We start from the raw sequence: 53,820 nt of genomic DNA, 5'->3' as shown, positions 1-53,820 counted from the left end.
TTATTGACATTTTGGATGGATATGAGGGAAATACCTTCAACCCAGTCTCGGTACTGGTTTAGTTGTTTGTGTCTGAGACTGTTAATGCCTGGTTTAAAGGCAGCCGGCAGAGCAAAGTGACGCCCTCCCTGACAGGCGGGGCTCAGCCCTCAGAGACACGGCCTCTTAACTGGTCTTAACAAGATAATAACCACCAAGCTACCCTCCATCATATTGGCAAATTGTTTCTTCGGGGGGGTTGGCTGGGATTCAGACTTTACAAAGTTGCAAAGCAAACCTCATCTTGAGATAAATGAAGCCATGCGAGCCTTAGATAAACACGTTGTTTGGGACTTGGACATGGGCCTCGGGCGCCTTGTTTCCACCACAGTACCATTTGGTTCACTTCTGTTCCACACATCCCATATTATAGTATTTTTCAATAATATCATATCTCAGAGGTTCCACCAGAGTGTGTTGGAATTCTGTTGTCTATATGGAGCCTTGATGCTGGAATTGAGACAGTTTGAAAGTGCCACTATTTTCCATGTCTGTGGCTTGAACACCAACCTTTGAAGTGCTATTGTGCACTTTTTATAAAATTGCAACTGTGCACTTGTCCAACGTGATAGATGCCATATATGACATACAACATTGAAACATCCAAATGGGACTTATTGTGCTTTTCCCTGGATTTTAGGACCTCTAAATGTTGTTCCAATGTTGTATTCCTGTGTGAAATGATGCCAAAGTGTTAGATCAGGGGTCTCAAACTCAATTTACTTGGGGGCCACTGGAGCTCGGGTCTGGGTGAGACTGGGCCGCATCAGGTTTTCCAAAAAAAAAAAAAAAAAGCATTTATTAAAAACAAAAAAATTTAAAAAACTTCGCTTTGGTTCCAATTTTCTACAATAAAAGCTCTGATAAAACATTCCACTGTTCTCAAATATCTTCATTTTTATTTTTCTACACAAAATAAGATGAAAAATAAATAAACAAATCAAGAATAAAGAAAATCAATCAATCAGTAATAAATAAATATAATAATAATAATAATAAAAATAAAACGGCAAATAATAAAAACTCAAGAAAGCACATATAGTTGGTGGGTAGACAAATGATTTTTTCCAGATGAAAATGAACAAAGCATTATTAGAGCCCTGTAGACATGACAAAACACGACTATAGTCACATTTATACTCTTTTTATTTACAACATATTGCGCAACTGCAGGGTCTTGAGACACATGCTAACTCGCAAACTAGAGAGCTAGCGACCTAAACGGTAGCCTCCAAGTTATTTCCTTTAAACGTAAATAGCCAAAAACTTACCACTTCCACACGGATAGGGAGGATAACTATTAACAGTTATTTAACCTTTAACATGAACATGAATCAAACGTAATAATTTTTTCTGGGTACATGATACCATACAGCATCCATATCAAACTTGCGCGGGCCGCACTAACATTAAACTTTCATATCGAGGCGGGGGCCTCAAACTAGTGTCCTGCGGGCCACATTTGGCCCGCGGGCCGCGTGTTTGAGACCCCTGTGTTAGATAGTGACGTTTGACCATTTGGAATTGAGCACTAAACGATGTTTTGGACGGTTCTATACGTTCGGTTTTACTGATGTCAAAGCAATCTGGACTTTCTTATATGGGCTGCAGATTGTCTGCACTCACTAAACTCAGACCTACGTATCCAGAAGTGCTCAGGAGCACTTGGGAGTGTGATCAATCACAGCGGAGTGGGCGTAGTAGAAGAGGGCCAGGTGTGGAGTAAATTAAACTAACCATTTGGGTCGGAAGCGGGAAGTCCATGGAACTACTGCAGGAAGAGGTGAAGAATCTGAAAGATCTGGAAAGCTGTGCAGTTTATCACGTGTAGGTGCTCGATAGGAGTCCACAACTTAATACAAAGCATCGAAAATGAGCATAATAGGTTCCCTTTAAGGAGTGGGACAGGCGGACAGAAACATTGCAACACCAGTATACTAGCTATGTGAGCTAAAGTGCTAACATCAGGTTAAGTTATCCTATTTGATGAAGGAAAACAAAATGATCAAACTTACAGCTCCCATGTCTGTAGCTGACTGACCCATAGTTGGAAGTTTTTTTTAAGATGTGGAGTGAAGCCTTTTATTGTGTGTGTGTGTGTGATGGGTATATAAACGGGGTCATCTCGCTAGTGGTGGGTCAAATTATGCCCATGAGGAAGGAGGTAGGGGCCAAGGGGGGCAGATAAGAAGTACCACTTGATAGGGAGGGTCCATCTGTCATCGGTGTTGTCCTGATGGGAAAGTGATGGTGTTCGCCTGCAGGTCGACCTTTGTCCCTCAAATCTCACGATGGATAATTGCTGAAGTGTGGAGAAAAGTTCTCTTTGAAAGTAACGAATGAACAGTTGGGAAGAAATTCCGGGTATGCCGTGCAGCCGCATGTCACCCCCTTCCAAAGTTTAGCATTCTCATACGAGTTGCCAATCCCCTTCCCCCATCCTGCTTTGTTGTTTGCAGACTTTGTTTTTACAACCACTCCGGTGATCTGCCGCCACTGGCGGAGCTGCTGGTGTTAACACAGCTGACGTACTTTCAAACAAGGCTTTTCTTCCTCCGCCATTTTATTTGCGTGTCTACCTCACATGCAGAAAGGCATTTTTCTTACATCTTCTTCCACTTGGAGGCAACTGCTGCTGACATGGATGTTCTATATCAACTGGGGATCACAATAGATGAAAATATGAGCTGGGAACCTCATATTACAAATATACAACATAAGGTGGCCAGAAATATTTCAGTATTGAACAAAGCAAAATTTGTTCTCAATCAGAAATCACTCCACACTCTTTATTGCTCTCTGGTTCTACCATATCTTACTTATTGTGTGGAAATATGGGCTAATAACTATAAAAGCAATCTTCACTGGCTAAATGTACTGCAAAAAAGGTCAGTAAGGATAATTCATAATGCCGCCTACAGAGAACATACTAACTCCTTATTTACAAGGTACATTATTAAAACAAACAAACAAAAAAAACCTTAAACTGTATTATGGAAAGCAGGAAGTGAACAAATGTAACAGTTAGTGATTGTAAAAGTACCAGATGGAGGGGTAGGATTTAATAAGCTTTGCTTCTTCCCACTCCTTTTGGACATGTGGAACTGTGAACTGATTATGGGATGCACTCAATTGTAATCTGATGCATGTTCAAATGAAATAAAACCATTACCATTATCATTACCATTACCATTACCATTACCATTACCATTACCATTATATTGCTTTTTCACTGGTCCTGTTCTGATCAGAAAGCACACATTGTAGCGCCAATATATTTCACTTAGCTGTATTGTGTTTAATAGGCACAGGCGGATGAGCTATGACCGAACTCTATGAACTCTGCCTTGCAACAAGTGGCCACACTTGAACTTGAACAGCACCATTACAGTAATTCTGGTTCTACTTTGCTGTGTAACCTGAAGTACCAGAGTCTCCACTGCAGTATATGTGTATGTAATACTGCAACAGATGCTAGCAGAAACATCTGGACGACTCTTGGCAGAGACTCCCGGAATCGACTTCTGCCACATCATAAAAACTTTTAGTGTTTTTGGCTCAACCTGGATACCACCAACAAACCGCCAGCAGACCCCACCAACGACGGACATTTAGCCCCCGCTAAGCGAGCACCTGCAGTAGAAAAGTTCACCAGCCGAGTGAAGATCAAAGTCACATGTCACATAATAACCAGCAGGTGTTTCAGACACTTTTGATTCATTTTTACTATTATTATTTCTCTCCGTGCAATACTGATGCTGACAGTGGAAAAATGGATGAGAAATTGGTCATGGTTTTATTTCATTTGAACATGCATCAGATTACAATTGAGTGCATCCCATAATCAGTTCCCAGTTCCACATGTCCAAAAGGAGTAGGAAGAAGCAAAGCTTATTAAATCCTACCCCTCCATCTGGTACTTTTACAATCACTAACTGTTACATTTGTTCACTTCCTGCTTTCCTAATATAGTTTACGTCTTTTTTTGTTTGTTATTCTTTTTTCCCTACCGAAGTACTCGGTGATATGAGCATCCAATGCCATAATGGGTACCATAGTGCGTGTCAATATAGTGATATATATAGCACATCATGACTGGTTCAAGACTCTTCATCCTTGTATTTAGCAAACATCAACTGCTTGTATTGTTTCTTGAATTGGCTCATCGTTGTGCATTGTTTGATTTCCTTACTCAATCCATTCCATAGTTTGTCTAACGATTATAGAACTTTGAGTGGGTGCGCTGTAAGCCCCATGTATATTACATTACAATAGTAATAATCAATGACATTTTTGTGTCTGAAGAATGTCAATAATTACACAGTGTATGAGTGTACGAGTGTACGAGTGTACGAGTGTACGAGTGTATCTGACGCTTGGTACCTCAAAGTGAGTTTTATTTTCATCTTCCAACCAACCCAACATGGCCCCTGCCCCCTCCAGTCTGGTGGTTGACAGGCAGCGCCACGCATTCCAACAGTGACAGTGAACAGGACCGGAGCCACACTCCCAGATGGACCTTGAACTCTTTAAAGGGACGTCTGGTCTCAGTGCCCACCCCCCTTCACCCTGTCCTCTGACCACACACTGTAACCCTATAGCTTTATTGTCACGCTCCATATCCTCCCGCTGACCCCACTTCCAATTATACGGCTGACCCAGGCTTGATGATATAACCTTGGGTGTCTTTTAGGGGCTCATGGGGGTCCACTTCTTGTCTATCATGACATGTCAGCTCTGCGCGTTAACCAGACACTTCCACGCGTGGTCCCGGTGGGGGGTCAGTGGGTGAGAGAGTGGCTCTGATGCAGGGCCCGCTATGTCTCACGGTATTCCCATAAGGATGCTTTCAGATCAACAAGTCCATGATTACGTAGTGGACTCTGGAACTGTAACACGCTTACTTACGTGTATTTAATCCTGCATCATGACAATTCTACATGACTAGAAGGTAACAACATGTATAAAGTGAACCAATACGTTTAATAAATGATTCTACAAAAAGCAAGTCATTGGGCTCTGCAGGACCAAACCATTTCATGCAGATATAGGGGTGGATGGTCAATATGAACGTTTACTTTTTGTTCAATGTATATTGAACTTTTACTGCCTAAACTAGAGACTTGCTTAAATGACAATGTGATGGAAAAGTGTATAAAAATAAAAGTGTATAAAAATAAAGTCAATAACACACAACTTAATGCACTTTAAGTGAAATGTGCAAATGTGCTTACCTCCAGCCAGTTATTTTCTGTAGCAGTAAGCAGTGAAGGAGGCTCTTTTTTGTATTTGGATATGACACGTGAACCGGCACGGCCTGGATTTGGACATCTCCAGGCGGTCTGAGTGCAAGCTCAGCAGCTGCCATTCATTAGAAGAGCAGCATGCTTAGTATGCACTATAGGTGCTGCTTCTGCTGCCGCGCAGGCTTACCTGTCTCTTGTGGTGATGCTCCTTGCTGGACCGCCACTTGAACATTACATGAAAGGAGCAGGAGTGCGCGGCTGACGGTGAATTTTAACATATGGCACCTAGCCATGTAACGTAAGAATCCAGAGGTCTGTTTAACTTGGCATGTAAACCTTGTGCCAAAAGGCGTCTAAATGACATCTAAATGTGAATGTCAAGGAGCCAACTTCACTTTTATCTCCAGGTAAGGTCGTGTCCCGTGCTCCTGAAGTCTTTGTTGAACCGTTCATTCACAGGCTCGTGGTGGTCCACGTCCCTGGGTATGGCAACCCTGTGCACGTGGTGGCCTGGTCGTGTCCCCCCAGTGTCGTGAAAAGGTCTCCAGAGATGGCAACTCCCGTCCGTCTGGCTACCACATCTTGGTGCATTCATGGCGTGGACTTTGGATTCTGCACGTAGTCGTGGCATCGTCAATTGAAGGAATGATGCCATTTGTGTCCGTCTTTGATAGGCCATCCTAATGATCCTAATTGTACACATTACTGTACAGTCATGCACAATAGTCACTCCCTTTTCAGACATACCACCAAACTCCAGTGATTCGAAGGAGCAGCCGTGCAGGGAGATGTGTGTGATATCAACAATTCATTATATGGGGCATATTTATTATTATTATTCATATGGGGCAATGACGCTGGACATGGAAACTTTGTACTCAAACTACAAATCTCTACAAAATCACTACAAAACTCCATGGCCCTAAAAAAAAATAAATCAATAAGTAAATTGTGTTTTTAAAGTCCTTAAGTATATTTGGGATGAGGCCAAAGGTCAATGCAGCCTTGACGGGTTTTAATAAATGATAGATGGCTTTTGAGGGATTGTTACTATTATATTTGGTGCTGAGTTAAGAAAAAAAAATTGTATTACTTAGCAAAATGTTCCTTGTTAAGTGACATAGTTTGGCAAACCTTTATTTGTAACTTTAGTCACAATGATTTTTCTTGAAGAGGAAGCTATTTGAGTGGTGGACAGTTTACATTAGCAATGTTTCTTGTCGTACATTGTGTTTGATTTTCATACAGTGGGCTCCATTTTGTGTTTGAGTGTTTCATTCACAAAAATGTGCATAAAGCAAAAATATTATCTAGGCTCATGTTGATAGGTGTATTCAAAATTATATTTCAGAGGTAAGCTTATTATCATGGATATTATTATCATGGCCACTTGTTAGCATCACAGCATTTTCTGTCAAAAATGTGATCAGCCAGTGAAAAGATACATTTCAATCAGAATTGGAAGCATTAAACCCTGATCGGAGCTTTCATACTTATTATACATTAAAAAGTATTACTGTCTGCAGTTAGTTGTGATTAATCACAACTGGACGAAATGTGATTAATCATGATTAAACATTTTAAACGACAGTGCTAGTAAAAAAACATCCCAAAGTGGTCCCTCTCTTCAACGTGTCATGAAAATGTAATGTATAAGAATGTATTTATTTACTAATTATTGGACGTTTGCCAGTTGTGTAATCCTGTATTCATATGTCAATCAAGATAATGAGCATTTCTGACACTTTTTACTTCATTGTTTATTCCATGCCTGAATAAGCTATCCACAAACCCACTATTTTCTTTCCCTGTTAAAAAGAAAATCGGAATAGGAGAACACAGAAACTGAACAAACTATGAGTAATTGCTTAAAAATCGTGTCGGGTAGGATTAAATCAGCTTTGCTTCTTCCTACTCCTTTTTGCAGATGTGGAAATGTACAAGTGTTCATGTTCGAAATAAACCAAGCATTATGTTTGGTAGTATGCTAACATGCTAACTACGCTAATAGCGTATTGGATATGTTAGCATATTTTGCAAGAAAAAAACCCCAGGCAACACCAAGTTTTTCTTAAAATAAGATTTTTAATATTACTCATTATCATAAAGATATATTTACACACTTTACAGAAATAGAAAATAAAAAACACAAAGCTACGCATGAAAAGGAAAAAATAAGTACTCCAAGAGCTAAAGCTTATCTTGTTTTTTTTTTATAAATTAGAAACCAAAAAGTTCAAATATGTACACAGTATTTCAACCATTTCTGATACACTTGTTTTATTTTATTTATTTATGTGGTTTATTTTTGCCCAGTTCAACACCAAAAGAGACAAAGGGGGACTGTACATTTGGCCTGGTGAGTAATATTGAGCACACCTTTTCTTCTTTTTTTCTTCAACAGAATATCGGCGTAATACATTGTCTTTTTTTTGTTTTTTCAAGGGCTGTAGGGACCAAGTAACACTGTTATCTCCTGGCATGTTGTGCATGTTGATGGAGAATGTGTCCCTTCGTGGCGGGGGGGGGGGGGGGGGGGTGGGGGTGGGGGGGGGGCTTGTGTGCTATTCTAAGTGTAGTCTCATTTTCCAGATCATGGTTGTTTCCCACGAGAGATAAAACCTAGTTCTCCTAGACGATGGAGACACATAGAATTGAATATCGCCCACATTGGAGAAGCTCAACAAATGATGGAATGTGTCGTGTTTAATTTCCACATCATTTTCTAACCAAAACACCAGAATGGGAAATATCTGAAAGAAGTATTTTTCACGGCGTGTGTTTTTAACTAGCATCTTGACTCCCAGCCAAACGGACAAGCAGACATGAACATAAAGAAGACGGGTGTGAACAAACATGCTAACAAGTGCATAGGAACATGACTCAGGCCTTGGTGATGGTCACGGAGAAAGAGGAAACGTTTGAGAGGCAAGGAATGGTTTCTCTTGCTGGAAAAGACCATTAGGGCAAATGGTTGAGCTCCCCGCTCGTAATGTATCGGTTTAGCATTTCAGCCGAGCCTGGACGTGCTTGTCCTTCCGCACCACAAGGCCCATTAACCTGATGGTGCGGCCAGGGAGGGAGGAGGGAATGTGGATGGGAACTCTGGGTTACCATCCACGGTAGGGGTGTCCAAACATTTTCTCCCACCAATACCGAATTGAATACATTTTGTGCATTATGAATGCTGTAACCAATCCAATGTGGTATCTTATTTTAAGGGGCCGCACTTTGGACACCCCTGGTGCACAAGAAAGAAAAAGGATGCCTGAAAGCTTTTCACGTGACGTAATTGTGCTGCAGACTACTTTTTTCTATTTTGTTACATCCACAAACAAAAGCTTGGAACAACCAGCTACATCCCAAAATAAACTCAATCGAAGGAGGAAAAGCGTTCCAGACCAAGAGACGTCTTCCAGCGGCATCTAGTAATTGCAAGACAACGTGCAGCCTCGGAGCAAAGCCACACTTCCAGTCGTTGTTGACAAGCGGACACTTTGGATCACTGGGATATTTGGCTTTTTTTGGTTGACATTTTGGAGTTCTGCTGAGCAAAGAAGCCATACATGGGTGGGTTTGCTCTGCTCTCCGGAAGGTGACCGGTGCAGATGGTGAGGATACATTCATACAGATACAGACGTTGGCCTCTGATTCACCATGGAGATACGGCGAGGAGGAGGAGGTGGATATTGATTACAACCTTCCCTGTCTATGTCCAGCATCCAAATCCAAAGACCTTCCATCCATGTAGCTGATATTTTCCTCCGTTATAACGACCTCACCATCATGAAATCTCCATCTCTGTCTGACAGGATATGAAAAAAAAATTCTATATTTCTAATAATGATAATAATCATCACAGTGCCCGAGGATTTAATACATTTTAAATCAGTTGGCTGTGATGTTATGTGCTCGCTTTATTCAAACATTTGCATGAGACACGGCGAGTAAGAGAGAGTCGTTCATCGATTTGAATCTTATGGCAGGGGTGTCCAAATGTTTTTCATCAAAGGGGCGCATACAGACGCTAACTGACAGCTGTGGAAATTACCATACTGACCCCAATATGAGACAAACTGTCTTTGCCAAAGTCGTTTTTTTGAAAATTCTAATTCAAATCCTGTCAGTCAGTTAAACAGCAACTGGTAAACTACCAAAAAGATATCATTATTATTATTATTTCTTGGTTGCTCGGTAATTGTTTGACTCTGCTTCATTCATCACCATTATCTTTAAAGAAAAAATGCAATTTTTGGAATTTTGCCAATCATCCACAATCCTTATGCGAGACATGAACACAGTATGTCTTTCTCTGTGTGTTCTAAAGGTATAAAAACAGGTAAAAAGAGACAGCTCATTATTGCATGTAATGGGATACACCTATGCTCCCGACAAAGATTGCTATTAAAACACCTCCAAAAACCTCTGGTTGTGCCAACGTTGTATGTTGTTTTTATACATGCTGTAAGCATGTAGTAAGAGGTACATGAGAGGTAACATGTAATACTTACAACATTTGGTTTCTTGGAGGCATTCATTTCACATGGCAACATACACCTAGCGTTCATTTTTCCCAAAACAAAAACAGCAGCAGTAGCGGCGGCTCCGACATGTAGCGTTATCTTTGGGTAAAGACCTAAGGTGTTGAAGCGTGGCGCTGAAGCGCTGTGGACTTGTGGGCAAGTATGTGTGCTAGTTGCTAGTGTGCTAGTTGCTAGTGTGCTAGTTGCTAGCCAGTGGTTTGATTAATATGCACTTCACATTTTTTTTTTCCGAAGGCAGAATAAGCGTTTCCCATGATGTGCATTCTTAGCTGCGTCTTTTTAGCCAAAAAAGATACCTGATGCCTGATACCTGGTGTGGTTATCATGGGACCAAAGGCAGTAAAGAATGTATGCGTAAAGTACGGACGGATTGTGCAGCTTTTGTGACATATTACGTGTCGTAGGTCAAATATTCCAAACCTAAATGCCATCTGCTGGGTTGAATATGCAGCATGTTATTTTTATTGTGCTATATTGACCTGCTTAAAATTCACAAAAAGTCTCTAAAATATACTTTTAAAGAGGGGATAACCAAAGCACTTACATTTCCTGTTATATAAATTTCTAAATATACCTTGAAAATAAGATGACCTGTCCTTTGGAAGCCTATATTTTAGTTCCCATATCCGTCTGAATATGGTAATTAAACACGCTAATACCATGCTGATGCTTGAATAAGGGTTCATTTTATATTGCACTGTATATACCTGCTTAAAATTCACAAAAAGCTTGAGAAATATACTTTTAAAGAGCACAGTCGTCACCCACAAAGCCCTCTTGATGTATTTCCTCTTGTATAAATGTTCTTAGAGACCTAATTATATTTGGGTCAATATGTTAATTAAACACAGCAATACTAAACCAAGGCAGGTCAAGGGATGCAATTTTTAGCTCAGATTTCACAAAGAGCTTCTAAAATATACCTTTAAAGAGCACCATTGTCACAAAGGGAAGCGAGTCAACTGTTGTTCTGAGATTTGTGTTCAAAAGAAAAAAATCCAGTTTTATGAACGGGCCAATGTGGTTATTAAACGCTGGAATACCAAACCAATGCAGGCCACCATATGCTAAGCTAAGGTGATCATAGGAAATCAATCAACAGTCGAGTATTGGTTGAATATCTTATTGATATTGTTGAGGATTTCAAATGATTTTTTTCACCTTGGACACCCCTGGCCTAAGATGAAAAGAGCCTGCCCAGTCGCATCGCCGTCTTAGTCTTTGACATGGATTTTACACACTGAAGCATTGAAGCGGATTGGACGAGTGACGGAGGGCATTGGTGTTGGGGTCTAAGCCAATCAGACTACATGGCCTCGCTCAGCCTCGGGTCGGGTAGGCTTTGGGGGCAACATCCATCTGACAAAGATTAACTCTTGCCATTTTAATGAGGGTAATGATCAAAGCCGCCACCACCTGCGCCGTGGCGGACTGGAAAGGCAACTGTAAAGTAGGCGAAAGATCACGGCGAGAAAATGGCTATAACGGTAATACACGGAAATACCTTCTATAAATATATATAGTATGTATATATATATATATATATATGTGTGTGTGTGTGTGTGTGTGTGTGGTTTAAATGATGCAAATAAATGCGTAGTACAAGCGTCCTATCCTAGCACCCTGAGAAAAATAAACACAGAGATGAACTTGTGATCCAGTAGAATGGAAAGGCGTTTAGCATTTGGTTAGCATTAGCATAAGTCATTAGACACCTGCAGCGCTTGTGACGGGATGATTGCTCAAACGTTTGGAGGAAGCGAGGAATGGCCTGATCAATGTAACGGCACATCACACATGTTGGGCTCATGCCTCCCTCGTCTTCATCAGTATGGGCTTCCATATTTGGCACTTGATTAAAAGGCAAGGCGGGGGAGGAGACCGCCGCTGCCAGTTAACAGTCGCGTGGCAGGATGACGATTGGGACCAATTGGGGGGGTGCTACTAAAGTGACCTCTAAAGTGACCTCCAGCGCCACTCAGAAACACATGATAGATTTGGATTGCAGAAGCAGCTACGTTCTCTCACTTCAATGGTTCATATTTTCCCGTGACTGTTTATTGGGTGGCGGCACGGTGGTCTAGGGGTTAGCGCACAGACCTCACAGCTAGGAGACCAGGGTTCAATTCCACCCTCGGGCATCTCTGTGTGGAGTTTGCATGTTCTCCCCGTGCATGCGTGGGTTTTCTCCGGGTACTCCGGTTTCCTCCCACATTCCAAAAACATGCTAGGTTAATTGGCCACTCCAAATTGTCCATAGGTATGAATGTGAGTGTGAATGGTTGTTTGTCTATATGTGCCCTGTGATTGGCTGGCCACCAGTCCAGGGTGTACCCCGCCTCTCGCCCCAAGACAGCTGGGATAGGCTCCAGCACCCCCGCGACCCTCGTGAGGATAAGCGGTAGAAAATGAATGAATGTTTATTGGGTCAAAATATTACACTTACACTTACTAAGAAGTAATGGCGGTTTTGGTTTAGGCTGGCCGTATTTCTCAACCAATCTTGCCCAAATTGATGCGTACCAAATTTTATGATGATTTGGCTAAACACCCTAAAGTTACGCTGTGTGTGAGAAATTTCAAGTCAATCCAACTTAGCGGTTCATAAGAATGCTTCCATGTGGTATATTATTATATATTTAAAAGGAAAATAGTAGCACAGGTGGACATTTGGACAAATTCTGTGTGCAATGCTTCAATTGGAGAAGTCATGTGGGAAAAATGAAGTTTGAGTTGAAATTGGTATATTCACTTATTGAAAGCTGGTTTCTATCAAATGAGGGGGGGGGGCTGCCTGTAACTTTAAATCTGAGCGACACAGAGTTTAGAATCGGGCTCCTTCTCGGCCACATGTCATGCAAAGTCTGTGTCGGCGTGTATAAAGCAAATGATGGGGGGGGGGGGGGGGGGTACATTTTGGAGAAGACAGAGAGAGATCCAGAAGGGATAGAATTCTATAGCATGGGCTCAATACCTCCCCAACCCCCCCATCACGGCCCTCCTCCATTCCTCCGTATAGAGCGGAGGGTTGAGCGGCTTTGTCCTGATTTTTCTTTTTTTTCTTAAATCTTGTGGACAGAGTTGCTTGAAGAACCAGCAGGTGCTATGGACATCACTCTTCAGGCAGGGCAAGCGTAGGCCCTTGGCTGCAAGGCCCCCCAAGGCAAAGGAAGAGCATAGAAATCAGAACCTGGGGGAGGGCGCTCAAAGCAGTGCCTGCAAAAAAAACAAAACAGAAAAGTGTTGGACATGTGCCCTTTTTGGGTGGGTAGATCTATATATCGAATAGATCTATATATATATACTGTATATAAACTGTAGTTTGATTGAAGCAAGGTAACTCTGTAGCTGGAGCAAATATTGAGCAGAAATGGAGAAAGAGCCAATGACAGGGCACATATAGACAAACAACCATTCACACTCACATTCATACCTATGGACAATTTGGAGTGGCCAATTAACCTAGCATGTTTTTGGAATGTGGGAGGAAACCGGAGTACCCGGAGAAAACCCACGCATGCACGGGGAGAACATGCAAACTCCACACAGAGATGGCCGAGGGTGGAATTGAACGCGGGTCTCCTAGATGTGAAGCCTGCATGCTAACCACGCGCACACCGCGCAGAGAAGCATCATTCTTTATATATTATATTATTATTTAATCATCCATCAATCCATCTTCTATGCTGCTTATCCTCACTAGAGTGATGGGAGTATGCTGGAGGCTGTGCCGGATGACTTCGGGAGGGAGGCGGGGTACACCCTGGACTGGTCCCCTGCCATTGGCAGATTATTTAATAAGATATTACGTGTCATCGTTTGTCTATTTGACTCCGTTTACTTCTTCCATTACTGAATAAATGATCCACAAACTCTATTGTCCCTACTATCACTCTTGCTTATTTTTTTCTTGCCGTGTTAGGAAATGGTAACATGTGAAAACGGTAAATACGGGAAATGAGTCAACTGTCAGTAACTGCTAGTAAACTAACTGCAAATAAACCAACCAGTCGCCCCGAGCTGTCCAGTAAGGCCTTCGCTCTGCGTGTGATCTTACACAAAAAGTGATGTCAACGTTTGCACAGACAAGTTCCGACCTGATTTTGTGTTCTTTGATAGAAAAACAATTGTACCGTATATAAGTCCCAAAAGGAACACAAACCCGACTTTATTCAATTGTGCTGGATCAGCTCTTGTCCTTTAGGAAATCTGTTATCGTTGGTGTTTTATCTCCTCCCATTCTGCCATAGCATCCTGAGATTTGCATGAAAACATGGTGCCTTACTGATAAGGGCCTAGTTTCTTTCAAGATGGCATATTTCTGTACTCGTGTAATGCCCAGAGAACTGACGTGCATGTATCTGATCTCCATTGTTGTTTTGTTGGCTTGGACCTTCAGGATGATCTCACTGTAGGAGCTCGAGGTCATACCCACTCTATGGAAGACTCCATCACGGCTTTCACACGTAGGCTCTGGAGGGAAGCTTTGAGAAATGTTCCCCGCGGCATTCAAATCTGTAATATCCTGTCTTCGTTTTGTCTTGTCAGCGGCTGGGCTTTTTATCAAATCGGGCCTAACCGAGGGTTTGAATGTGCAGGAGCGGAGCTCAAGAAGACATCTTTCATCTTACATCTGGAACATGTCAGGATGAGAAGCCCGCTATGTTGCCCCAGGCCGTATCGGAAATGTTAGGATGGTGAGATGCCGCAAAATAACACTCAACCTACTAACTCAATAATATACATCCTGTAAAGGGTCCCATCCGCCATATTAATAAACTAATTAAAACATCAAAGAGGTCCACTATAGTGTTTTGGAGGTGTGGCGACCCTGATGCTGGAAGGACGCCCCAAGCCATCTCTCTACTTCTCTATGAACATTCTTAAAGCAAATACTACATCTGAAGTACTTTTTGGCATGAAACCATACTGCTGCTCACAGATGCGGACTTCTGGCCTTAGTCTGGCTTCAACTACTCTTCCCAGAACTTCCTGGTATGGCTCATTAGCTTCATACCTCTGGAGATGCCACAGCTCGGCACATCACCCTTGTTCTTAGAAATGGGCACCGACACACTTCTCCTCCGTTCCTGAGGCATCTTCTCACCACCTAAGATCCTATTGTCCCTCACTGACTGCCACGCCCATATTACTGTATCATCCTTCATCGTAGCCACGCCATCGTTCGCCGTCTGATGGGCTTCTGACTGCCATGTTCTCATCCTATTCAGCTTTTCTCCAAAATCTTGTTGCATTTTTGAGATCTCCCTATTTGTGCTTATAAAAAGGCTCTAGGGGGGTGTGGTATTTAGGCAGTATTTTACTCCCAAGGGACAGACGTTTAACATGCCCCTCCTGGAGGGAAGTATGGAGGACCTGATATAGGACCTGTATGAGTTGCTGGCACCAACATTCTACCTACAATGACCTGATTAGCACAATTATTAATAACATGAGCAATTTCCAACATAAGTCTACTCATGCAAACCCAGCCCCCCCCCCCCCTATTATTTGAGAAGCGCTGTCATTTAAGGGCATCATTTAAAAGTTCATTTGCCATAGTAGGGGACCTTTTAAATCACAATACTTTTCTGATGGCCCAGTTTATAACTGACCTTCTGTGTCTTTTTAAAATGGCACAACCTCTTGGTTTGGATCTGGTTGGACAGTTTGAGATCTCTAGTATCTGATGTTTACAGTAGTACTACTTACTACTAGTAGGCTGACCCAAAGTGGAAAGGCCAAAGGCTAAATAGCCACTTAATGCTACACTACTCCGTCCCCTTTGAACGAGAAGACTTGAAGCAGAGTGGGATGTTAAATGATGTTTGAGAACCTTTTCGAGCTTATTGTGTTGGCATTTGACCGATGTTGCCTGCAACTCTTTGACCTCACTCATTGTTTGGCGCCCTTGAGATTCCTCAATTGAAGGCATGAGTAAAGCTAAAAGGAAGTACGGTAGAACTCCAAAATAGAAAAAAACAAAGACCATAACTCCTCCCAGTTTGTACGGCCTTGATAGTTTTTTCTCTCCCCTAAACTGACAAAGCATGCCTTGACACTCGCTGACTCCGGTCTCACTTGGGCTTGAATTTATGGCGGCCCTTTGCAGGTCAGCATCCTGCCGGGATATTGTGTCTGGGAGAGTTCCCCTGTCTCGCTGCGTGTTTGGAAAAGATGCTTCAATGGATCTTATGTTTCTGAATGCACACACGTACAAATGTATGGAAAACGTACACTTGATCATGTTTGACTTTCTCTCTGACGCCTCATCTGTTTTCTTTTGAAATGCACAAGGTTTGCTTTGCTTGGGCATAGAAAATCAAACTGTGAAAAGTCGAGAAGTCAAATATTGTCTCGGATTGTCGATGAAAGCTTTTTCACACCACGGATTGTTTTGCTTGACGACAAGCCAAACATTGTCCTAAAGCGCCGAGAGTGGAGCTGAGAAACCAGAGTCCAGAAGGTGTTGTCTTTGCTAAAGGGCTTTAATTGACTTCATCAGACGGACAGAACTTATCTATTCCAGCCGAGCAGACCCAAAGGTTAAGTTTGTAACAATAAGCATCTCCTCAAAGGTTGGAGCTACAGGACAATCAATGTCCATTCATCTGCTGGCCTTTCAACAAGTCAACAATAGTCTTCCATTTATTTCAATACTGACTTTCCTGTCTTATTGTGAGACTTGGACTTTGAAGTTGAAGAGAATGCCTCAATATTTCAACACGAAGAAATGTTGCCTGATTGCGTTTTTTCAGGGCCTTCTCTATCTGACAGAAGAACTTGGTCCTTTTTAGCACCTACTACAAAACAGTCCAAGATCCTTCATAAGACAGGAGCGTCCTATGAAAGGACCTACAGAAAAGTCAACAAATGGCAAATGTTGTTTTGTAGCCCCGGAGGCCTGGCGGTACGTGAGTCCATGTACTGTACGTATGTGGTACGTCATGTTCTCTGATTGGTTTATTGTTGCCAGCATATTACATATATATTACATATATTACACATTACATATTACGTCTCTTTGTCAACCGCAAATGGGAACTCCAGTCAATCAAGCGTAGCACTTACCAAAGCACAACAACATTTTTCAGACTTTGGAACTCTGTGCACGTGATTACACCGGATTATAACGGCCATCGTTGATTTTGAGAAAGTGCACCTTATAGTGCAGAAAAAACGGTAATGACCTGACGTCTGTGAATGTACTTTGCACCTTGAGAACCGCTGCCCTGTATGTCAGGTGCATGTTACCCAGCATGCCTTGCGGTTTGTATAGTTTTGCATGTAGAGTATGTTGGTAAGTAATCATCTGATACTTTGATTGCTGTGTAGTCTGCGTGCTGCAGTTGTGTTGGGTGTGTTCACACCATTGCATAAAAAAATATTTTTTAAGCAATTTTTTTGGAATTTCGGAATTCGGAATTTGGCTATTTTAAGGTACTTCTGCAAAAACAGGAGTGAAACATCCTTTGTAATCCGCTCGCCAAAGATCCCTTACAGAGTAGACAGGAGCAATTTGGCGATTTCAGGGTGTCCCGCAAAAACACTACTCAAAGATCCTGAATTTGATGGGAGTGTATTTCAACGCAAGGAAGTTTTCCGAGCATCTTCTTCTGTCCCGGAAGCTCACCTTGCTCTAGAACGGCATTGGCCCCTTGTGGGAAAGACGGGGTCGTGGACGTCTCCTCTTCCAGCCGGCTGGTCTGTGGGTCTGACCGGCTCTTATGGGGTTTTGCTGCACCAGTTTTCTCACCGAGGCTGCTTCTCCCAGCTCTCGGCCATGTTCCGTGGAGGCCATCGGACCTGGAAGATGAAAGGAAAGTCCTTTTGAGATGCATAAAAAGACTTCCATTCAACAAGGGAGTGTGGGCAAGCCAAGCAGATAATGGATGAGGCACCACCAGACGTGTGTAGATATGTGGGTGTGTGGGCTGTTTGAAGCCCACCCAGCATCACTGTCTGTCAAGTCAGCGTGCTGGTAGCATAATGCAGAGCAAGCCTGTCCCTTGTGTTTCATGTCTCGGTCACTCAGATTATAAACACCTCGCCGTGACGGAACCTCACCGAGGTGCATCCTATCGCCGTGTTTGGTCCGAGATTAGAGATGAGCCAGCGTGTGTGTGACTGTTTGAACTGTGTGTGAACACCGGCGTGTTTAAGAGTGATCCCAGATGTTCTCACTTAGCCCTGATTCGCTTAAGACCCTATGGTGCAAATGCTTCGAGTGTCAAAGATCATCTATATGACAGGAGCACCATGCTGTTTTAAGAACCTACTGCAAAGAAAGACCTTGTTCACGTCAAAGGGATTTTTAATACAGACAATTCAGGTATTAATGTAAGCTATTCTTTCATGACACCCTTAAACAGTATTTGGTAACAGCGCTCTTTGTTGAAAGTTTTGTTGTGTGTCTTGAGAATGTTGGTGGTTAAGACGAGCTTGGAGCAGGAATATCCTTATTTCCTTATTTCCTTATTCCATCCTTATTTCACACACAGCTTGCACGTCAACAGGCATTGTAAAACACTCATTTGCATAACAGGCAGTAAAATACAACACAGAATAAACATACTCATACAGCTTCAACCACACACACACACACACACACACACATACACACAGCCTGACCAGCATGCTCTGCTAAACTAAACTTCCACGCTCCATAGGAGAGGATGTTTTGCCGGTGTTTCAGGTCGCCATTTCCACACATTTAGTTTGGAAGGTGGCGGTTTTGTGTTTGTGACGAGATTGCATCACGATGAAGCGGTCTGAGAGAGACCTCTTAATCTCTGTTGGTGTTGCTTTTAGTGGTCATAAGGAACTCCTGGGAACTCCTCATAATACACCCATGTCATAATAATTACCAAGTTACTTTTTGTAATATACACTGGCTGGAATATGGCGTCCAATTCACCTTTTCATGTGAACAGACACTTAGCACGAAGCTGAAAACCGGACTTGACAAAGTAGGTTGATGCCCACCGTCACCACACCAGTTGAGTCTGTTTGCGGATGTTTTATGTGTTGCATCTTGACTGAATCAATTCCATTCCAATTCCGCAGAAGAACATCAAATATCTAGTACATATGACAAGGACAGTCTGAAGTTCTGAAGAACCTACTGCAAAAAAAGATGGTCAAAGGTCCTCTATATGACAGAAGACCAACTTCAAAAATGCTAGTCCAAGTCCCACTCCAAAAAAAACGAACTAAATAAATCGGGTCCTCGGTGTATGGAAGAAGACTGAAAAGCATACTTTGTGATACCGTTTATCCTGCATTTTATCCATCTGTCATTATTATACAATATAATGATAGAAAGATCAGAAAATAGTGTTCTCTTGTTTTAAGGGACTCACTGCAAAAAAAAAAACATTAAAGATCCTCAATATGACAGAAGCGCTACTGTGTTTGAGGACCAACCTCAATAACACTAGTCAAAGATCCACTATTTAACAAGTCTGATGAAACATATGTGTCCAGCGGCCCGCCAGTTGAATATCCCCGTGTCTCGTGTGTCTTGTCATTAGGAGATCATAGATCCACATCTCCAGTTAAATGTGAGTTAAGTCAGTACTTCCATTTCCCTTTCAGAAGCGAGTATAAACTCAGAGTGGGCATCATCCAAGAAAAAAAAAGCATCTGATTGACATCCCTCACACGGGGTCATGACATTTCAGTTTTGCAGGCAGACATTGGCTCCATTTTTAGAGTTCCCCAAAGAGTGTTGACCTCTGCTTGCTTTACAAGGGCTGGCTTGAGGACACAGCTGGAGATAAGTCACCCTGTGGACCACAGAGGTGAGGAGAGCAGCAGACCACCCTTGGATCCTTAGATCATGTGACTAAAAATAGATCAGTGCTTTCAACTAATACTGTCACCAAATGTTGTCGCTGTGTGTAACACTAGCATACATGTAAGCATACATGTAATACAGATATCCTCAACATTGCATCATCGGTAGACAAATAGTCAAGGACTTATGGACTTGTCAAATCATTTAGTGGCAGCCATGTTTTTTTTTTTTTTTAGACAAGCTTGCTCAGATTTTCCAGACATATGCTTGGATTTGGCTAAACACCCAAAAGTTACTGCGGGAGTTTTCTCACATTGAGCTGTGTGAGAAATTCCAAGCCAGTGCAACTTCTGGGGCTTTTGTTTTGATACATTTCCATCCTGCACACTCCTCTCCAATTTCTCCGAGGTGGATACTATGAGTTCTGGAAAGAGTCAAAAAGAAAGCACTTCAATGGCAAGTGAACTGTGTGACCAAGCTGGCTCCATTCATGCTATCCGTGCATGCTATCCATGCATGCTATCCATACATGCTATCCATGCATGCTATCCATGCATGCTATCCATACATGCTATCCATGCATGCTATCCATGCATGCTATCCATACATGCTATCCATGCATGCTATCCATGCATGCTATCCATGCATGCTATCCATACATGCTATCCATTCATGCTATCCATACATGCTATCCATGCATGCTATCCATACACGCTATCCATTCAAGCTATCCATACATGCTATCCATACATGCTATCCATACACGCTATCCATGCATGCTATCCATACATGCTATCCATTCATGCTATCCATACATGCTATCCATTCATGCTATCCATACATGCTATCCATTCATGCTATCCATTCATGCTATCCATACATGCTATCCATTCATGCTATCCATACATGCTATCCATTCATGCTATCCATACATGCTATCCATTCATGCTATCCATGCATGCTATCCATACATGCTATCCATACATGCTATCCATACATGCTATCCATTCATGCTATCCATACATGCTATCCATTCATGCTATCCATACATGCTATCCATTCATGCTATCCATTCATGCTATCCATACATGCTATCCATTCATGCTATCTATACATGCTATCCATTCATGCTATCCATGCATGCTATCCATACATGCTATCCATTCATGCTATCCATGCATGCTATCCATACATGCTATCCATTCATGCTATCCATACATGCTATCCATTCAAGCTATCCATTCATGCTATCCATTCATGCTATCCATACATGCTATCCATGCATGCTATCCATACACGCTATCCATTCATGCTATCCATACATGCTATCCATACATGCTATCCATTCATGCTATCCATACATGCTATCCATTCATGCTATCCATACATGCTATCCATGCATGCTATCCATACATGCTATCCATTCATGCTATCCATACATGCTATCCATTCATGCTATCCATACATGCTATCCATTCATGCTATCCATACATGCTATCCCTGAAACGCCAGACATCTCCAGTTCCATTTCCACGCTAATCCCTTCAGCAAGCACATTACACGCTATATTTGTGTTTGTGGTAGAACACTGTGCTAATTCATGCACCAGGAGAGAGAGGGAAAAAAATCTCTATTGCATATTTCCTCATCTAAAGCCCAATCTTTGCCCCAGAGGAACTTTTAATCTGCACGTTATCCTTTTTGTTATTGTTCTTGGACGCAAAGTGAAAGAGGGACGTTCAGACATTCTGAAGATATTCTGCTCATTTCTTTTCAATTCAGGAGGCTGAACGCTAATGCGCTCTTTGTTTGGGTGGGTTTTAAGGCTGAATCAAGCATCCTGGAGGGATTTTGCCCTTCCCTTTGGGCGTGAGATGTAGGATTTAGGCACACAACAGGCAGACTTCATAGTTTACTTGAGTATAACTAGTCTCAACATTCTTTAACGTCTTTTGTTCCGTAACGGCTTACAGAGTCACTCAAACCAGGCCTGATGGTAGCTGCATAGAACCTCATTAGGATTTGGAATTTGTGCCTGAATACACAGTACTTTCCAAGACAAATCTTGGTCAAATGTAGTCCTTCAGACTTCAAGTTCCTTCACACTTCATATTATAACACAATATTTAAAAAGACAGTCATGTGTCCATCCGGGCCGACCATCCCAATTGATTTGGTGTAAATCCAATTTTGGACACCCTTAGTCTCCAGGACTATCCGTCCCTGGATTCTAACCAGCTCTGAAATTCTTGGATATTGTGCCACAAACAAAACAGACACAACTTACCGAAGAAGGCTTCCAGCACAGGACTACTGGTATGAATATGGAACCCATTTAGGATGGATTTGGGATGGGGGTAGTCAAAGGTGCCTTATGCTCTGTTTTTTCTATGAGATTTCTTAAGGGAATCTCAAATCGTGGACTAGTTTAGAGGCTCAGACGATCCTGCGTGAGGCACACCAGAAATGATCACAAAGGACGTAAAAACACGTGTCTGTGTGAATAAAAATGTTGGACAGTTTTACCCCCTCAGACTATGTATCCCTGGGTTCAAATCCCCTAAACACCTGCAGCAACAGCAGTCATGAGAATCCTGGATATTTTATGGCAAACACAACTGATAAAGAAATCTTCCAACCCAGGCCGAACAGTAGCTATCAGTATTTGTCATCCTGGCATTGGAATTGTGGCATTGTGTTTGAATATTCCAAAAGAGGACTCCAAATCTTGGAATAGTTAAGAGTCCCAAACTTGTATTCAGCACCCATCACCAAAAAAACTAACAACACAGTCAATCATAAGTCCATCTGGGGATGCCTGGTAAAGATACCTGGCAGATTTCTGTGAGTAATGCAACTATGTATCCCAAGGTTCCTTAAACACCAGCCACAATCCCAGCCATGGAAATTTTGGAAATCCTATAACAAACCCAACAGACACAACTAATGCTAAGAGTCCACTGGGCCGGCGCCAGTTGGTACCAGTTCGCGGCAATGCAATTTGTTGTGTCGCCAATAAGATGCCCAGTGGCGTGCAGTGGCTCAAACTGCCTCCCAACTGGCTCATGGTGGCCTGAAACGGCGGCAAAAATGGAGTTTGGCGGCAAGAAAATGTCAAAATGTTACAATCCTTGTCGCACCGACTGTTTCATTGTTTGAAGTGTCCACCAAGTGGAACCAAATGTCGCAAACAGTCCACCTATTGGAATCCACTGGAATGTAATGACGCAAACAATGTGCCTATTGGAATCCAATGGAATGCAATGGCGCGAGCCAAGTTGCACCAGTTGGTGCCAGCTCGCGCAAATGATTATGTGATTGGCGCGTAGTAGCAACATGGAAACATGGAAACAACTTGGGCGCCACAGCGAGCCACTATGCGCCAATCACATAATCTATGGCGCGAACTGGTACCAACTGGCGCCGGCCCAGTGGACTCTTAGCATTAGAGACATCTTACAACCCAGGCCAAACTGTTGCTATCAGGAACTGCACTTAGGATGGGTTTGGGGTAGTACCTCAAACTCAGATCTTGGACTAGTTTAACTCTCCAGATCCCTTGCTAGCTTTAACTATAGCTACAAAATATCTAAAAACGCCACCATGTGCCCGTCTGGTGATAGCTGGTGAAATCTAGCAGACTTTTTGCAGAAATCCAAATTCTGGACTTGGTTCAGACCTCGGTCCAGACCTCAGTGCCTTGTGAATGTTGGGTATTATCTGCTGGCCTTCTGGTGGCTCATCCCGGCATGTCCCAGGTCCTTAATGAGACAATCCAGTCGTCTCCCGCCATGGCAGCCTGTCGGCGACCCGTGCTGGAGCATCTCGCCCGAACTCAATCAATTCATTGTGGCAAAACGTCCAGAAAGGTATAATAACAAGTGCTAAAAATAGACTGCAGCCCCGTGATAAGGCATGGCAGCATAGATGAACTCTCGCTCAGCCTGTTTCTGGGAAAGTGTTGCAATGTGGCATACTGTCTGTGACGGACAGCTCTGCGGAACACATATAGACCTTTTGACTGTTGCCATGGCAGATACATCCCGGGCTAATGCATATTTCATCTCCATAAACAAAGATATCTCAGCCATCTTATTTCCTTGGAATTGGATCCATTCCCTGTTGTATCTTCTTTAATCTTTTCCCATGAGAGATACCCATGCCGCCCCTAAGCTGCTAACTGAGGAAAATAGCAGGATAACGTCGGTCTGACGACAGCAAGGCTGTTATTGCTTCTCTGTGATGACCTTGGACCCCCTTTTTTCTCTTTGCACCAAATGTGAACTCGCCCACTTGGTAACTCTATAATGAAACTTTAATGTATGGGGGATGTCTGGATGTTGCTCCTGCTCCTGCTGGGTGTTGTGGCTGGATGCAAATGAAGGACGGCCAGGGACTTTCTGACAGTGCAATGATGAGCTGCCTGCTTTTCTAATCACATGCTGGGCAATATCACTTATATTATTATTATAATAGTTATATTACCTCCAGTGTCCTTTTCAGATATACAGCCCATACTTTGCTATGAAAAATATAAAATATAGCATACAAGTATGTGGAGTCAAATTATGGAGCATATGATGTTCTATAAGGTATAGTGTCCTGTGAAATTTGTTTTTTTTAATTCATTTTTTTACTTTCAGATTTTTTACTTTAGATTCAATTTTGCGATTCTGTCCGTGATTCTGTTAATGCGGAAATCATAGGGACCAACCAGAATATAAAATATCTGGTATCTAACAGGGGCAGTCTGCTGGTTCTGAGGACATGCTGCAAAATAATATTCAAAGATCTTTCATATATATATGTATATATATATGTATATATGTATATGTATATATATATATATACGTATATATATATATATATATATATATATATATATATATATATATATATGTATATGTATATGTATATTATGTATATATATATATATATATATATACATAAATATATACGTATATATATATATATGTATAGTATATGTGTGTGTGTGTTGTTGGTGTGTTTTCTGCTGTTTTCTGCTGTTTTCATGTCAAAAAGATGGTCACTGGACCTCGATAGGACAGGAGTACTGTGCTGTTTTTATGGACTACTGCAAAACCGTAGTCCAAGACCTCCTGCAAAAACGCACAAAAAGCATCATATGTATGTAATGTCCTGCATTTATTCATCTATCATTATTATATAATATGAAATGTATTGCCTAGAGATGAATATCTGCACATCAGCTGGTATGCTTAAATCCAGTCGCCATTCAGGTTGATTCAACTTCAAGTCATAAAATCTGCATAAAAATTACAATATTGTGTCAAAATACTCACTTGTGTGCGCACACACACAACCGCACATCCACGCGCGTGTCTATATGCCAGTGAGTATTTGTGTATGTGTGTATCAGGCAATTGTGACAATCACATAGATGAAGTATACATTTTAAAATGTATTTATGATGAGTGCTATTGGCAAGAGACAGTAAGGACAATTCAAAGGTCCGCCGACTGCCAAGGGGGAGGTAAAAAAATAGGTAATTAAAGATAAAGGGGGGAGGGGGGACATTTCACACACTTTTTTCCTGGTTGCACCCATGCTATGGCTATGTGATATGAATAAGAAACCATAACCATCATCGCCATGAGACACAAATATATTTGACGTAGTTTTCCAAGAGAATATATATCATTTGTGAAACTTAAAGAGGATGAGACGTCTGGATGAGAGTTTGGATGTGAGAGTAGTTTGATGCCGTTCTACAGTAGAGGCTGGTCATTTAGTCCAATTAATTTCATTATTTAGGAGTTCTTTGCTTTCAACTGCTGACTGGCATGCCCGTACCGGCTAGGGAAACTACAAACAGCTGTACCGCTCATCGCCACTAGGGTGATGGGTAGGCTGGAGCCTATCCCAGCTGTCTTTGGGGCGGGGTCCACCCTGGACTGGTCTGAATAAAATCTACCATTTGGAGCATTACCATCTTGGTGAAAAAAAAAACTTCAGTCTGCCCTCATTGCAGGCCGAGGGCGACCCGTGTACATCCCAGTACTGCCAACGAGGCTGGGAGCCGCTTATGAATAGTCGTAAAGCTGATTTGTGTCAAGCGACTGCCAAAACAAGCACATAACCTCCGTCTGCGCTCGTAAACGCAGCGACAACAACGCATTTTTCTGTCATTAGAGCAGAGGAGATTAACTTACACGAGGGAACAATGGCGGTGAGAGCACACAGACGCGCTGTGTTCAGAGCTTACGTCCCCACCCTCCCCCGACATTTAATCCACGCTTAGGTTCGATATTCTATAATTGATTGCCTCTCCTCTCACATCTTTTACCTGTTTGTTTATCCATCTGGCTCATCGCTGGCTGTGCTGCAATCTCATCGACCAAATCTAACGGCTGCTGGTTGAGCGTTTCATCTCTCGGCTGTGCTTATCTGACACCTCGCCAACCGATGGTACAGATGCAAACAAACGCCACAAGTTCTAGAAGACGCATTTGAGAATTCGTCCTTATCAGGGATCCCTGAGAATGATAAAAACAGTGCAACTTTCCAGCCATTTGGTGCTAGCTGATGAATGTTAGCACGTCAATGTTGACGAAGCAAAGATTTTCAATTCCACAAGCGGCACAAATGCAAAATTCCACAATGCTTTTGCAACACTTTCAAACAATGCGTAACTCAGCTTTGAGGTTTAGGAACCCAAAATCTGCAGTTATCATTGAAGGGTGCTAGTGGGTCCCACAGCCAAACCAGTTGAGAACCACTGATGGAAGATCCTTAAGAACTGAATTGATGCTGTAGATCAGGGGTGCTCATTAAGTCGATTGCGATCTACCGGTCGATCGCGGAGGTGGTACTGGTCGATCGCTGGTCGATCGCGGCGTGACATTAAAAAAAAATATCATCCCAGCATCAATGCCGTCACTTGATTGATATACAGGGCAGCCATTCAGATGACAACTGAATGTTGCCCTTCGGGCGACCAATCAAATCAAACAACGTCTCTAAGTGCAGCAGAACTTACGATGTCAGCCTATCATCCATCCCCGTTACTTGATTGACATACAGGACAACCAGTCAGATGACAACTGAATTTGACCTTTAGGTCACCGCTCATGCGTAAACAACGATGCAAAGTGCTAAGCTAGTCGGCGAATTGCGTCAGATTTTAAGCCCTCGCTAAAGTTTATGGTCACTAAAATGAGTGAAGGAGCTGGACCAAGTAAAAAGGCAAAAACTGGACCAAGTAAAAAGGCAAAAAACATATCACTTCCATACGGATATGGAATATTATACGGATATTATGATACGGATATTATCCATGACTGATAAACATTTGGAAGTGTGCTTGAGGCTGGCTATCAGCAGCTACTGTCCGGACTATGCATCCCTGGCTGGTTCAATTCAGTGCAAGTCATCAAAGTAAACTCAGGTAATTACAAAAAATGTTAATAGTTAATTATGTGTGTTTTGCAATATTGGCTCATTTGGTTATGTAAGGTACATCAACATACATTGTACGTACAAATAATCCTCAATACATTTGAAAATAAATAGATGTTTTGCATTTTTGTAGTGGGTAGATCATTTTGACTCGGTCATTTTAAAAGTAGCTCGCATGCTGAAAAAGTGTGAGCACCCCTGCTGTAGATGGTCATATACTGTCCCATATGGAGGATAGTTTTCTTGTGTTTTTAGTGTTTTATAAACAAAAATGTGCTTGTATGACCACATTTCCGACGTCCTGCTGTCATGGATAATAATGAGTATAATGAGTGAAATGAAGCGGTAATTGGCCATGCTCCCCCCAGCAAGTTTTATGAACTGACGCCATCTTGGTTGTGGTGTCATGACCACAACACGTTGCGGAAGCCAGATTCAAACACATGCAGCCATGAGCTCACAGCAAAGCCAAGAAAGTGACATATTCACAATTGACACAAAAGACAAGTGACACCAATCCATAATTTGACATTCAAATATACACATTCACTAATATTGCTTTATTGCCTCAACTCATAGCCTCAACTGATGTTATGTGTATTCAAATATACACAACAACAACAACAACATTCACTAATATTGTGTTGTGGGGAGAAAGCTATGCTTTATTGCCTCAACTCATAGCCTCAACTGATGTCACATTAGCCACTGCGGTAGTGCATCAGTTAAGACTTACCTCTGTACTAGCCTAGCTTACTGCCATCATGCTCCAATGTCTTGTAGGTTTTGGACTTTTCATTGCTGTCTGCGAGGGGGGGGGGGCAGTATTGAAAGATTTGTCCCACTAAGTTTGCTGATGCCTCTGATAAAGTCGCTTACTATGTCTCCTTGAGTGTTCCAGGAAAAGCGGGCATAATGTAAAAAATATATAATAAACAACAGAAATTCCTTTGATTGGCTGGCAACCGTTTGAAGGTGTACCTGCCTCTCGCCATCCACGACCCGAGTGAGGATAAGTGGCATAGAAAATGGATGGATGGACATCAGAACCTCACAGCCAACTGGAGCATAATGACAAGGAATGTCAAGTGTAGACGCTTCCACTTCCTCTGCCTCCTCCAGACCCATTAGAAGTGGCGGAAACTTTTAATAACGCTAAATATTTCAATACTCTAGCACACATCTAACAATGTGCCTTTCAATGTTATTTTTCACAGTGGAAATAGCAACGTTTTTCGTTGTCACTTTAAAACCACCCGAGTACTCCTGACTCAAAGGATCTTTGAATAGTGATATTGCAGTATCGTCTGGAGCAATTTGGTTCAATAACCTTGTCTAGGGGCGGCTCGGTGGTATAGTGGTTAGCGCACAGCTAGGAGACCAGGGTTCAATCCCACCCTCGGCCATCTCTGCGTGGAGTTTGCATGTTCTCCCCGTGCATGCGTGGGTTTTCTCCGGGTACTCCGGTTTCCTCCCACATTCCAAAAACATGCTAGGTTAATTGGCCACTCCAAATTGTCCATAGGTATGAATGTGAGTGTGAATGGTTGTTTGTCTATATGTGCCCTGTGATTGGCTGGCTACCAGTCCAGGGTGTACTTCGCCCAAACACAGCTGGGATAGGCTCTAGCACCCCCCCTTATCCCTTGTGAGGATAAGCGGTAGAAAATGAAAGAATGAATGAACCTTGCTCTACAATATCAAGCTTGCAATAACAATACTATCAACTCCTTGCAATAAGAGTCCAGTATTTTGCAATGAAAGAGTTGGAAGTGAGAAAAGTAATGCCTCATCCGTGCTGAATGAGATGCATGTGTTATTTGATTGGTTAAGAACCAGCAGCATCATCATCATCTATTTTTAACACAAAGCTTGAATGCTTGTCTCTCAGCAATGACTAAACAACATTATGCGTTTGACACGTGCATTTTAGCGGAATAGAGAGCATCATTTCCCCTTGGCTGGATCCTGGATCTCATGGCGATGAGCAAACCTTCTGGGTAAGCAAAACACGATTTGCCCTAGCTGGGGAGAGGAAGCATGAGTTCCCTGGAGGGTGTAGCCATGGTTATTGCCATGACGTCGGAGGAGCCAACACGCCGTCTTCATCCTGTGTCGTCTCCTCCTTCATTCAGTAAAAGGAGATGAGCGGCTGACCAATCCAAAGACGTGTGCTGTAACCACAGACAAGCCAGACGGAGCAGAGATGCTCGCCACGGCGTAAGCACATTAGAGGATCACAGGGATTATTTAGCCGGGGTGATGTGTTAATTGTGCGAGAACAATCCAAACATTCTCTTGGCCTTTTGGAAGCTGGAGCGGCTGTGGCAACATCACATGGTGGGATTCATTGATCCCTGATAGCCTCGCCGTACTCATTCATCCCGTACATATGGGACCTTCGCAAGTCCAGATTTAGTGTCAGATATGCTGCATCCTGAGTATTTCTGGGCCTTGGCAGGAAGTGGTACCGATTGCTGACTTTCAGACCACGTTACCATGGCAGCCACCGTGAAGGCTGGAGCAAAAACAATGACGCTCATCCATGTTCTACATTCATAGCGTCTTCAGTCTGAATGTACGATCATCTGATCCGTGATGTTGAACATCCTCCTCTGCCTCAAGGAGGCTTGTTTTGCTTTGATTTGGGCTGAGGGCTGTTTGATATGCAGCATTGTTGCACTGCCATAATGCATCGCTTGTGGCCCCAGCTCAAGGCCGCCTTTGTCTTATTAGGAAAGCAAAGTGCCGAAAAAGTTTCTCCCGATTCTCACTGACTGTTCAGAGAAGATTAAAAACAAGCGGCCGCCCGCTACTTTCTGCAAGTGCACCTTTTTTTTTTTTTGAGTCGGACTGAATTAGCGAGCGTATGAAATGATGAGGTGTGAGACGGCGTGCTTGGCTATGATCAGAGCACCGCCAGTTCAAAGGGCCGCCGGCAGCAGCACTGAGCCGGCTAATGAAGCCCCCGACTCCCCTCGCGACTCCACTGCCTGTCGCTTTATTCGCAGTCACACTCCTAGTTGAAGGGGTGAAGTTGTGGCTACAAGGTTACTGCGGGTTGGGGGGTTCGGACACTCGGGCTCTCAAGTAACTCTTCATAGCTTTCCTGAACTCAAACATGCAGCAACACACAAAAAAAGATCAGTTCAGATCAAAAAGATCAGATGCAGTTCGCTTAGCGTGAACACTGATATTATTGTTGTGGTACCAAAGCCTATGGAGCAAAGAACATATCAAGTCAGGAATAGATCGGGCAGCATTCGTAACTCAAATATTCCAAACTAAAATGTCATCAGCTGGGTTGACTATGTATGTTATCTTCATCTTCTACTATATTCACCAGCTTAGATTTCACAGAAAGCATCTAAAATGTACTTTAAAAGAGCGGGGCGTTACATATTTGTCATGTGACCAAGCATTTCAACAATGGTCTGTGTTTGGTTTTAACCGAAACAAACAAACGCGGAAAAAAAGTACCTGGAAGAAAAGCTTTCCCACAACAATGACGCAACTAACGTGACGATGGTCCAGTTCTTGATGTGGTCAGAACCACTACAGTAGTCCTGCCTTTCCTCAAATAAACTGCATTTATCCTTGCATCTACAAAGTCTGCATGGATCATCTTGGTATCAAACCAGGGGAGCCACCATTCGGTGGTTACTGTAGATGAGAAATTGTAGGTATTTATGCTGCTGGGTATATTCCGGTTCCGTGAGGTTTAGCAGATGACGAATGACGTTGAAGTGCTTTTGGTTTTGTTGAGCTTTTAGCTGATGTCCTTCTGCTTAGGTGGATGTCTTGCGTGTGTTTATTGATAGATGACGGCATCACGTAGTAATTGGCGGAGTGACAACCCAGATGCAATCCAGCTGTCCCCAGTACTGGGCCCTGCAGTTTTGTCAACTAAGTGCATATATCAACCTATCGGACTTTTTGTTTGTTTGTCATGGGCTGCTCCTTCAAGGCTTTGTGGTCATAAAAGGATGTCTTGAATCAAAACAATCCCAAGTGGACTGTTGCAGGTCAAACGCAATGCCTACCCTCGCTCCAAAGCACTATTTCCCAATCAGGGACATTTTGGAGGGTAGATGTATTACCCTGGAGCTAAATTTAGACCCTGCAATCGAACACACATCAGTCTTCCGAAGGTTCCTGTTTCCTGGGGAAGGTCAAAATCACCTTTTGTACTTTTTAGGGGTCCAGTCGCTTGCTTTTTGTACCCTTGACACTTAAGTATACTTTCTTATTTTGTATGTGGAAGATGTAGAAACAGTTACCTTGCAGTCCCGTCATTATCTCCACACGCTACCTCAGTGTGGATTAGACCTTCATGTCCACAAGTGGATTCCTACCGCATCCTTTATTTCTAACAGTATCTGAGAGGCCAGCATCCTTTAAAGATGGCATGTCAAGGGCACAGAACGCCTCCGCCCTCTCCCTCTCATCTCCTGTGTCATCATCATCATCATCATCATCATCACCTTCCTAGCTCCCCCTTTGTTGTGAACCTGCCTTCTCCAACGATGGAAGAAAAACAGGAGCAAAATGTCTCCATGGAGGAGCCTTGCATTGTATACTCTGGTGATGACAGGAAATAGCAGCGATGTTGCGTCATGGTGTTGCCTCTTAGCCCCGTGAGTGACTTATAGGCTTGGACACGTAGCCTGGATGCAACATGGAGGGAGGAATGTGGAGTACCTGCATGTACTTGGTGGCAGTGTTACCAAGTACTAAATATGGCAGTACTGTTGGTTGATAGGATTGGCACTACGTGGTTGACTGACACCCAAAGTCAGCTGGGATAGGCTCCAGTTCCCCCAAGACTCCAGCAAATGAATGCAAATGAATGACTGATGGGCATGGAAGATGACTTCAGTGAACCACCTTAGATAAACTGTTTCCATTATGCGGATAAATGTTTATGGATTGTTCTGCTAATTTTATAAACATCTGGTGCAAGGAAGACCTCTCCCTTGCACTGGAAAGGGGCCCGGTAGTGATCCAGGGAAACACCTGTGCATCTAGGCGAGCACCCACTATTATTCAGTGGCAGCCATCTGACATTTGACAAGATTATAAATGTGCAAAATAAGCGAACAGCAATGAAACAATGGAAGGAGGGAGATGAATTATTTATGATTTTAATCCTTCGGCGACTGATTTCTATGTTGGGGGCGGGAAGAGGGGAGGACTGGGGAGAAGGGGGGCGCAGTTGTGTAGGAAGCAGGAGTTGTAATTTCCAAACCTTTCATTCATAGTGAGAACGCTGCCAACATGACAGTTTGAAACCACAATAGCGCAGTGATGGAAACATGCTGCCCAAGGTGCCCAGTATCCCCGAGGGGGCGTCATAATGGGAACAAACTAAATCCCACTACACCAGTCACGTCTTCCATTCTTTACTGGCATCTTCATTGTAGTCCCGACACTAAGCACGAACAACAACACAGCTTTGCGGCACAAAAAGGTTTGTGGTTGTACGCGAGGTTGCTGTTCATACTGGTGTTGCAGGCGCACTAAAGAACATATGCTAGATTTCACCAAAAGCTTGTAAAATATACTCGTAAAGAGCGCTACTGTCACACGGAGCCGACAGCTCTTGCATATTTGTCATTTCTTCATGCTGTTTTACTAGGAATGCCTAATATTATCATAGGACACATGCATTCAAATGACATATCTGTTCAGTATCAGCTTCTTTTGCCGATTAGTGATATCAGTCACGACGTGATCCACAGTCCAGTCTGGAATTATTCATTCCTTCATTTTCTACCGCTTATCCTCACCAGGATCGCGGGGTTCACCACTCATCCTCCGTGCAGCCCCAGTCTGGAATTACTTATAGTTTATTTTTATCGATGTACTTTTTATAGTTCCTCCTTCAGATTTGAAATATGCGGTTGAGTCGAGGAGTAAAGTCTTCCTTTAAAAGCTCGGATCTAACATCACCTCAGGACCAAGCACACAGCTAACCAACCTACAGTAAAATAACAAGCCAGTATCCATGTTGTGAATGAGGCCAGTTTATCTTTCACTGATTTTCCCTTCACGGTGCTCTCGTACCAGAGTTTGTGCCACATTGAAATGAGCAGCGTTTCCAAATTGTACCTTTGCCATTTTTTATGTATTGAAAAGAAGAACTTGTTTTACTTGTTGATAATATTATATGTAATAGTATAACAATATAACATGTTATTCTAGCTGACTATCTAGTTGATACTGAAAATACATATAGTTCTTTTCCAGCCCGCCTCTCGCCCAATGTCAGCTGGGGTAGGCTCCAGCATACCCCTCGACCCTAATTAGGATAGGCGGTATAGACAATGAATGGATGGATAGTTCTTTTCCAACATTTAAGAAAAATAAACACTTGTTTTTACCCCCATTTTCCATCAGCTGACCTCCAAAGACCCTAAATGTTTTCCCATGTACACAAAAGGCTTATTTCGCTCAAATATTGTTCATAAATCTGTCTAAATCTGTGTTAGTAAGCATTTATTAGTCATGGTTGACCTCACAGGCCACTGTATTGGGGTGGTCCGGGGGTGTCCGATAACCCACAGTCAGCATCTGCTGCCTCAAATACCGTATACGTCCCAAACATGCTCGCTATCTTCAAAATACCATCAATAACATGCACCTGTGTTTGTTGTCCATAATATATATATATATATATATATATATATACATATATGTTGTCCATAATATATATATATATATATATATATATATATATATATATATATATATATATATATATATATATATACATATATGTTGTCCATAATATATATATACATATACATATATGTTGTCCATAATATATATATACATATACATATATGTTGTCCATAATATACACGCCTGCCCGTACCACCACCCCACTGCCACCATTGGCCCCTCCACTTCCACAACACCTGAATTTGCATTTGAAGGTACTGATGGCATTGTGAATGCACAGAGGATCCGTACACAATTCCATTCCAGTGCTTGCATGGCCAGCATAGCTTAGCGGACATTTCCCCACCGAGCTTGTTTGGGATGCACTATCAGGGTATATGTTATTTCAGGCAAATGGTGGCCACAGCAGGTACTTTTGGAGTGGCCTTTTATTGTGGCCAGCCTAAGACACACTTGATATGCCACTCTTGAGCAGTCTTTAAATTAAGCATGCACCTGTGTTCCTAAAGGGCAAATATTCATGCTGTGCTCTTGTTCATAAACGTGTCAGCTCAGATCTTGATCAGAAATTGGATCTAGCAGGACTACTTCTATAAACGTATAAGGCTCAGGAAAAACCTTCTCATTGTTGCATGGTCCTTTAAGGGAAAGGGGGGGGGGGGATCTGGCTCTAATTAACATGTAAGGGGGTCCTAAAGAAAAGGGTCTGATGATCACATGAGGTCTGTTTAGCCAGGACACCCCCCCCTCCCCTCCAGGTTATGCCCTTCCAGTTTTAAGGGTCTGGCCAGTTTGGTCTCCCCACTGGCAAAATGCAGCTGTGCCATATTTCAATCAGACAAGCTCCAGGCTCCCAGTGCTCCTTTCTTTATGTTCAAGTCCTTCTGTCTTTCTCTTTACTTGCCTTTGCTTTTTTTTCCTTCCTCCACTGCATCTGCTCTCCAGGGACCATCTAAGTGAGTAGATTTATTCATTCAAAGGTGGTTCTGAATCGCATTACGGCAGCTCGGCTCTCACATATGCCAAAGTCTTGAACAGCACCAGCCAAAGGTTACTCTTATATATCCTTACTAAATGAAGAGAATGATTCTTCTCCCTTAACTGCTGCTCGCTTCAGAGCAGTTGTGCCATTCACCAAGCTCTGTCAGGCCATGTTATACCATATTATACCATATTATACCATATTATACCATATTATACCATATTATACCATATTATACCATATTATACCATATTATACCATATTATACCATATTATACATTATACTTCTTCCAAACATCCCGTTGGGTATGAAGCCCACAATGGGACATACGGCTGGAGGCACGCGATTGTTAGCCCCGCCGACCAAGCGCAAACAATTATAATAACAAAGATAGCAATGCTTTTTAATGATATTGTAGATAGTACATTAATAGTACACAATAGTACATTGTGTCAGCAGCTGTAGAGATCCACTTTCAAATTCGGTGTGTTTCTAATATTACTTCAGATTTCTACACGGTCCAAAAATGGCATCCATAGCTTCATTTTGATGGGACATTTTTCCTGTCTGACTTGAGCCAAACCGTATATAATATTGTATAAACTGGCAGTTTTGTTGATGAATCTCTATGCTGCTTATACTAGGCCATAAACAACCACCATGTGTGGAATGCATTGTTGTCTACGACCGTGTACTCCTGCACCGCTGCCGAAATATATACCGCTGAAAATATGGCAAATGACTATGTTGCCTGTGCTATTATGTTGATGACAAATACACCATATGGTGGTGCTGTTAGTAATACTCCCATCAATTGGATTGACTTGAAATTTCTCATATACACTCTACAAAATTTGTCAAAAATTTGAATTTTGTCACACACCATTAGGGGACTAACAAATATGTGTGTGTAAAATTTGAATAAGATTGAAAAACATCAAGAACATATGTTCAGTATAACCAACAGGGCTTGGCAACAAATTGTCCATAAGTCATTTACCACATACAGTATGTAATAATTACAAAACACTTATGATACAATGTATTTACCGGCTCCCATCATTTTTTACATTGGGCGGTGTTAGTGTCAGAACTAGTGCTAAAATAAAAACGGCTTTTTAATTTCCCCCTGATAATCCCATGCTAACATTCCCACAGACCCCCCACCCTTTTCCATACAAGACTTATTAAGATATTCCTGGACATCTGGAAAAGTTTATGTGCTTTTGTTCTCTCCACATGCTCACCGTAATCGCATCCAAACGGCACAAACACCTTCTTTGCATTAGAGCGCTCAGCATAATGATTTACAATCACCAATCAGGCCCGACTAGGCGGTGTTTGCTTGGTTACTTAGCGCTGGGTCTTTTTGGCTCTACTTTGACCCGTAACACTCGGTTGAGCATTGTGCGGTGCGGTGCGGTGCGGTGCGGTGCGGTGCGGTGCGTATGCGTGCAGCCAGCCACAACAATACATCAAAGTTTTATACGCAATAATAGCAGTGCTGACAGCTCGCATGATAGCACCCGCTTTCCAGGCAGTGGATTTCTCCAACAGATAAAGAAGCACACATCAGGGCCTCGTGCACGCCGACTGTCATGCACGGCGACTGTCATGCACGCCGACTACCGTGCGTGGTGACTAGCTCACCTGTTTAAGCCAGGTAGAAGAACGATGCTGACATTGTTTTTATGCTAGGGGTGGAGAGAAATGGCGCATGCTCGACTGTGACGGACGCTAGCAGGGACTGTTTACGTCTTTAGAGTCAGAGGGAGAAAGAGTGATCGGCCTCGGGATGAATTATGGATACCACATGTCTAAAGCTGGAGCCCACTCTTGAGCCAGAGTGCTTTTCAAGGATGGGTAATTGAAGTGCGCCGCTCGAGCATGGCAGTATTACACAAAGAAGGACACAGCTCTTTTTTAGTGTACCCATGTTGGATTTTACACGCTGCTTGGCTTGTTGCGCTAAGGGACCATTCCCTAGTTTACCTGGCAACAGCATTTTGGAGCCTAAAATGCAAATCATGGAGCTCAGCATTGTAGCGTTTGGGCTTAGAACGTTTCTGCAGCAAAGGGAAACCTGTTGTTGTCTTTGACACAGCTACTGTGACACATTACTGAAAGTAGGGGTGTCCAATGTGTGGCCAGGGGGCTATATATGGCCTGCGGCTGTTTTGGATCTTTTTAATTGACTTGGCACATCTTAAAAATCCAATTAAACAAAAAAATAAGACAGCAAACAGCAAAATAAACTTGAAAATACTATTAATAAAAGCGTTGAATTAACTTCCTAGCATATCTACATTGGATTGCGTATAGCCTGTTTACAAAGTTAGAAATATCAAAATGGGCCCTTACATTTTTTAGCATGTGTATCTATTTTACCATTTACTTTGCACCACCTCAAATTAGAATATTGTCCGATGTCCAATTGCCCATGTCACAAGCAGTAACAGAACCAATGTTGCAATGGAGCAAGCGGCTCAGGCAGTACTGCTGATGATTTTATTGTAAACAACAAATCTATCTACAAACCAGCTGAATCGCATCATTTTAAAGCGCATGCAGAGATAGATAAAGCTGCTGGATGCTGACCGCTTGTTATACTTCAAATTCAGCTCCTCCATCTTATGAAGTGAATAAAAACAACATCAGGAGGCTGTCTATAGCCTCAGCTATTAAGGTTTAAGGAGTGCTACCTTGAGACTCTAGCGTTTATTTCCCCTTGTGTACCACGCACGAGGTTACGAAAGGAAACACTTCACTTCATTGCATTGACTTGAATAGATTTTTAACTGTTAGCAATAAAGAGTGTGGATTATCGTCCAACATGTTGATATTGCTGTCGGAACCACATGTAAAATTAGCTTTTAGACAGGTGCTAGCATAGCGTTTCTTTACAAAGCCCCATCCCAACTAACCTTTAACCTGGTCAAACTGGTGAAATGTTAATTAAATAAGCTCTGCTTCTTCCTGCTCCTTTTCGCACATGTTGAATGGAAAGCATGTCATTTTGCTATGCATGTTGAAAATAAACCAAACCATTACCACGGCAGTCTCACGCCAGCGTTCTGCACCTTACAGGCAGTCTCGCTCCTCGTCTTCCATATTTCCCAGACGCACATGCCCGAGACAGATGCCCGGCGAGTCGGAAGAGCGTTTGTCTGAAGATAAAAAGGCTTCACACCCACTGCCTACATGCAGAGCCTCTTCCGACACCTTCCCGCGACGGCGCATGCTGCTTGTGCTTAGCAGACGCACTCCAGCTAGCATCCATCCCCACACCCATCACCACCGCCGCAACACACTTGCCTCCCTTCATCCCTTTTTTCGCCCCCTCTCCCTTGCTTGGATACTATACAGTGCGGGGGGTGGGTGGGTATAGAGGCACATAAGCGGCATGACTGGAACAAACACTAAGAGGGATAAGCTCCCTTTAAAAAGCCCAGGGGCACGACTGCCTTGTCGTCCCCCCCCCCCCCCCCCCCCCCCCCCGTTGTCGTCGTCGTTACTGCTGGTGCTGAACATGCTTCGCCACACGCAGGGGTGCGAAAAATGACACTGGCCGTGATGCTAGATAATTGCTTCCCATTTTGTGTACAAAAATAGCGCATGTGTGTCACTGAACGGCAGCATGGGAACTGCTGCTGTTCTGGAGGATGGATACACAACAACACAACAACACAACACAACGGACAGCCAGGCTCCATTGCTAGTCCTGCTGACATGTGGACTCAATCACATCTCCTATAGAATCATTCAATGCTTGCTTCTGCCTGCGTGTGTGTGTGTGTGTGTGTGTGTGTGTGTGTGTGTGTGTGCTACCGGCAACTGTGAGCTAGGTGATAATCCCAAAGAATGGCTCAGACATTTACACAAGGCCCAAGTGTTGTTTTTTCACAAGACAGTGTTACCTGCATCGCATCTGCAGGCTTGGTCCCCCAAAGAAGCCACCCTTCTGGGGACTATTATGTGTGCATCATCCATATGTAGTCCAACAATGGCTATAGCAGCACTTTACGGGGATGTACTGTGACAAGGCTTCCGTGCATCCATCCGGGATGGGAGTGAATCCTCCTCAACCCGAGCATACAACAATTATCCTTCCCATCACCACGGCTGCACAATCAATGTAATCATCATCATTCCGTCACAAATGAATGAGATTCACTCCCAGGATGGTGGAACATGTGCCCATGCACGGCGTCACATTTCATAACAGTGCATCCGTGCGTTAATAAGCGGCTCAATAATCCCATTTCAAGCATTGCTTGACACAAGGTGGCACGAGAAGCCAGGACAACACATTCAAGTTGTGGAAGCACTGCAGTGCAGTACTGTACCCAGCCAGGTGCTCCTGTTCCTGCTGCCTTTGGAGAGCCCACACATGCTGGTAACTCATCAACCACACACGCACATCAACATGGAGCACCGCACAAGCACAAACAAGCAGAGAAATAGATGAAGAAGAAGGCGCACGAGTGGCGCCTCTTGGCTTCTACTCACCAGCACTGGCAGAACACAGCAGAGACACCAGGAGCACAATCACCAGCGTCAGGATCTTCACATTCATTTCTGCACTCCCCTCTGGCTCACCGCTAGTCGCTCGCTGATATACTGTACTGGTGTGTGTGTGTGTGTGTGTGTGTGTGGATGGGAGGGAAGAGAGAGATAGAGGGTGAGAGAGCAAGAAAGAAAGCAAGTTGTTTGCTCTGCTCTTTGAGTGTGTTGTTGTATTTGTGTGACGACGCCACTCCAAAGACTGGTCTTTATCTGAGCTCTCCCACAGAGGTGTGTGTAGTGTGTAGTGTGTAGTGTGTAGTGTGCGTGTAGTGTGTGTGTCAGAAAATGAGCAACCAAGTTCAGTGGAGCTGTGAGTGCTGGAAGGTCAGCTGGCAGGTCTGCCTTTTGTGTGTGTAAGTCCTGCTTGCCCCGGATAAGGCTGCTTGGTCATGTGGCTGATGTATCTTATAGACCCTCCAGGTCAAGCCACCTCCCCTCCGTGCAAGCGTGCATGGGCTGGGAGTTGGCAAAAAGGGGGGGTAGGCGGGGAGGCATAAGAAGAAGACGAAGAGGAAGCATGAAGGCTTCTGATTTTGTTGGAAACGCCTTGAAATTAATGCAAGCAGGCCAGGAATCCAAGTAGAGGATTCATTTTCAGCCACGGTTCAAACATTGCTCCCTTATGTTGGTTGTTGGTTGAAAAAAAAACTACATTTGAAACACGTCTATGCTAGGACTACGTTATGCTAGCCATAGCATTTCAGTATGTGGAATCAAACTATGGAATGGATTGAGTAAGGAAATCAAACAATGCACAACGATGAGCCAATTCAAGAAACAATACAAGCAGTTGATGTTTGCTAAATACAAGGATGAAGAGTCTTGAACCAGTCATGATGTGCTATATATATCACTATATTGACACGCACTATGGTACACATTATGGCATTGGATGCTCATATCACCTCCTACGAGGTACCAGGTACATTATTAAAAAAAAAAACCTTAAACTGTATTATGGAAAGCAGGAAGTGAACAAATGTAACAGTTACTGATTGTAAAAGTACCAGATGGAGGGGTAGGATTTAATAAGCTTTGCTTCTTCCTACTCCTTTTGGACATGTGGAACTGGGAACTGATTATGGGATGCACTCAATTGTAATCTGATGCATGTTCAAATGAAATAAAACCATTACCATTACCAAAATGAATGAAGTAATCGTTGCCCTCTGTTTCATGGTTGTCTTTGCACTATTATTAGTCCAAAATGATTGAAAGACAAGTTATATGTATGTTATATGTGTTCTGGTCACCAGGTGTCAGTAATGTTACATGAGATTAGATTACTAGATTACAATGGCATCCATAATGCAACACAGTTCTCCTCCCATTCCATGTGGTAGTGGTAAAGTTTTGGCTTCTTACTTTCCTTCTTCCTTCACTTTGAAACACTTTTGCATGTTAAGAATGACTAAAATGGGGAGGCTAACTAGTTAGCTTGGCAGTTTGCTATGCTAGCAGCGGCCATCGCAATGTGTTGTAACAAAGAATAATGTGAGTGTTAATGTGACTATAGGGGTGCTATTTCATGTCCTTAGAGCTCTAATAAAAGCCAAAAAAGTATTTAGAAAATATTTAGTTTTCTATGATCTAGTAACTATGAAAATGTTCCATTTGAGGAAATAAATTTATCACAGTCAAACTTGGACCCAATTAACTGCGAGAGTACCTTGTACATTAAATATGCTTAAAGCAATCAAATAATAATACCTAATAAATGAATAAGAAATGATAAATTCAGGGTCAATTACACAGGGTTATACAAAATGATCTGACCCATTTGTAGGTCAAATAAAAGGAAAATAAACAAAAGTAAATAAACAAAAAAGTGTTTTTATTTTCAAAGAGTACATATAATGCCATTTTTTTCATACAATGCCATTTTGCTTTGTTTCTTTTGCATTTGCTGCCACGATTGGATCGATGCTTTCATTGTGGAAACGTTTATCAAAACAAAGGAATCTGTAACTGCAACACAACCAGCGTTCCGTTGGCACTTCAATCTTGGTAGACACGATCCCGTAGCACAGGGGTGGGCAAACTTTTTGACTCGCGGGCCGCATTGATATAACAAAATTTCCGGGGGGGGGGGGGGGGGGGGCAGACTATATATTTTACACGTAACAGTCCACCTGGTATTATTGTATCTGTAAAATTGTCATGCAATCTGCTATTTTTATTTATTATTTTATATTCATATTTAAATATTTTAAAAATAATAAAATATTATAATAATTAAAATAATTATAATAATAAAAAAATAAAAAAATAATTATTATATTATTATTATGTAAAATATGCAAAAATAACAATAATTATATATATATAATTAATATAATAATTAGCATTAATATAATAAATATAATAATCATAATAGTTATAATAATAATATAATAATTATTATTTAAATTTTTATTATTATTATGTGCTTGTGTCTCTTTTTTCAGGAGCACTTTGTAAACAACAGACCATGTCAAACAACAAAATTGATACAACCATCAAAAGGTTGGCTTAAGCCATGATGCCAGGTTGTATGTTGAGTTTAAATGAAATACTTTAGAAAGATTGGGCGGGCCGTATTCAAACACTTGGCGGGCCGGATGTGGCCCCCGGGCCGTAGTTTGCCCACCCCTGCCGTAGCAGCTCTCTTGTTACGGGTTATCAACTTCAGAGCCACTGGATCTGCATTGAAACCGAACTCGCACCGCCAGAACTGATTTAGTTTTTAAAACAGAATGAAACAGAATGGCATTATATGTACTTTTAATAACTCTAATAACTCTTATTTGTGTCTTGACTTTATTTGCCTTTTATTTAACCTACAAACGTGTGAGATCATTTGGCCTGACCGTGTATGAAACATCTTAGTTGGCTGCATGAGAGAAGATGAGCTTCCTGCTTTTGTATCTCTACGCTCCATTCTTTCAGCATATGGCTTAAATCCCGTTTGAAGTCGGCCTCCATGACAGTTACTTCAGGAAAAAACTAATCAGCCTCCGTCCGACACCCCCCCCCCCCCCCCCGCCCCCCACATTGCTCATGCCCATTGATTATATTCTTCATACAATAAAACCGATAACAGCGTCCCCACCCGACGTAGCTATAACATAACTTATCTTTTCATTTGTTTATCACACAATAAACAGGAAATCTTTTTTTATTATTATTATAGCACTGAATTGTGAGAACTTCCTTATCGTGGTGAGCCATGCAGCAACATGAAGGCGGCGGCTGCTTTCTGGTAGGATTTTTGGTTGAAAACGTGAAGAATGTTTGGAGATTTACCAGATTATGTCACAAGGTTTTTTCATCTTGGTCCTGTGGACTGTGGACTGTAAATGTAACTTGTGGTCGGCATGCTTTGGAAGACATGCTAGTAGGGGTGTCACCAGACACCCACCTCACAGCACCAAACAATGGATGAGATTGGGTCCGCCACAACGAGATGAGATTTGAACATCAATTTTAGTACAATGAAAAAATATGATAGGACAAAGAAACTTTTGGATTTAAGACAGTCACAAAACAATGCACTTGTGTTCTGAAATCCTTAATGATGCTCAGAGATGTTACTGTCAATGTTGTCAACAAGTTCATTACTTGGTAAAACAATAATCATTCATTCATTTTCTACCGCTTTTTCCTCACGAGGGTCGTGGGGGGTGCTGGAGCCTATCCCAGCTGTCTTCGGGCATAAGGCGGGGTACACCCTAGACTGGTCGCCAGCCAATCACAGGGCACACATAGACAAACAACCATTCACACTCACATTCATACCTATGGACAATTTGGAGTGGCCAATTAACCTAGCATGTTTTTGGAATGTGGGAGGAAACCGGAGTACCCGGAGAAAACCCACGCATGCACGGGGAGAACATGCAAACTCCACACAGAGATGGCCGAGGGTGGAATTGAACCCTGGTCTCCTCGCTGTGAGGTCTGTGCGCTAACCCCTAGACCACCGTGCCGCCAACAATGATCATAATAATTATTATTAATAATAATTAATCTATTTGCGTCAGAGCTGTCCAGCTGTTCTTTGATAACCATCCATCCATTTTCTATGCCGCTTGTCCTCACCAGGGTCTTGGGGGTATTTAAAAACTGCCAATATGCAATGGTTGTCAATCAGTAGAGCTTCTGCATGGACACGCCAAGTAGCAAGCAGGTATTTAACTCGGATGAGGAATACCAGCCAATATGGGTACACTCGGCTTTGCGGCTGTACAGCCTAAAGTTGCATCAGAGTTTTGCAGTCACGTGCATTGAGCTGAGAAAGTTCAAGTTAATCGGACTATTGGGGTCAAGTCAATACGACCGTTGGGGTCAAGTCAAACTTTGGTGGCTTAATAACGCCGCCACTGTCCAGTTTATTTGTCAGAAAAAGAATAGCGAGGCAACACAGTGGGCTTGTATGTTTTGACAAATGTTCACCCTTTTGTGTGAAGCTGTTCAGGAAAAGAAGAGAGGCACCCTGGGAAGTTGTAATGTTTTTACATGACTTACTGTATAGCCAGGAAAATATACACGTGGAGGTCATTAAATGTGTTAGCCTTCAAGTGATGGAAATTCAATCGTTTTGGATCGTTACTCAATTACTCTTGCTCTCAAAATGATTCAACCCTAAATGTAAATTCTATTTATTGGCAGTAGTTTGCAATAAAACAACAAAACAATAATAATGATAGCATGATAATAATAATAATAAACTCATCAAATAATTTGTAATAATACATTTTGTTTAATTCGTATATATTTTCATATATCTTCATATACAAATGTATCAGCTCCAATACAAGAATCAGATGAATAATTGCATCAAATGTATTATTGTGGCTGTAATTTTTGATGAACCTAATCTAGCGGCCCAGTGAGTGCTTCAATTGGCGTCTGTTCACTTTGGGGTCTTAAACCGAAGTCCCCAAAGGCATGCAGTGACACATGATGGATGGGCCGCCTTTGGGTCCCTAAACCCCCTTCCTTTAGCGAGGCTTCTCCTATGTGTTGTCATTTAGTGGCGTAGACCTGAGAAGAGGGGCCCTGTGACCCTCAACTCCGTCTCCTGCCTCCCAACAGCCCCACCATTGTTCCCTGAAAGGGCCCCTGGTCCTGGAGGGCAACCGTGTCCGTGCCACCCACTTGACATCCAACAGCAGGAGCACCTTCCATTTTTACACGCAACACTTGAATGCCTCGTGCGAAGCAGGCTGCTTTCCTCAGTGGGGGCGAAAGATGCTTAGCCCAGCTTTTTTTTTTTTCTGCTGGCAGATAATTTGCTTGATTGCTTTTAGGAGACAAATGTACTCAGTGATCACTGACAGAAATCCTCCTCAATTCCACCTTATGGGAGATTGTGGCGCCATTATCGGCCCATTTAGTAGTTAGGAGTAATTCCAAATTTAATCCAGGAAGGATTTCAAAGCGAGAAAAGAGCCCTGAGAGATATTTCAAATGAACAGTAATGTGCTTGAGTGGGGTATTAAAGCAGGCATTCCGCCCAATCCTGGTGTTGTAACCCCCCTACTTGCTCATTTACGACTGTGGATTTAGCCGTCATTAAAAAGTCGTATAGATATGGACGGGAATATGAGCGACATTGTAAAGTTGGCAGCACCGGCTCAGACATTTGCACTCTATTAGCTTTAATTGTCTTAGCCTCCGAGCAAAGCCTGTAATGAAACTGCAGCAGATGGCGTTCGTTCTCTTGCCGCGTGTCGCTGGACGTTCAAGCGTAGGGGAGGACATCTACTGGTAGACGTGTAGTGGCTAGGCTCTCTAGGCTCTCCCATAATAAAGGCCTGGTCCCCTCTGCAGTTGAGTCTCCCGGCCACTAATGTACGTTTCTGAGCATGTGCGGAACCCTTATGAGTGTCGGGGGGGTTGATTGGAAACAATGTGTAAGAGAGGGGTGTTCAAGCGTTTCAGGGGCAAGTTATATCCAATATCATATAGATATAGAGATTTGTCAGTGTACATTGAGCCGTGTGAGAAATTTCAAGTCAGTCCAACTTATGGAGGTCAAACTTTGTGGTTTAATAACAGCGCCACCTTGTGGAGTGTTTGTACAAATTGTCATCCTTTTGTTACCTTCACCATGGGGTGTCCTCATTTTTCACAATACTGCATCCTAAACAATATACCATGTGTGTGGAGTATTTACATCCAAGTATCCAAATATCAATCAATGCAGCATTAAACGCGGCCACCAGGCTGGGGGGGCAACAGGACGCAGGCGGAGGTTGTAAGTCAGCCAAAGGGCCAACATCTGCCTCCACGCGGGAAACACTTGGCTGTTTACAGGAAGCGTACATGTTGGAATGTGGTGTACGTCTGCCGTGATGACCTTTCCTGAAGCTCCATAGCAGGCAGACATTCCTCAGATAACACGTACAGTAATGATGCGTCTTCCTCTTTTTGGGATTTGGTGGCAACAGGTGGCTTCTTTATTCCGCCAAATGGAATCTCTGAATGATCAAATAATTGACTTTTCCTGTTTGTTTGCCGCTTCCATATTAAGATGCACATTCCGGAAATGCTAATGAAGTGTTCGGATGTTTGTTTTGATTGTTGTTGGGCTGATTGATGAAACAACGGAAGGTGGATGTTGTCCAAATGTGCGCATGTTTAGTTAGCGTGTAAAGCAGTGATAAGCTGGCATCACTTGGATAATTGCTTCTTTTCAGAGATAAGCAGTGAGGCAATCTTATTTATGTTACAGCAATTTACAACACAAACTCCCTCAAGTACTTTTCATATGGAACAGGCCGAGAACAAACAATATGAAAGGTTCCTTGTTCATGATGCTCTAACGGTAGTTTGTGTCCCTCGAGCCTGTTTAGGACTTCTCTGCTCCACTTTTGACAAAAAGGTGCTGAAACGCTGGCTAAATCTCTCTTCTCATGGACACGGTACCGCCTTGATATCACTGTGACCCGCCTCTAGCCAGATGAGCCCACCTTGTGTATACGTAGGTAAGCAGGCTTCACTACACATCTTTTCAAAAAATCCCTGCCGACTATGTGTCAGTGTTTTTCCTCATCACAAAGGCTAGCCTAGTGTAACAGGGTTATAATGTTGTTGTAAATATTGTATATATGTTAATGTTAGCCCTGTGATTGGCTGGCCACCAGTCCAGGGTGTACCCCGCCTTACGCCCGAAGACAGCTGGGATAGGCTCCAGCACCCCCGCGACCCTCGTGAGGAAAAGCGGTAGAAAATGAATGAATGTTAATGTTATAATTACATAAGTTTCTGTTTAATTGAAGTGATACCTGATGTGTTTGTGTTGTCATGTTTATGTGGAACGCTGAGAACGTCCCCATGTAGCCCCTACTGTTCCTAATTAGTGTAACACCTCCGGCGTATATAAGTGTTGGCCACTCCTCCCTACTTCCTTTTTATTCATGATGTCCATGTGAGAGGGGCACGTTACTCAACCACATTGTAACTACAACATGTTTATTATCCTCCATCAGCCGAGAATAAAGTGCAGCAACTGCAGCAACCCGGTGCCCGTCGTCATTCTTTGATCACAACGCAGAGTCAAACACCAGCGGTTACACTAGCATGATGTCTGCATTAGCCATCATTTCATTGTTGCAGCTTTCCATGTAGCCGTACGAGATATCCAGATGATGAGCCAGCTGTGGTTCATCAGAGCTTCAGTCAGAAACGCAAATCCTTAACATCAATCAGCCTGATAACTTTTATCATCTTCCTCCCCACTTTTGGCTTTCTTTCATTCTCAAATAGTCCCGAGTCATTGATTCTGCATCTTGAGCTTGCCTAAAAATCATCTTATAGACTTTTTGGCCAGTTATCTTCACTATGAGTCCAGTGTGGTCCATCAGTCTTTGGAAGAAGAAGCTGTGAGTGACGAGACAAGCAGCACTTTCATGAATGATGTCTGTCAACTGGTGTAACTGGGAGCAGCATGTATCCTGTGATGATGAGTCTGTCTCTATACGGCCATTACTACGGCCTTACATGACGTGCCACCCTAGGGATTACAAGCTGGATAGAAAATGGATACTTGAGTGATAAAATCCAAACAATAATTACATCATACAGCTACATTGGGGTTCGAACATCGCTCCCTCGCTCTATCATCAGTTACATTGATGAGAAATTACCTTAGATCCCATCACCCTTACAGTGCATGGAGTCAGCCATGGCATGTCCAACACGACGGAGTGAAAAAAGGCCCCTCTCATCCTGTGTGGAAGTGGTACATTTTTGGCTTTTTACTTCGTCTTTCTTCCTTGCTACGTTTGAAACACTTTCTTAAGTTTCGAATAACGAGTTAGCTGGGTTAGCATTCTATATGCAGTGAGCGGCAGCCATCTTTTATGTCTCTGCGGCGATGCTGTCGCCTGTGCGGTTTTGCGCAATGTGGAGAAAACAAAGAATGAGGTGACTATTAGAGTGTTATTTCATGTCTACACGGCTCTAATATTGGCGAAAACCATTTTTCTATACTCTAACTAGGAAAATATGACATTTATTAATGTTGAATCCTACTTCACGGAAATAAAGGATAAATAACGATAAATGAGGGATGACTGTACATCCAGAAAGGTCATATTTGAAGGAAATTTAGTTTTACATTATTTCTTGTGACTTGACTCTCATAAAACCAGGCTCTCCCATAATAAAGGCCTGGTCCCCTCTGCAGTTGAGTCTCCCGGCCACCAATGTGCGTTTCTGAGCATGTGCAGAACCCTTATGAGCGTGTCAAAGTCCCATTATTATACGACAACAAATCAGGGGCTTCAGCCACTGAATGTGTCTAATCAGACCAGAGCATCTCATGAGGGTGCGTTCAGGTGCCAGGTGATAGCGGCTGCTACCGTTGAATGCCTCATCACTTGTCGGCAACCGTCTTAAAGCTGACCTTTAACCCCAGCATGCATTGCTATGGATCTGGTGGCAGCGTGCCAGCATCCAAGAAAACAAGCCCCCTCCTGCTTTCATGGGTGCCCAGGTATTGTTTCCCAGCAGATAGACTGTATTTGTGTTCTTACTGTAACATAGCATCAAGCTGCAGTCAAAACAAGCCCAATGAAGGAGGAGGCGTTGTCTCCGAAGCGGCCAACTGCGCCCTTTCTTTCTCTCAAATATTGTCGCTCTTATCAGATGCTGGATCGGTTTGGAAACGGCTGATTTGCTTTTTGTGGGCGCGGTCTCCCAAACTCGGGGGCCGAGCGTGCCGGGGCCTGGACTAGCCAGCTAACGCTGAGGGTGGGGGGGGGGCGGAGAGATGTGACGTGGCAGATGAGAGATAAGCAAATGTTTTTATGAGGAGGGACATGATGGAGTCTGTAAGAGAGACGTCTGAAAGAGAGACGTCTGAAAGAGAGACGTCTTTGAGAGAGCGAAGGAGCTCGTTGAACCTTTCACTACGACCCTCCGCCTTCGTCTGAACCTCAACTCTTAACCCTTCCAATGACGCCATTGATTATGTTTACGGAACGTACTGTTATGGAAATTAGCATAAAGTGAATGAAATGCTTTTGTGTTTGTGTGGGAAATATCTCCCCAGCGAACGACTCATTCATGGCGGTATTTCCTCAAACAGGAACCCGACCACTGAAAACATGGACGAAGTCAGCAAAGCCACTTGGAAAGCCATCTTTTACTCTTTTACAGCTGGTGTGAGTGATGTGTGGGTTAGCACAGCACGCTAATGCTACTCGGGCTGTATGAGTGTGTTTACAACATGCTGTGTTCGCTGATTTTTAATAACCTTTTCATTCACTGACATGTTCTGATATTCAAACTTTATTCACTTAAAAATGGTTGTTTTTCAAAAGTAGTGTAATATTCTGGCTTTATTCTTGTTTTTTTTAACTATCATCATACATTCCTTATCTCTAGATAATTATTTAATTCTCATAAATTCATATTTCTCAACATAATGTTACAGTTTTATTTGATAAAAATATGTTTTTCACCTCATGTTATGTAATATAGTCTCCTTTTTTTAGTATAATTAATGGTCCTTAACTAGTCCTTAGTTAATGGCCGCATGGTTTCCTCCCACATTCCAAAAACATGCTAGGTTAATTAGCTAACTCCAAATTGTCCATAGGTATGAATGTGAGTGTGAATGGTTGTTTGTCTATATGTGCCCTGTGATTGGCTGGCCACCAGTCCAGGGTGTACCCCGCCTCTCGCCCCAAGACAGCTGGGATAGGCTCCAGCATTGATGGTCTTTATTATCACAGTAAGCCTGCTGTATGTCGACTATGTAATATCTGCTTTGTGCAGAGGTTGAATTATTTGTGTTATGAGTAAGAGGTCTTTCAATGCGTACTGGTCTCGTTGTCTGGTCTCACTGCTGTGACATAAAATGTGAAGAATGAATGGAAAATAACTTTGGTGATGAAGGCTTTCAGCGAGCAAGTGCAGAAAGAGGAAAGAAAGTTTCCCTAAAGACCAAAGTGGTTTCTTTTGTTCTTTTGTCTCCTATCTGGCAGTAAAACTTGCCTTTGTTATCCTGTCACCTTTCCTATTATGAAATCTCTTAGCTAACTTGCAATTCTGCATTCCAACATTTCCCCGCTCATTCGTGCAATCAAGATTGATTATTATTCATGCCTTCTCGGCCTATCCAGTGTCTGCTGTCTTATGGACGCCGCTTCATCGTAGCTCTTTTATGACTAGCAGCCCGTAGCTCACCTGCCTCTTTTGGCCGCAACAGTCATTCCGTTTTAAAGGAACAAATTCCTCATATTATCCTGCGACTGTGTAGGCTTTAAAAAGGGCAAGAAAAAGTGAAACAAAAAGGCAAACGGAGACAGCGAAGGATATGGCGTCCTTTGTACTTGACATGTTGCTTGATGAATGGACGACTATGAAGTCCTCACGTCTCCACAGAGGACGTTTGACCTCCTCAGTAGCGTAGCAACCAGCCTTTTCCTCTCTTTGGAATTGGGTTTCACTGTAGTTGTTATCTACAAATGCACACACACAGACATATCATGCAAGCCAGCAATCAAAGTATTTCATTTTTTGGAACTATTTTTTTCTAATAATAAGAGATATTTACTTTTGTACTGTTTTTTCACTACAAACAGATAAAACATACACATGAGATATTAGTTGAGAAATGTGTTTGCTCATAGCTGAAGGCCATGTTGCTTCCCAAATGGTGCCGATAGAGAGTGGTGTGGACCCATGTGCTAATCTTGCCACTCCCTGATGAGTTGTGGTGAAAATCCAACGGCAGACATGCTAGCACAGATGAAATACAAACGTTTTATGCTCATCTAACGAATGGTCAAGTCCCGTAAGCTTTGCAGGACGGTGGCCATGTTTTTCAACCAACATTGCGCACATTTTTACATGCGTGTGCTTGTCAGTCCCCTAAGGTGTGGCTCAAATTTGGCGGTAAAGCAGTCATACAAGGGGTCGGCAACCTGTACTATCAAAAGAGCCATTATGCCCCCTCACCCAATAAAGCCAACTGGTTGGATGCCAACTGCTGTAGTGTTAGCTCTACTTGTTGCTGCTCAACTTTACATTTTGTTTCTACGGTGTGCCGTTCACAAGCCCATAAAAATGTAATCCATAAAGGCCCGTGGGCCGCACTTTGGACATCCCGGCTTTACATATTTCACAGGGAATGTGGAGTGCTGTGTTTTCATGGAACTATCAGGCAGGGCCTCCAAAGTGGTGCACGCAGACTGGGCTTGTGGAGGTGTGCTCCATCCGCAAGCCTCTTGTGGCCAATCAGTTCAGTTTACACAGTATACTTTTATAGAGGAGATGGAGTGCTAACATTACAGGCAAATTTGAATGGCAACTATCAATCAGTGGAATGATGTGGTCGCCAGTTCGAGCCCGGCATGTGCAGGGCTCGACTGCAGGGGTGACCACTGTTCCACGTGTCGCTCTTTGAAACTACTTTATACTACTTTTTAGAAAAGAGATGCTTGTTTTGATGTTGTTGTCTCGCCACATATCAAGTGTACTGTCGAGCAAGGCAGCATCGTTGGCAAAGTAATCTCTCCGTAGAGAATTAAAAATCTTAAATGAATGGTTAGCTTACAGCAGTGGGCAAATGTGTCTCTGCCACGCTTATGATGCATTCATGGTCTTACAGAAATGTTTAACTCTTTCAAAAATTGTAATTTTTCCAACTCAAGTGTTAAAAGTAATATTCAAGCATTATGAAGGGAGTCACACAAAGGGAGGGTTGCCGACCCCTGTACTAAACATTAAAGTTACACATTCAACCATGTGCATAACTGCAACTTATGGGGTTTATAACAGCGCCACCATGTAGTTAGTATGGAGTGTGGAGTATTCAGGAAAGTCAGGTCAGCTTTTTTTTTAAAGGGGTGCAGTATCAGTCAAAAGTATTGGGACACCTTGTCATTCACTAGCATGAGAAAGTGACTCTAAACTGATACTTTACATTTATAGAAAGTGTACGTTTTGCCAAGTCAGCTTATCCAAGTCACATTCTTGGCTTGGATCTCTGTGTGGAGTTGGCTTGTTGTTCCGTGCATGCGTGGGTTTTTTCCGGGTACTCCGGTTTCCTCCCACATTCCAAAATCATGCTAGGTTAATTGGCCACTCCAAATTGTCCATAGGTATGAATGTGAGTGTGAATGGTTGTTTGTCTATATGTGCCCTGTGATTGGCTGGCCACCAGTCCAGGTTGTACGCCGCATGCCAGTGAGTATAAGTGGTATAGAAAATGAATGGATGGATGGATCCAAGTCAGTGTTTTGTTTTGTCCTCAAACACCCCCCCCCCCAACCCAGTGACACCAACATAATATGATTAACATGCCTAATTTAACATTTGGTGTCCTGATTATCTGTTCACTGAGACGTGCAAATCCTCTCTTGTTTGCTCTGTAATCCCGTCTGCATGTTAGCATGGTTAGCATGGTAACACATGAACAGTGCCGTCTACCGGATGTATGTATCATTTCCGTGACGTTCCAGTGTTTTTGCCCCTGTTGCCCACTGTAGCAGGCTTCCACTAAATGGAGTTTCGCTGTTACAAAGTGTTAATTCCAAAAAGTCCCTCCCAGATAACGGTGTTGATTGTCACTGCTGTGGAGCGGACAAAAACCATGACAGGTATCACCTTTGACCCCAGCGACCTCAGACATCTTTGACTAGATATAATCCAAATCAACACGGCTCTCAGTCTGACATGAAGCCGTGCATTCGGAGCATATCAGTGACGAGTAGATGGGCGACACAGATCATGTGCTAAAGCTAACTTTGTCAAGAAACATTATGTGGGGCCCGTGTAGGTTTAGAAGTGTATATGCTCACTTGGAATTCATGGTTTCAAATCCTGTAGGAAGTTATTTCCACAACACCAGCCGTGTCAGCATCCCCTCATCTTAAAGGGACGGCTGCACATTAAAAGGAGGCGGTTAAGGCACGGTGGCACATCTTCAGTCAAAGCCAAGGGTGGCCAGTGGTTGGTCGTTTGTAAATGAATAGATTTGCTTTGGGGAAAATTGCACAGCCAGGGCAATTGAGGCAATCAACTGTGCAATTATGTACAAGTTTCCCCGTTTCATAGTTTGCTTCCAGCTGTGACAGACTGGCTGAGTGGCTTTCCAGGAAAAAGGACAGCTTTTTATCAAGATGGAAAATGATCCTTCAGTACGTCATAATTATTATGATTACTATTAGCAAATAGAGTTGTTGGTTGAACACTCACATTTGGTTTTGTTGTCCTGGTAAAACCTTTATGAACTGGAAAGGTAATGTTTTTAGTAACATTTTAACACCAGAAAAATAATCACTATATTATACTATATACACTATATTATAATATTAGAGGTGTCACAAGACGAGTTGATGCACAAGATTGGTTCCACGAGCCGAGAGTTTAACATCAATTTTAAGAAAAGTACAATGAAAAAAACGGCATTTTATTTAACCAAGTCAAAAATAAAACATGTTTGGAGACTTTCTGAGCACTGTAACGCTGCACATTTTAGACGCCATATGCGTACCACATTCAAGAACGTGACTTTAAGGAGTGGGACAGGAGGACACAAACATCAACAACAGCTAGCATAGGTGTGTGAGCTACGGTGCTAACATTACACTCACATTTGTACAGCAGCTTCATGCGATGTTAGCCTATTCCTGAAAGGGAAAAGAAAACTACCAAACTTCCAGTTCCATACAGTCATGGGGACTAGCTATATCTGACAGATATAGCTATATACGTAGCTGACGGTGCATAGTTGGTGGAGCTTTATTTTATTTTATTTTATTTTATTTTATTTTATTTTATTTTATTTTATTTTATTTTATTTTATTTTATTTTATTTTATTTTATTTTATTTTATTTTATTTTATTTTATTTTAAGATGTGTAACAAAGCCTGTTTTTGTGTTGTTGTTATTTGTCTTTTCTCCGGATGACATAAGTGAGCTGATACGTATGTGAGCTTTGCTAGCAGGGCAGTTCCTGGCATGTTCATGTCAGGTCCAACACAAGCAGCCCACATGACCACAGCGCAGCACAAGTTGC

The 53,820-nt window shown here is 42.6% G+C and overlaps 1 protein-coding gene across 1 annotated transcript; it reads right to left on the bottom strand.

Moving 5' to 3' along the window:
- Positions 1 to 12,429: 12,429 nt before the first annotated feature.
- Positions 12,430 to 39,617, bottom strand: apln (apelin). Its single transcript, XM_058075930.1, has 3 exons — positions 39,245 to 39,617; positions 17,463 to 17,635; positions 12,430 to 13,045 (listed from the first exon to the last, which is right to left on the bottom strand). Exons 1-2 carry the CDS (start codon positions 39,309 to 39,311, stop codon positions 17,469 to 17,471), a joined length of 234 nt encoding a protein of 77 aa, XP_057931913.1. The 5' UTR covers positions 39,312 to 39,617; the 3' UTR covers positions 12,430 to 13,045; positions 17,463 to 17,468.
- Between the last annotated feature and the right edge of the window lie 14,203 nt (positions 39,618 to 53,820).

This window comes from Doryrhamphus excisus, chromosome 6, assembly GCF_030265055.1.
Source record: "Doryrhamphus excisus isolate RoL2022-K1 chromosome 6, RoL_Dexc_1.0, whole genome shotgun sequence".
In the NCBI taxonomy this organism is placed as follows: domain Eukaryota; kingdom Metazoa; phylum Chordata; class Actinopteri; order Syngnathiformes; family Syngnathidae; genus Doryrhamphus; species Doryrhamphus excisus.
The sequence above is the reverse complement of the archived record's forward strand: the minus strand, read 5'-3'. Positions and strand labels throughout refer to the sequence as shown.

Coding starts and splice junctions, on each gene's coding strand:
- apln (XM_058075930.1), bottom strand. CDS start 39,311: ATGAATGTGAAGATCCTGACGCTGGTGATTGTGCTCCTGGTGTCTCTG. Junction 17,636..39,244: donor GCTGTGTTCTGCCAGTGCTG/GTGAGTAGAAGC, acceptor TTCATCTTCCAG/GTCCGATGGCCTCCACGGAA.